Source organism: Carassius carassius, chromosome 18, assembly GCF_963082965.1.
Source record: "Carassius carassius chromosome 18, fCarCar2.1, whole genome shotgun sequence".
In the NCBI taxonomy this organism is placed as follows: Eukaryota; Metazoa; Chordata; class Actinopteri; order Cypriniformes; family Cyprinidae; genus Carassius; species Carassius carassius.
The window spans coordinates 3,839,008-3,910,219 of NC_081772.1; the positions used below are offsets into that span (position 1 = coordinate 3,839,008).

General features: G+C 37.1%; 6 protein-coding genes across 9 annotated transcripts in view; 4 read left to right on the top strand and 2 right to left on the bottom strand.

Annotated features, from left to right (window-relative positions):
- Positions 1-32, top strand: part of LOC132092145 (transmembrane emp24 domain-containing protein 10-like) — a 3,352-nt gene extending 3,320 nt beyond the window's left edge. Inside the window, exon 5 of the mRNA XM_059498242.1 lies at positions 1-32. This exon is cut by the window's left edge and continues 1,112 nt beyond it. The gene's annotated coding sequence lies outside the window, so the exon portion shown is untranslated.
- A 1,015-nt stretch (positions 33-1,047) lies between these two features.
- LOC132092147 (translation initiation factor eIF-2B subunit beta-like) lies at positions 1,048-6,867 on the top strand. The gene is made up of 8 exons (XM_059498245.1): positions 1,048-1,339; positions 2,355-2,475; positions 4,276-4,427; positions 4,509-4,672; positions 5,554-5,649; positions 5,813-5,950; positions 6,053-6,119; positions 6,681-6,867. Exons 1-8 carry the CDS (start codon positions 1,168-1,170, stop codon positions 6,836-6,838), a joined length of 1,068 nt encoding a protein of 355 aa, XP_059354228.1. The 5' UTR covers positions 1,048-1,167; the 3' UTR covers positions 6,839-6,867.
- An 80-nt stretch (positions 6,868-6,947) lies between these two features.
- On the bottom strand, positions 6,948-15,333 carry LOC132092146 (zinc finger CCCH domain-containing protein 14-like). 2 transcript variants are annotated; one of them, XM_059498244.1, is made up of 17 exons: positions 15,173-15,333; positions 14,754-14,796; positions 13,315-13,429; positions 12,979-13,019; positions 12,385-12,544; positions 11,977-12,283; positions 11,718-11,887; positions 11,511-11,608; positions 10,004-10,132; positions 9,840-9,917; positions 9,284-9,443; positions 8,778-8,977; positions 8,380-8,521; positions 7,820-7,956; positions 7,662-7,738; positions 7,263-7,369; positions 6,948-7,169 (listed from the first exon to the last, which is right to left on the bottom strand). In XM_059498244.1, the coding sequence occupies exons 1-17, from the start codon at positions 15,206-15,208 to the stop codon at positions 7,166-7,168; spliced, it is 2,004 nt and encodes a 667-aa protein (XP_059354227.1). In that variant the 5' UTR covers positions 15,209-15,333; the 3' UTR covers positions 6,948-7,165. The 2 variants fall into 2 exon arrangements, with proteins under 2 accessions (XP_059354227.1, XP_059354226.1); XM_059498243.1 differs by having other exon boundaries at positions 11,977-12,286.
- A 2,466-nt stretch (positions 15,334-17,799) lies between these two features.
- LOC132092148 (regulator of microtubule dynamics protein 3-like) lies at positions 17,800-26,466 on the top strand. Of its 2 annotated transcripts, XM_059498246.1 has the most exons (12): positions 17,800-18,198; positions 18,314-18,470; positions 19,528-19,668; positions 19,763-20,072; positions 21,025-21,127; positions 21,277-21,337; positions 21,422-21,497; positions 21,590-21,667; positions 22,782-22,880; positions 22,958-23,011; positions 25,933-26,013; positions 26,096-26,466. In XM_059498246.1, the coding sequence occupies exons 1-12, from the start codon at positions 18,045-18,047 to the stop codon at positions 26,159-26,161; spliced, it is 1,380 nt and encodes a 459-aa protein (XP_059354229.1). In that variant the 5' UTR covers positions 17,800-18,044; the 3' UTR covers positions 26,162-26,466. The 2 variants fall into 2 exon arrangements, with proteins under 2 accessions (XP_059354229.1, XP_059354230.1); XM_059498247.1 differs by lacking the exon at positions 21,590-21,667.
- Positions 26,467-26,623: 157 nt separating this feature from the next.
- Positions 26,624-38,944, bottom strand: LOC132092150 (DNA repair protein RAD51 homolog A-like). Of its 2 annotated transcripts, XR_009422192.1 has the most exons (17): positions 38,849-38,944; positions 38,633-38,707; positions 38,270-38,350; positions 38,034-38,162; positions 37,457-37,832; positions 37,148-37,319; positions 36,519-36,678; positions 36,265-36,399; positions 35,774-35,878; positions 35,643-35,685; positions 35,257-35,357; positions 34,955-35,076; positions 34,041-34,306; positions 33,825-33,912; positions 32,569-32,864; positions 31,545-31,748; positions 29,911-30,005 (listed from the first exon to the last, which is right to left on the bottom strand). XR_009422192.1 is itself a non-coding variant. In XM_059498248.1 (10 exons), the coding sequence occupies exons 2-10, from the start codon at positions 29,998-30,000 to the stop codon at positions 26,981-26,983; spliced, it is 1,023 nt and encodes a 340-aa protein (XP_059354231.1). In that variant the 5' UTR covers positions 30,001-30,005; positions 30,811-30,858; the 3' UTR covers positions 26,624-26,980. The 2 variants fall into 2 exon arrangements, 1 of the variants encoding a protein (XP_059354231.1); XM_059498248.1 differs by lacking the exons at positions 31,545-31,748; positions 32,569-32,864; positions 33,825-33,912; ... (11 more) ...; positions 38,633-38,707; positions 38,849-38,944 and adding exons at positions 26,624-27,104; positions 27,198-27,319; positions 28,218-28,347; ... (4 more) ...; positions 29,696-29,833; positions 30,811-30,858.
- A 26,113-nt stretch (positions 38,945-65,057) lies between these two features.
- Positions 65,058-69,851, top strand: LOC132092151 (uncharacterized). The gene is made up of 4 exons (XM_059498249.1): positions 65,058-65,194; positions 67,051-67,409; positions 67,817-68,010; positions 69,694-69,851. Exons 2-4 carry the CDS (start codon positions 67,073-67,075, stop codon positions 69,793-69,795), a joined length of 633 nt encoding a protein of 210 aa, XP_059354232.1. The 5' UTR covers positions 65,058-65,194; positions 67,051-67,072; the 3' UTR covers positions 69,796-69,851.
- Positions 69,852-71,212: the final 1,361 nt, after the last annotated feature.

Below are 71,212 nucleotides of genomic sequence, written 5' to 3' on the forward strand. Positions count from 1 at the left end.
CTCGTCATTAAATAAAAATTGTTATTAAAGTATTGTGAGTGTTTGTCAGTTACTAACAAATGAGGTTCATTACAGCGGCACATTTCATCTGGATGAGAGAAATGAAATGAAATGAAATTTCTTAAATGAAAATATTTACAACAAAAATAATTTTGAACAAAGACATTAAAATAGACCAACTATTAAATTAACTAAATTCTAAATAATATTGTATATAATAATTATAGTCCAGCATGCTTTATTTAGCCACATAACATTAAAATGATAACATACAGTGCAATATATTCTGCAATATATGTAAATGTATTTATATACTTATATACACACACATACACACACACACACACACATATATATATATATATATATATATATATAGGGATGCATTAAGTAGATCAGAGTTGATAGTAAATACCTTAACATTGTTAAAAATAAGTAAATGCTGTCAAATAATTTCTTTTCCTATGAACTTTCTCTTGACAAATAATCTTGAAAACAAAAATTATCAGCTTCCACAGAAACATTAAGCAGCACAACTGTTTTCAACATTGATAATGTTTTTTTAAGCATATTAGAATGATTTCTGAAGGATCATGTGACTGAAGACTAAAGTAATGATGTTGCAAATTCAGCTTTGCTTCAGAGAAATAAATTACATTTTAAAATATATTCAAATGTAAATCAGTTATTTTAAGTTGTAATAATGTTAATTCATTATTAATAGTAATTGCATTAAAATAGTATTGTTTTTACTGTATTTTTGACAGTGAGTGTAAGTAGAAGAGATAACTACTTTCTGAAATATTAAAAAATCTTACCAATGATGAACTTCAGTATTATAACAATTATAAACCAGCATGTTTTATATAGCCATATATTAAAATGCTAAATAATATACAGTGCTTGAAACATTTTAATAGGCTACTTCGTGGGTTTTTACATGCAACAATTTGTTATGTATAATCTATTCATTAGCAATCCAGAAGATACTTGAGTGAGTGAAGGATGGACGGTTGGTGGGGCTGTTACAACACAGTCCTGATCGCCGTTAAATAGCAGAAGAAGAGCAGGATTCATGACCCGGAGGAGGTTTCTGTCCGGTTCAAGTGTTCAAGCTGTAACGGGAAATTCGTTCAGAATCGGCGCTTTACTGAGACATCTGTTAAAATGCCCGGCTCGGATAAAGAGACCGAGCTGTCCGAGCGAATCGAGTCGTTTCTGTCCGAGCTGAAGCGCTGCGGCAGTGGGGCAGGATCCCCCCGGGGCTCCGCGGAAACCGCCCGAGAAACGACCGCTTTACTCCGCAGAATCACCGCGCAGGCCCGCTGGAGCAACGCCGGTGAGTGAGAGCTCGAGATCGGATCAGAACCCGAGCGCTGTCCGCTGTTCTAAATCAGAACCCCAGCGCTGTTCCAGATGCTCATGCTTGTTTCGATGGAGACACGACTTCAGTTACGTCACTCTCTCTGTCTGTTTGTTTAGTGCTTCACGTGCCTGTGTGTATGGAATTATATTGCATTGGGAAGTGACAAATACAATTTGCAATTCCTTTTGAATAATGTCCGGGGTTTACAGCAGAGCTTCTCAGTCTTTCACATTTTATATTCCAAACATGATCATCCTTATGTGAGGGACCCCATGCTAACATTTAAAGTAAATAGTTCCAGCTTATACGGAGAAAAATAAATGTTATTAATATGGTCAAAATGTGATTCTATCGTTATGCTATTAATTTACATTTTTTTTCTACTTCCTGTAGTACTGTACTGTTATATTTAGTTTATTTGTTCATTTTGACTAAAATTTTATTTTGAATATTTACTGTAATATATCTTTTGTAACCATTCCATCATTTTAATAGTGTTAATCAAATATTTATTTCAAATTTTAAAAAAAATAATTTTAATTTAGATTTAAATGTAATATTTTAATTTTTTTATTAATGCCACTTTAATGTTCTAAATTTTATTTATATTAATCTAATTTTTTATTTTAATCTAAATGTTATTTTAAAACCATATTGTATTATTTTAATATAAACTTTTTAATTATTATTTTATTTCATTACTTAATGTACTCAATTTTAATCAAAATTTTCTTTGTGTGTGGTATATATATACACACTATATATATATATATATATATATATATATATATATATATATATATATATGTACACACACACACATACAAATAAATATAATATTTGAAACTTATTTTATTTTTCTAAACACTTTTTTCACTGACCCCCAGCACTTCCTGGCGACCCCATAGGGATACCCCAGTTTGACACCCTCTGGTTTACAGGATTTGATGGACTGGAGTGTGTGTGTTCTTATTTATTTTTTCTTCAGGTGATCTGATGGAAATCATACGGAAGGAGGGCAGGCGGATGACAGCAGGACAGCCGTCTGAGACCACCGTCGGTAACATGGTGCGCAGGGTGCTGAAGATCATTCGAGAAGAATATGCAAGGTGAGGCACTCAAGCTTGATCCAAATTGGCCCTTATAATTTCATTCCCTCTTCTCTTCCACTAATACATTAAACTTAAATGAGTAAATAAAAACTATTATACAAGTTGAAATTTGGTATGCATTAGTTTTGGCACACAGACTAACATGTTCTTTAAATATCACTCAGACAAAAGAAGAAACAAGCCGGCCAATCAGATTGCACCATTAAGAATAACGAAAGTGGCAGCCAATCAGATTCCACCATTATCACAGTGTGGTTGACAGATGAGGTCTATGAAATAATTTTGTCCACGAGAGAGAGCAACTTGATAAGATAAATCAATTTGAATGCCTGAATATTTCCTGATTTTCTTTTCAAAGTCATTATTATTTTTTTTTTTTAAAGAGTTTGTATTGCATCACATCTGCTGTGCGTTAACTAGGCTCACAAAACAATGTTTATGTTGGTTTACTATCCAGACTATCGCTTAAACCACTTACTACATCCATTTTTTTTTTTTTTTAGAAATAGTATTTCCAAGTTATAATTTCCATCATTATCTGATATGAGTAGCAATGGGTATTTTTTAACGTCTGAATAGCCAAACTTCTGTAATGATGACATTAAATCAAAACAACGGCGGCATATAAGCTACTTAATTGCTTATAAGATGTATGTTTTGGATATCCATCTTTCTTTCATTATTGGTCGAGTTTTGATGTCAGTGATATTTGCACTGATAAAGCGATCACTTGTAATCACTTCGCTCCATCAGATTCATGCGCGCAGAATATCGGAGCCGAAGCACAACTTGCGTAATGACTGAAACGATGTTCCTCCGCAAAATAACGTGCAGTTTCATGCTTCAACCCCTAGAGGGACAACTACACAATGTGGTTTTAAAACTGGCGAATATCAGCATACTGGTTTTGGATCATGATAGCAAGTAAATAATGACAGATTTTTCATTTTTAGATTTACTACCTGAATAATCTGGATATCATGTGTCTCCAGGGCCGGCTTTGCCGACAGGCGACACAGGCGACCGCCTGGGGCACCATCTGCTGGACGGGGCGCAAAATTGCAGAAAAAAAAAAAAAGTTAAATGTATCTATCGTATTATGAAAGCTGCGCACACGCTGTACACTTTTACTGTGCACTGCTTGTATTTGTCCATTTCTTTTGCTAGATTTACAATCCTAAAAAACTACTGAGTCACTCTGACAGGCTGCTTTCAAACTCAGCTGCTCAGCAACCGGGAGTGGCGCGAAAACATCTGACAGCTGGTTTTAGCCATAGACTGTATAAAAATATGGACGTAGTGTCCGTGACGTCACCCGTAGACTACTGAAGAGAGTTTTTGAAGCCTAAAGTGTGTAGAGTGGGCCGTCGCCATCTTGGCAGCGCGTCAACGCGCGACTCTCCCGGACAATCAAAAATGGGCAAAAAGGCGGGAGCTAGTTGCTGTAGCCACGCCCACCTAGCGTGTCGGCAGTGTCAGCAGCTATTTTTATACAGTCTATGGTCAGCAGCGGCAATCTCCCTGTCACTCAAGTGGCCACGCCCTTAATTATGCAGAACTTTAAGTCTTAATATAATTTAAACGGATGAGTTATAAAAAAATTCACCCCCCTCACAGTTGTCATGAAGGGCAAAATTAGCTATTTAAACCAAAATCATTTTGTGAACCAGGCTGTAAACATGTTTTTTCCTGCTGTAAAGTTGGGCATTTTAACATGGGGAGTCTATGGGACTGAGAGTACTCTCTCGTCCTTGGGCACCAAATAACCTAGAGGCGGCCCTGTGTGTCTCTCCTCAGGTCCAGAGGCAGCACTGAAGAAGCAGATCAACAGGAGTCTCTGCACAAGCTGCTGACATCTGGAGGATCCAGCGAGGACAACTTCAGACAGCACTTCCCTCATCTCAAAGCCAACATCATTGAAGCCATAAACGAACTGCTGACAGAACTGGGTGAGAATCCATCATCTGAATCATCAGAAGATTTTGCTTTTTAAATATTCTTTTTACGTTAAATATGCTTGTTATTTTTAGAGGGCACCACAGACAACATCTCTATGCAGGCACTGGAACACATCCACTCCAACGAGGTGATCATGACCATCGGCCGCTCCAGAACAGTGGAAGCTTTCCTGAAAGATGCAGCGCGGAAACGCAAATTTCATGTCATTGTTGCAGAGTGTGCGCCCTTTTGTCAAGTGAGCAAATATTTGCATCCATTGCATTTTACTAAAGCGGCTCTCAAACACTTCTCATCACTTGCAAAATAGTAGAAACCATAGCCAAGAATTAACAACAATGTCATGTTTAACCATATGATAACAAAGGCATGTTTACCCATTATATAATATTAAGCCTTAAATAATAATGCATTAATAATTACTTTATATAACGTTTTAACATGATTATAATTATTAATTATAAATACATAAGTTAATGATCAATTAATATGCATATGATTTATTAATTCAACAGTTTATTTAATAGATATTTGAAATGATACTTCAAAAAAATCATTATCATGAATACATAATTCGTTTTTACTATTTAATTTAATAAGTACTATATTGTTTGTATAATTATACTAAAGTTAAATGAAGCATTTTATTATTAATGCTTATTAATAAACACATTAGATTTTACGATTTATTTTTTATAAATATTTAAAAGATTAAATTATCTGAATAAAATAAAATATTACCTAAATAATTAAATATAATAATTAATTTAATATTATTAGGACTTTTTATATTAATGTTTTAAGTTTAACACCACATTGGTCTGTTTTTTAAGCAAGTGTATTTAGTGCTGTTGTAAAAGTTAAATGAAGCATTTTAATTTGATTAATGCTTATTAATATACTTTTACGGTTTAATTTTTATAAATATTTTAAATATTTAATTATATTATCTAAATTAATTTTATATTATTATTACTATTTTTATAAAGTTTTAATGTTTTAAGTTGAACTTCATTTTTTTTTTTTCAGCAAGTGTATTTAGTGCTATTGTAAACTGAGGTCCTTCGAGATAACTTGACTAAATTAAAACTCTTCTTTTTTTTTTTTTTTGTCCATCAGGGGCATGAAATGGCCACAAGTCTTTCCAAAGAGGACATCGAGACAACAGTCATCCCAGATGCAGCCATTTTCGCTGTAATGTCAAGAGTCAATAAGGTGAAACAAAGGATTGATGTGCAACTCCCCAATAGAATAATCCAGATAGATGAACTATCCAAAAATCACACAACTAGAAATATTTTGATTTCAAACATCATTTTTGTCAAACAAAGACTCAAGTTTCAAATGCCTGACTGAATCACTTGCATGTGTTGTTCAGGTGATCATTGGCACACAGACGGTTCTGGCTAACGGGGGTCTGCGGGCCGTTAACGGCACACACACACTGGCTCTGGCTGCCAAACATCATTCCACTCCCCTCATTGTCTGCGCTCCCATGTTCAAGCTCTCGCCGCAGGTATCTGACACCCCCATTACACGATTTAGTAAAATTGACATCAGTAGATAAGATCTTGTAAATACTGCTTTTGAGGTTTAACTTGCATCTTTGTTGTTGTAGTTTCCTAACGAGGAGGACATGTTTCATAAATTCGTTTCACCACATGAAGTGCTTCCCTTTACTGAAGGTAATGTCACTCAGCAACATTTTACCCCTATGAAGTAACTTTACACTTAAACAATTTAAGGGTACAGTTAGAAAACCCTTAATTGAAATTGTCAACAAAAAGTTGAGTGAAAAATAAAATAAAAAACCTTTAATGAAATGGTTGACCTGAAAATGAAAATTTCCTCACCCTGAGGTCATCCAAGATGTAGACGAGTTTGTTTCTTCATCAAAACAGATTTGGAGAAATTTAGCATTACATTACCTGCTCACCAATGGATCCTCTGCAGTAAATGGGTGCCGTCAGAATGAAAGTCCAAACCACTGATAAAAACAAAGTAATCCAAACCACTCCAGTCCATCAAATGTCATCTTGTAAAAAATGCTTGTTAAGTGGAAAGCACTGTTACAGATCATCTTAAAGATCAATGTTTCTTAGAAAACCTCCTCTTATAAAATTCTAATTGTGACAGCACCCATTCACTGCAGCGGATCCAAATCTGTTCTAAGGAAGAAACAAACTATGTTGTTCGTCTGTGTTGTTCTATGGACATTTGTCATGAAATTAGTTTTCTGCTTCCAGGTGAGATCTTGTCAAAGGTCAACGCTCACTGTCCGGTATTTGACTACGTTCCTCCAGAACTCATCACTCTGTTCATCTCAAACATCGGTGGAAACGCTCCGTCATACATCTACCGTTTGATGAGTGAACTTTACCACCCTGAAGATCATGAACTCTAGACTAGAAAATAAAGAATCTCTGACTCGCATGTTTGTCTCGCACTTTGGCTTTCAAAACTGAATTGAGTGAATATTTAAGATACTTATCCATATTTTCAGAGTAAAGACATTTGTGTGTGTGTGTATTGTCTACATTTAATACACCAAATATATTCTGCAAACAGCTTACAGAAACTTGCAATTTATAAAACTCAGAATTTGTTTTAAAAAGTAATCAAAAAAACTTAAGTAGAACAGAAATGATCCGAATGACGTCAGAAGAGACAAAGCTCCAGATGAACCACAGAAACGCTGCAGCTCAGTTGTGACCATTCACTTGAGTGTTTCTCAACTGCGGGCAAAGACAGACAATCACTGATTACAGAAGTTTGATTCACAGGTACATTCCAAGGCTTGGCTGCAGTCGTCTGTGAGTTTGTGATACCTGTTCTGTGTTTTGGTCCATTTCAGAGCACTTCTGGGCGGCACTGCCACAGCTGGATGGTAGAAAGTACAGCCCGCTCGCTTACACTGCGCCGCAAATCTACACGGCTGCAGAAAACAAAAACGAGGGACATGCATATGAACAAAAGTGTATTTAAGAACTGTTAAAAAAGTTCATGCATAAAAATATAGAAATTAGGTTCATAAAACCCAAAAATTGGAATAACATGCACAATACGGATAGTAGCATGAGGATTTTATGTTGACATACATCAGGTTTTTGATTTATTTGGGTTTTTATCTTACATGTTAAAGAAGTTGAAGTTTTTAAACTTAATAAACAATAAAAAACAAACACAAATAAATCCCTCAAAGTGAAACAGGCTGATGTAATTCTCACTTTAGGGTGGTAGAACGGACAGTCTGGCTTTTTACATTCTGGGAAGAAATGGCAAACGCTGCTGGCTGGAGCTGGTTCTGTAGGGTCAAAGGTCACAGGTCAAAAGTCAGCAGCCATTTATAAGACATTCCAATGTATTTAATCTTCGTCTTACACACCAGCTCTTGTAGGGTTGCTGTTGAGTCTGCGGCTGACGTGTGTGAATGGACAATCCACTTTGGTGCACTTGGAATCAAACTTACAGTTTGGATGAATGAACAGACACTTGTTGCCAAATTTACAGTTGGGAAATATTCTGCAACAGAACCAAAAACAACATATTTACATAATATGCATCACTATGTACAACTATGGATAGATATGTCTCTAATTATTAATTTATTATTAATTACTCATTTCCAGCACCACCGATAATATCAAGAGGAAAGAAAAACAAAGGTTATAAGTTAACGAAAAAGAAAATCAAAGAGTAAAATAATAATAAAACAGAGTACTCTGTTGTTAACTTGTTATAAATAAGTCATTGTAAATCACAAAAAGGGGAGAAACAAATAATCCCAAAATGAAAAAAAGAGATTAAAAGAAAAAGTAAAAAAAAAGGAAAATTGAATAATAAAAGTGTAAAGACTAGTTGGTTGAGTAGTCCTCCATGCTGTGTGTTAGGTGGGGTTTATAGTGGGAGTTTGTTCAGTCATGAGGGGTTAACATATGTTCTCACTTGCACTGTGTGTTGGGGTGATGGTACACACACTCGTCTCCACTCTTGCACGCAGGCCAAAACCTGCAGCGTTCTGGAAGTTTCTGTCGTTTAGTCTGAACTGGCTCTACATCCATGTCCTCCACCTCGTTTAACTCTCTATCTGCAGGAGAAAGACAGAGAATGAGGGCGAGCAGAGAACAAATATTGAGAGGAATGTTGACTACAGCTAGAACAAATGATAAGTCACATGACTACAATTACAAGACTGGACCGGGTTTAGTGCAAAATAAACTGGCATAACATCCATTAGAGCAGATTAATATTACATTTTATAGAAAATAACTGTATTGTTAAATTTATATATATATCGTGGTACAAGTTACAAGACTTCTAAAACATGAGTACACTCGTCTTACTGCCAGTGTTTAGAAAGTCAGTGCCGAGTCTGAGGTGGACGGCAGCTTTGGGTCCATTATTTTCGGGAAGGTCAGGGGTCGTATTAAACTCGTCCTCAGGTTCCATCTCCTGATCTGTGCGGTTTGCTAACGGACTGGGAACTCCATCTAATGTCACAATGAACTTTGGACTTGCTGCTTCCACGACCTCCGCTCTCTCTCTGCAGAGGAACAGAGTGAGACGCTGAAGACTGGAGTAATGATGCTGAAAACTCAGCTTTGCATCACAGGAATAAATTACATTTTAAAATATATTCAAACAGAACATGGTTATTTTAAATGGGAATAATATTTCACAATTTTACTGGTGTTATTGTATTTTTGATCAAATTAATGCAGCCTTGGTGAGCATAAGATTTCTTTAAAACATAAAAAAAATCTTACAAACCCCAAACTTTTGCATGGTAATGTGTATGCATAAAAATATGGAACTTGACATTGATTTGATTGAAACCTGTCTGTCATACCTGGCCTGCACCATTCGGGGTGCGATGGGTGTGTCTTCAGTTTGATTGACAGCGCTAAGCCTGCTCCTGACTGGTGGAGTCTGTTCAAGCTCCGGTTTCCTCATGACGAATGAACGTGTGTCCAAAGCGTTGAGTCTCGCCGCCTCTAAAACCTGCAGCTCTGAATTAAAAAAAACAATAATAATAATCCGATTAAGTACACTGCTGTTTTGATAAGCGTAATACGTTATTTTTCTAAGATTCTTTGATGAATTGATAGTTCAACAGAAAATTTAACATTATAAATGTCCTCGTTTAATAAAAGTATTCAATTATTTATTAAAAAAAAACTTTTGTACTGACCCCAATCCTTTTAATGATAGTGTATATTCTAATATATTCTAAACGGTCAGTTGCTTTACATGCTGATGGTCTCTTCTTGTCTATATTTGTGTGTTTAGTCAAAGGTCTGGCTACATGAGACTACTGAGCTTCACAGAATGTGACTGAACGACTTCCATAGTACAACTAAGATGGACTTTACGGTCAGAGGTCAAAGTTAGATCATATCACTCACGGTATTCACTGAGCTGCTCTCGAGTGTCCTCTTCTGGAAGCTCCAACTGCAGACGAGATGCTAAAGCTATGGATTGTGCTGCAAAACACAAAAGAAATCAATTTGTTGTTTGATTTCATGCCCCTTCTGTGAACACAAAATTTCTTTAAGCAACAGAAACTCACTATTGCGCAGCGTGTCCTGGGGCGTGAGAGCGTGCAGGTGCTCCTGGACCAATCGGATCGCAGCATTATTCATCTCGTCACTCACTGAACGTGTCCGTGGAGCTACAGGAACCATCTGCCGCTGGGGAACTGGACAAGAGGATACAGAACCAGGGTTATTATCATTAACAAAAATGGCAACTATTAAAAGTATTTCTGTTGAAATAAAGCTGATATAAAAGAAAACAGACGAAAATTAAACTGAAATAAGTTTAGGCTGAAGCAGTAAAATTACTAGCAGTAAATATATACAAATTAAAATGAAATTACACAAACAGTATTAAACTAATAATTACAAAAGCACAAAATTAATAATGAAAAAAAAAGCAAATTCGAAATATTAAGAAAAACACAATAGTATATAAACAATGCTAAAATAGCATTTTCACAGACAGATTAACGCTCACATGTCTATGGGTCACATTACAATTCAATATTTAATAACTACAGTGTCCCACACATGATATGCAGACAACAATATATGTACTGTAGCCACCAATTTGTACCCTTGTTTTAGATGAATCATGGATATGAATTAAGAATTAATTTCATACACTTTGGATGCAGCTTCTGTTGTTATGAAAAGTACTTTATAAATTAATAATCGAAATAAACTAAACTCGATTTTATTTTAGTATGACTGAGATACTATTAGTTTTTATTTAAATTTTGAATGTTTTTTAAGTTTAAAGTAGTGCTGTCAAACGATTAATCGCATCCTAAATAAATTTGTTTACATAATGTGTGTGTGTGATGTGTATATTTATTTTGTATATATATATATATATATATATATAAAAATACACACACACACGCATTATATATTTAAGAAAAATAGAGTTTATACTTTTACATTATTTATATAATATCAATTACATGAATATAAATGGAAATATTTTCAAGATACATGCTGTCTGTGTATTTTATTTATATACATAAATATACACAGTACACACACATATTATGTAAACAAAAACTTATTTTGGATGTGATTAATCATATGACAGCACTTGTTTAAAGTTTTAGTTTTGTTGTGTGTTTGTGTTTTTTATTAGTTTGTTTTATTTTATATATTTTTATATAGTTTTAATTATTTAAGTACATCAAGTTAAAAGATTAAAATAAACTATTAAATCAAAATGAACCAATCAAATTACTAAATTAAAATGAGAAATGTTGCCTTTGCAAGTACTAGTTTGTGTTTATTTTATTTCAAGTAACAATTTTTTAATAGTTTAAATTTCAGTTTTGGTTTTAGTTAACTCTAATAACCTGCGTTGTACTAATTCATTCTCTTAATTAAATCAAAAACGAATTATTACTCCATGGCCACAACTTACTAAAAAGAGGAAGCAAATTCTTCATTCATGGAAACAAATTCTTCCATGTCATGCGCGGGGCTCCGTAAATAACTACACGGTGTTAAACTAATTCTTATTAAGTATAATATTAAATGTACATGGTGAACCCGTGTATGTAGTGGTCCTGTTGATGGATTCCTGAGCTTCCGAGATCGCTTTGAGGATCAGATTTTTGTTGGCTTGTTTGGCTGGTGGGAGGAAAGGCCTGCGAAACACACACAAAACACCAAACTATTTCTGAGAGGAGTAAACAATCAATTATTAATAACCAGACTCTAAAAATATCTTTTCCACTATTTCACAGAGGAACGTACTTGCGCTCAGGTTTCAATGGCAGAGACACTTTGCTGGCAATACCGTAGTCCTCCTCATCTTCATCCTCCTCCTCCTCCTCCTCCTCATCACTCTCCTGTCCGCGTTCATGACATCTATGAACCCGAACCACTGAACTGGCTACGGGAGCCTTGCGTTTCCGGGACAATTCCTGCCAGAAGGGTTCATTCAATGAGGTGATGAGCTACAGCGCCAGCACAGGACTGAACTAATGCTTTCACTGCATCGAAATTCACTCACCCTGCTGCTCTCCGCTGAGCTCCTGTAGCCCCGGCCATGGCTGGAACCTGACCTTTCCTGACCTCTTGTGACGTCTGAGGACCTGTAAGCGTGCGCAGTCTGTCTTGAAGACTCCAGCGCTGGCCGAGCCCTGGCCGCAGTTGAACGGCTGTATAAAGCCTGAGAGGTCAAGCTCTGCTCCAGGGGGTCGTAGGCAATGAGATCATCATCCAGATCGGGCTTGATGTCAATCACAGCTTCTGCCGATGCCTCCATCAGCGGTATGACAGCAGATGTGAGTCTGGAGGGTCTTTCAGAAGAGCCTCTCCTTCTAGATAAAATAAAAACTGGTGAGCTTGTAGTAATTAGTATTCGCGATTAAGTCAAATTTTTGAGTGATTCGTGGATCCACTCATGGGAATAAAATACCTGGTGCTATTCTCATGGGCGGAGCTTGAGACACGCCCCTCCAGCTTATCAGAACGTGAGCTGGAAACGGCAAGAGCACGAGGCTCCGCCCCCCTCCTGTTGTTTTCTGCTGGGATGCTGGACTCCGAGTTTAGAACGGATGGACTGATCGATGTGGGCTCTGCAAAACAAATACAAACATTATTAAACTAACTTAACAACACTTTCAGTCAGCCTTGGCAACTAACCAAAATAAGTTTAGACACAAAGTTTACTGGTAAACTACAAAAACTAAAACGGATATAAAAACAAATTAAACATACAAACTAATAAAAACGACTAATGCACACAATAAAATGACTAAAAATTATAGAAATAACTGCCAATTCAAAATGATAATATTATATAAATATAATCTGAAAATAACACTCATACAGATGGTTTAACTTACATTTTTCAGTCAATAGGTCACAATATAATTCAAAGTTTAAATACTAGACCAAGTTATGTTATTATTAATTGTATTAATTGAAAAACAATTAAGTAAAACAATGTGCTATAGAATGCAAAGTCACATCACATGACTGTTAACATGATCTCCAATATGAAACATACCAGTTGCTACCGATCGTAGCTTTTCCAGAACACCATGTAACCTACAACACACACACAAACAGCATTAACGTCATTATTTATTACTTTCTCAGCAAAGTTTTCAACATTGATGATAATAATAAGAAACATTCCTTAAGCAGCATATCAGCTTATTAGAATAATTTCTGAAGGATCATGTGACACTGAAGACTGGAGTAAAGATGCTGAAAATTGAACTAATAAGTAATAGGCATAAATTAGGCTACATTCAAATTTGAATAATATTTCACAATATTACTGTTGGTGAGCAGAAGAGACTTAAAACATCACAATGTAAATAGGGAGATTTTCACCTACCAAACGGTGAACTTGATGGTATTGTTGCCTAGAAACAAGGACAGGTCGTCTGCCATCTGCTTCGGGTTCTTCTTATTGGCCACCATGACCATGATGTAATCCGGAAGCTCCTCATCTGGCAGAGGCACATGGTAACATATTCAATCTGATCCGAACAAGCTCAGTGAACCATCACATTAATGCAGAAATCGTAGCATAAGCTCCGGTGAGAAGTGATAAACATGGAGTGCAGAGAGAGCAAAATAAAACACTGGTCATGGATTAGAAGTAGAAAATGAGGATTTGTAAAGATAAACGCCAGGATTTCAATATAAACCAAGATGAGACTGGTTTTTCTTTGCTGTAAACAAAACCTGGTTCTCGCTAGACTAGCATTTTCTCACTGGAGCTTAGCCACTTGCATTATCCACTGAAACGCCACTCTCTGACGAACGTGCGTATGGCAGTTAGTGGAAGCTAGAGATTACGGTTTATTAAGTTTTAAATATGGATATTCTTCTTACACAAATGAATCAATTTGGTACAGGAGGAGCACTTTATGATGAATGGATGCACGTTATTGGATTTCTATTGGACTATTGAATCTCAACAGCCATTCACTGCCATTATAAAGCTTGGAAGAGCCGGGACATGATAAAAGGACTCCGAATGTATTTGTCTAAAAGAAGAAAGTCATATACACCTAGGATGGCTTGAAGGGGAGTAATTCATGGGCTAATTCTCATTTTTGAAAATCCATGAGTTGATCAACTACCATCTGGTGAAGCAAAAAGCTATGTGTTTTGTAAGAAACAAATCTATCAAACTTCAAACAGTTGCTTCTGGTTATAACAAGTCTTCTGTCCTTATTAATATTGGTTTCTCCAGCTTTCCAATTCATAAAACAGCTTTTCACAAGATGTTAAATAAAGTGTGTGAATTACTGGTGATATATTTATCAGCTGTTTGGACTCTAATTCTGACGGCACCCATTCACTGCAGAAGATCCATTGCGGAGTCTTAATATTTAAGACTACAGTTAACTTATGCACATTATTTTGCATTCTATATTTAATTCTACAATATACATCTTTTTTAATATTTTATTCTTATATTTTTATTGTTTACTTTTATTTCATTCGTTCATAGCTATATTTATGTATATTTTCATCTTTGTTGTTTCACAGTGTCTTATTGGATACAGCTGTGCTGCAAACACTTTGCAATACAAATATAAAGTTTCTATGAAGTCAGTCAAGATGCAAGAGTGAAACTATAATTGTTCATCAGCTATAAGAGTCACTGTGATCCCATTCTTTAAAACTTTCGCTGAATTATTGTTTTGCAGATCACAAGACTTTCCTTTTTTCTCCAGTAAGTGCACTACAAAAACTGATGAAAACACAATGCAGTTGATTTAAAAAAAAAAAAAATTATCCATATCTGTTTTGAGCTCTTACCCACATAAGCGCCGAGCTCCTGCAACTTTACTTTGATAGCAGTCTGAAAAAAACAAATGACATTAAATGAGAAAAAGACTAAACAAAAATGTATCTGCACTGATACATTAGTATTTAACATACAAACACTAACAACCACCTTTAACCTTTACAAAACAGTCTCGATGATGGGCCCAGATATAACACGGTAAATTATTTACATGCTAATCCCAACGTCCTTTAAACAACACTACGGTAGTTAGTGAAGATCGCTGATTTACAAATACACAACATAAAAAAACTATTTACTGCATTAAAAACACCTTAAACACATTTAATGAGACAAACGCAAAAAAAACAACGAGCAACAACAAACGCGTAGTAAGCATTCATTAGCGAGCATGCTAAACCGTGTCAAATACGCACTGTAAACATCTCACCCTTATTTTCTTGCTAATCTCAGTTCCGATCTCCATATTTGTTGCTTTGTTGTTTCCCCTCTGATACTAGATACTATTTAAATTAACAGGACACTGAGAAAAGAAGCAGGACAGTTTGCTGTTGCTAGGCCTCTCGTGCAGCGTCTCTATTCATACTGCGCATGCGCAGCCAATAGCGCTTAAGATAATTTTAATTAAAACAAATATATAAGAACAATACATTTTATTATGTTTTTAACATTATATTAAATTGTTTTTATTGATCGATGATGATGATAATAATAATGTATTATGTTATATTTATTTAGTATTTTCACTATATTATTTCACTATGTTCTTGATTTTTCTTATAGAAAATGTATGAAACGTAGATTTTTTTAAACAACATGGATACAAAGACTACAAGAACGTAGCACGTGTGTTTTAAACTAGGTTTATACAGATTGCATATACAGTGACCCTTAATATGAGTTATTTCTGTAGCCTGCGTAACTTTTATTTATTAATTTTATTATATTTATTTCCCCTTTATTTTCTGTTTTATTAATATAATATGTCGTTTTGTTTAATTTTATGTCATTTAATTAAAAAAAATTCACTTATTGACCTGAGATGGGTATAAACGGAGGTCGGAGCCAGCTCCAAATGGGTGGGACTTAAGCTCCAAGTGGGCTGTACAAACCTCCAGAGCCTTTTGATTGGTTTATTTAATGTCATGGGGTTAATGCACGCTGCGAACCTCCCCTCCCCCCCCCCCCACAAAAAAAAAGACGTCAACTTCCCAAGGCTTTTCAGCGTCAAGAAATAGTAGTTTGAAGGGGTAAGTTTAGACTTGTACAACGTATTACAAGTTGTGAAAAAGAGCAGTATCTTGGCGGTTGATGTTTTAGTCTTGACGTAGTTAAATCATGATTACAAGCTCATTGCATTCAAGTTTGAAAATGGGAGGACATTCATGTGCAATTTTTACCTTCAAAACTCATATTTACGATTATTCCGAGAGCACGTGAAGACAGCATTAGCAGCACAGATAAATTACATCTTTATTGTGTCTGTTACCCTTTTGTGCTAAATTATTTATGCAATACATATATAGGATTTACGCTGCAGATTACGGACACTGAAGACCATAAGCAGGAATTGTGACTAACGTTACGTAAAATATGTAGGCCTATGTATTATAACTGCACTGATATTTAAGCGATCAATAACTATTAATGGATTTAGTACGGTGTTCCATAAGAATGAGTCTTAGTTAAAACTCCTAACTGATAATGCTTGACTTTAACAAAGCTGGTCATTGTTTCAAAATCTGCTGTTATATTTTTAAAATGTTATCTATTTTTACGTGTAACGTAAATCCAAATAATGTAATGTCAATGTCAATGTCAATGTCAATGCAATTGAAACATTTTTCAATTTAATAATCATAACAGTGGATATATGTGGATAACTGCAGTGTCCACTATCATGCATTACATATCAACAGTATAAGGTGTAGAATTAATTTTGTAGTGTAGGAAACACAAACAAACAAAAACATTATGTGTAAACTTTGTGTTACAGAAAGTTCAAGTCTGGGTGGCCAAAAGTTACATTTCAGTGACCTGGTTACCGCCTCTCTCTGCAAACACAAAGGATCACTTTCCTGTAAACTTTTTTTTTGTTCTTTCTATGCATCAAGATGTGTAATTTATTTTTTCTGAAGATTTTTGACTAATGTGTTTGTGTGTGGGTCTTTGTGTGGAAAAATTATGTTCATACTTTAAAGGTGGACATTTGCAACAGCGCTTGTCCCTAAAATTGCTCCAGGGGTATGGTCAGAGACTGTCCTAAATGACAAATGATGGAATGTCCCTAACGTCTCACATAAATGTGTCACATTAAAGAAAAACATTAACATACAGTAAACATTTTATTGCTCTAAATTACTCATTAATTTTCTTGATACTGATATAATTATAAAATTAATATAATTTAATATACTTGAATGTTTGCAGTTGTCACAAAATTATATAACAACCTCTTGTTAATAAAATTTAAACTACAATGAAAGACAATAAATCTGTTTTTCATTAGTATCCCTACTTTATGGCATCCTCATTCGCGCGCACCCCGGCAATGACGCAATGTGAAATTTCCGCGTAAACCCCGCCCATTTGTAAAGTCCCGCCCACTAGCGGCAAAAGTTCCTCCCACTTGGAGGTATCCGTGAAGTTCAGCCCACTTGCGGCAAAAGCTCCTCCCACTTGGAGGTCTCCGGGCTGCAGCGAAATAACAACCTCTTGTTAATAAAATTTAAACTACAATGAAAAACAATAAATCTGTTTTTCATTAGTATCGCTACTTTATGGCATCCTCATTCGCGCGCACCCCGGCAATGACGCAATGTGAAATTTCCGCGTAAACCCCGCCCATTTGTAAAGTCCCGCCCACTAGTGGCAAAAGTTCCTCCCACTTGGAGGTATCCGTGAAGTTCAGCCCACTTGCGGCAAAAGCTCCTCCCACTTGGAGGTCTCCGGGCTGCAGCGATACCTACTTGATTGACCTCAGCGCCACTCCTCCAGTCCGCCAGGGTGCGCTATAATGCATACGCTCTCTCTCTCTCTCTCTCTCTCTCTCTCTCTCTCTCTCTCTCTCTCACAAACACACTCATGACATCAGCTGTCAAAATGCGTGAGTTTGTTGCGATTCAGATATATAATCTTTAATTCAATAATAATAATGAGTGTGATGATGAGCCGGAGCTGTGTTTATATCTCTAAATCATGAGAATAAAGAGGAACAAAGTGACTGCGAGTAAAATCCGCCCGAGAGAAACGCAGATGTACTGATAGCGGAGGATTCGGGGTGATTTTACGGGATTGAAACGATGAGCTGGCTCGGCAGGAACGCAGTGATCGGTCTCGGTGTCAGTGTGACGATAAGCACTGGTCTGATCGCATTATTGATCATTAAAGAAGCTCTCAAGAGGAGAAACCGACGCATGCTGCACAACACGAGCTCCGCGTTACAGAGCGAAACGGGTATGTACACAAAACACATCACAGAAGTTGACGTTACATCATCTGTTTCACTTCAGATATGGTCTGACACACTAGACGTGTGTGTGTGACTTTGATGTGTGTGTGTGTTCACCAGACTCCGCGGCGGTGAGCGGGTTGTCTTCTGAGCAGCAGGTGGAGCTGAGGAAGACGCTGGACGAGGTGATGAAGAGTGTGTCCAGTCTGAGGAGTGAGATCGCAGATTTGCGGGAGGGTCTGAGGGACATCAGCACCACCATCGCTGAAGATGTCAAGTGGGTGAACACTCTTTCCTCTCGGATGCTCGGGTTTAGTTTAGTCTGCATTATAAACTCGTGGGAACGTCATTATACACAACCAATCTAAAGTTTTTGAACAGTAAGATTTTTAATTCTCTTCCGCTCACTAAGGCTGCATTTCTTTAATATTGAGAAATATCATTACTATTTTAAATAACTGCTTTCTATTTGAATACATTTAATAAAGTAATGTATTCCTATGATTTCCAAGCTGAATTTACAGCATCATTACTGTGTCACGTGATCCTTCAGAAATCATTCTAATATGCTGATTTGCTGCTCAAAAAAAAACATGTATTTTTATTATGTAGTGGCCACGTGATACATAAACAAACCTGTGTGTCCATTGCAACAAGGCCTTTATTTCATGCATATTGTTACCTAAACAACAATTACATCTTTAAAATTATACTTACTAATATAGCCTATCCAAACTGAAATTAAATGGTATAGCTTAATATAAATGTAAAAATACCCAAAAAGTCAAATAATTTATTTCCACTTACTGGCATATAGGCTTACAGAAATAGAGTCATATAGAGTTAAAGCATCATTTGGCATGATAGTCGAGCATTTCTAGTATTTACAAAACTTATATGGTACTTTATTAAATACAGAAATGAATTGGTTAAAGAGATGCATAAAATTAGAGAGAAAATAAATATCTAATATATACAAACATCTTTAAATTGTGCAGAATATACTGTAATATAATATAGGCATAATATAATACAAAAAATAAAATAAAGCCATGTCTGGATGTTGTTCTAAATTTTAAATAAAATGTTAATTTACTAATAATCCCCATTTTTTAAATGTCGGTTTATATATATATATAAAAAAACAGATATATGTTTGAATTATTTTGTGGTTATGAGAAAAGGATGTCGTTCCCTCAACATAGAATCTCAAGGCCATGACTCCAGATGAATATGATCACGAGAAAATGAAGTGAACTGAACAATGCTTTTGTCATCTCTGTCCCCTCATCTAATCTGAGTCTCTCTTCTGTCTCATCTCTGTTTTTTTCCAGGAAGACTGTGGAGGAGAGTCAGAGATCGCGGCGGCGACGGCAGCTCATGCCGAGGGAACGCTCTGAATCCATGAGCTCCAGCTCCATTTATTTCACCGCCAGCGCCGGGGTCGCCAGTCTGTGTGACGACAGCGAGGTCGGGTATGTCAGCGTCATTGTCTCCAGACGTTTGTGTATCAGGATGCCATGTAGCTCTAGAGTTTGTTTTCGTTTCAGCAGTTGAGTTCTTCCACAGATACTCCACGGCCTATTCCAACGCCGAGTCCGACTACACAGACAGAGAAACGGATAAAGATGGTGAGGACGAAGGGAGAGACTCGAATGAGGAGGAAGAGGAGAGCTGCGTCACGGAGCTCACGCTGAGACAGGACAATTCACAGGCCGAGGAAGAGGACGATGAAGATGCCGGTCTGATGGTGGACTCTTTAACGGACATTCCCAGCCCCAAACTCGCCCTTCTGCTCGCCCAGTGTGATCTGCTGCATGCAGGGGACTCTGGGAAAAAAGCAGAGGGGTTCCAGCTGCTGATAGAGAACAGACCACTGGTGAGATACCTACTAATGATAACTAAAGAGATATATGAAAAAAAATGATTTGAAAACATGATTTTTTTTTTACGGTAATGCATTTGGAAATGCATTACCGTAACAATTTTTTCAAACTTTTCATGGGAATATATATATATATATATATATATATATATATATATATTTGGGGTCAGTAAAAGTTATTTGACAAAATATTCAGCAAATTCAGCAATTAAACTGATCATAAATGACAGTAAAGGCAATTCAATTACTTTTTTTAAACAAATATTTCAATTTCAAACAAATGCTGTTCTTTGAAAAGAACCATGAGAAAGCTTATCACAGTTTCCACAAAAATATGAAGCATCACTGTTTTCAACATTGATAACAATAATAAATGTTTCTTGAGCAGTAAATCAGCATATTAGAATGATTTCTGATGATCATATGACACTGAAGAGTGCAGGAATGATGCTGAAAATTTCAGCTTTACATCACAGGAATAAATTGGATTTTAAAATATATTCAAACAGAAAATGGTTATTTTAAATTGCAATAAAATTTCACAATATTACTGTTTTTACTGTAGTTTTCATCAAATAAATGCAGCCTTGGTGAGCAGAAGACACTTCATCCAAAAACATAAAAAAGTCTTATCAACTCCAAACTTTTGAATCATTGTGTATGTTTTATAGTTCATAAATATGAAGCATTTAGTATTTAATATTTTGGTTCTATTAAGTATTCAATTTATACATGTACAGTTAAAAACATCAAAATTCAAAACATTTCAAATGCATATAAATGAATGACAGTTTCTAAGCAAATTATGTATTTTAAAAGAGCACAATTACACTTTTCAAACAACATTTTTCACAAATATAAGATATGAGAAATGAAATGAAAATTAAATAAAGCAAAATCATATCAACTGTAATAAAAATGTATCTCTTTGTGTATGTGTGATCAGTATGCTGATAACGTGGAGTTTATGTGGCGACTGGCTCGTGCCTACAGTGACGTGTGTGAGACGGCAGACAACAGAGAAGAGAAGAGAAACTACGCAGAACAAGGTGAGGAAATATTACACGGATTGGACTAGACTTGCTGACATCATGCTCTGTGAGAAAAACACTGCAAATGCATCAGAAGCATGTCACACTCTGTCTTTATAACACAATGTACTTTACCTGCACTGACCTTTGACCTTTTGACACTAAAGGTTATCACGAGGCAGAGGTAGCGCTGACGAGGAATGGACTGAGCGCTGATTGTCACAAGTGGTATGAAAACAACACAGACCTACTGTACTTTTATTCTGAGATGAGTTTAGATGTCTGTAGTTCATAATATGTCTGCTCTCTCAGGTTTGCCATCCTCGCACACTTGTCTTTACAGAACGAGGGCATTGATGGAAAACTGAGAAGCGCTCGCGTACTGAAGGTGAGCCTGTAATGCTTTATGTCAGTGTTGCATGAATGTCTTCTTTCTTGAGTCGTGTTCAGTGACTGTGTTTGTTCTGGATGTTCTGACAGGAGCATTTGGATCGTGCTTTGGCTCAATGTGACGATGATCCCATCTGTTTCTATCTGCTCGGCCGCTGGTGCTTAGAGGTCAGATCTGACTGCTAAAACCAAGCCAACAGTCGCTGGAATAATTCATAATGCTTGCTAATCCTCCTTTGACAAAGTCAATAGGATTTGGGATTTTTGCAGAAAATAAGCTCTGTGACTAACAACACGGTTTTGTTCATCAAGATAATCTTCACAACTAAACACCACTTTAATGAATTTTGAAGCACAAATAGTCTTAACAGTTTCTTTTTTAACCCTCTGGTGCTCTTTTACTTTTTTTTTTTTCTTTATCAAAATGGTAAAACATCTGATTTTGGCACTTGCTACATGGACAAAGAAAATAAATAATGAACATTGTTCTAAAAGGTGAAATATCCCTGAAAAAACATTGGAAATGAATGGGAAATGAATTTCATCTATTGGAAAGTGAATTTTTTTGAGATGTCAACCTCAAATTTGGAACATGACTTGTTTAGAGTTATGGCTTTGTTTAGTTGCAGTTTTACAGTAAAACATGTTTTGGAAAATATATATTTCAAATATTTCTTTCTTTCATAACAATAAGTTTAAACTTAACTTCTTTTTCGTTCACTTTTTGAAAATTTTTCACCTCATCAATAATCAACCCAATGTCGTCTTTAAAAAGAGATCAAACTTAAGTCAAAATTTACTGCAGTTTAACTTGGAAATTACATTTTCAGGTCTATGCTAAAAAAGTGGTACATGTAAAAAAATGGATTATAACTACAGCAAAAATATAATTAAGTACTATAAAATTCCCCAAAACTGCAAAATATTAAATAAAAAAACATTTGAAGTAAAAAAATTCTGTCATTGTTGATCAGCACGTGAGAAGCACCAGAGGGTTAAAACAGCTTTACAGAAAATCAGAATGCTAATGTTTATATCTTAATATTAAGTTTATAGAATAAAGCTAGGCAATAATACAGTTTAGATATTGTGACAATATAATCACAGAGCTGAGATTTGCTATGATGATATTTGCAGATGAGTTTAACCTGTTCAGTGTGATGATGTTTCATAAATTCATAAATTACCTCTGTAGTCACATTTAGAATCCAAAGTAAAAAATGTTGCCACTGTCAGCCGACCTGTAATATCTGTGAGATGCACATGTTTGTGTGTGTTGTAGGTGATCTCTCTGGGTCGGTTGGAGAGGAAAACTGACGCTACGATTTCTGAAACTCCTCCCGCATCCTCGCTGAACGAAGCTCTGGAGAACTTCCTGAAGGTAATGACGAGACTCATGTTCAGCTTTATCAGCTTTCATCAGACTCGTGCTGATGTGTCTGATCGTCTGATCTCTAGGCGGAGGAGTTAAACCCAGGCTTCTCCAAAACAGTTCGCCTTTACATCGCCAAGGTAAGCGTATTGTCTATAATGGGTTAATTCTTCAAGATGTGCCATTCTTTTAGTGCAAGAAACTACAGGTGAGGTGAATAGATATCACCATACTTGAGCTTTTCAGTACATTAAGAAAATTCTTTTACAATAAAAGTTTTTCACAAAGGTGTTAACCTGCACCAGAACGCCCTCGTCCTCAAAGCCTCTCCCACACGCACATGCCAGTGATTATGAATAGATTAAATGAAACAGGACAAATTTAATCTTGACAAACTATGTATCATTATAAAGATCTAAGCCTCAAACATCGACGACAGATCGCTGTTTTTCAATGGAAAGCTTATAAAGACTGTATTTACTACATTTGTGTAAGCAGTTCACATAAAAAAATAAACATTGAAAACGCTGTACATACCAGATCCGTGGTAATAACGAGTCATAAACACATCCACAGCTGTAAATCCCAGTTTATTTAGAAAGGTAAGGGTCCACTGAACGACATCTCATGAAGCACGTTTAGTCCAACGAAGCAATAATGTTGTAATATGGATCATAATTCCTTTGTTTACATTTCATTTCTTCAGTGACAGAACTGTTTGCGTCTGTTATGGAATAACTCACCGTCGAAAACTGCGTCTTGGTAGTAAAAACACGGCACGGTTTTGCAGCGTACAGTGTCACAAACAGAATGAGGCGATCCACCGGAAAAAACAATGAATGAAAAATAGGCGGAAAATAGTTTATTTGAATTTGGCGCTCTCTCCTCAGAGCTGGTGACGCGCTCTGACGCACCTGTCAGCTGATGGAGGCGGAACTTACAGCGATCGCAAATTCCTGTCTTTCTTTTTATTTTAGAGAGTTTTTATATATGTGAGAGTGTGTTTTATGTTGAATGTGAATGTATTTGCATGATTACCATCTGTTTGAGTGCAAATCAGCCCAAATCAGATCGCTATTACTGAATGGTCACGGCTATCAAAGTGAACGCGTCTATATGAATAGAGAGAGTGGATTATTTCCTCGCCGGCAGCCATATCACCCTGGAGCCCAAGACCGGTTTCCCACTGAAGCTAAGCAGGGTTGAGCCTGGTCAGTACCTGGATGGGAGACCTTCTGAGAAAACTAGGTTGCTGCTGGAAGAGGTGCTAGTGAGGCCAGCAGGGGGTGCTCACCCTGTGGTCTGTGTGGGTCCTAGTGCCCCAGTGTAGTGATGGGGACACTATACTGTCAACAAGCACTGTCCTTCGGATGAGACGTTAAACCGAGGTCCTGACTCTCTGTGGTCAGTAAAAATCCCAGGATGTCTTTCGAAAAGAGTAGAGGTGTGACCTCGGCATCCTGGCTAAATTTGCCCATTGGCCTCCGACCATCATGGCCTCCTAACGATGCCCATATCTACTGATTGGCTTCATCACTCTTTCTCCTCTCCACCAGTAAGCTGGTGTGTGGTGGGCGTTCTGGCGCACTATGGCTGCCGTCGCATCATCCAGGTGGATGCTGCACACTAGTGGTGGATGAGGAGATACCCCGTCTATGTAAAGCGCTTTGAGTGCCTAGAAAAGCGCTATATAAATGTAATGAATTAATTATTATTTACTTTGGCACATTTGTGTTATTACCATCTGTATAAGTGGCCATTAGCAACTCAGCACTTATTTGCATCGTAATTCATTGTAAAATATGCATCTCTAGCAATCTCAGGATGTTCTATATTGGCAAACAATGTTAAATCTTTTTTTTATTTTTCTTATTATTCTTATTTTTCTTACTCAAATTATTCTTATTGTATTTTTCTAGTGCTCAAATAAATCATTTATATGATGTCTAAGTTTATGTCTAGTGTTTTATAATTGAAAAAAACTATGCAGTGGTATGTTTACTGACTAAATAGTTTGTAGAAGCCTTCAATACTATTGGGAAATATATTTTCTTATATTTGGGGGGGTGGGGGCTGTAGACATAGTCTCAGAAAAATATTTGCAGGAGTCTCATTTTTCATGATATTTTATTCAGATTTGAAATAGACACTCATGAGACATGTGGCTTTCAACCCATTACTTTTCTAGATTGCTCCAGGACTTATTTCATGTATTTTTATATCAAATAAAAAAATATTTAAGAGTGGTAAAAAAAATTACAAGGCACTTCAGTGTCTATAACTTTTAATATTTTTGAGCATTATCAAATCTGGTTGATAAAAAGTGAAGCCCAAAGGGTCTTCTTTCTAAAGACACCACAATTATGTTTGTAACACACTGAAGTAGGAAACTATTACAATTATAAGTTAGTTAGAGCACTTTCAGCTGTGAGTCCCATAATGGGGGGTGCTGACTAACAGGTTAAATATGTAAATGATGCATTATCTAATTCAATTTGCACTCATTTGCATACATTTCTAGAAACAGAAATCTAAACAGTCAGGTTCAAAATTGTTTGATTTTGTTATTATTTTACAGAGTGGATTTTAGAGATGTTTTTTTTTATCACTCCATAAATCAGAAAATGCTTTTTTGTTTTTAGGAATTGAATATTAAAAATAGGCAAATTATATATAAACAAACATTGATGGGGGGAAAAAAAGTGAAAAAGAAGTGGAGATTTCGGACTCATTTTGAAGCAACTGTATGCACGGTTTTTGCCTTGAAATATCAGTTTCAGGATCATTCTGATTGCACAGTTACTTCTAATAAGGCGAATGCTTTGTTTCCCAAATGACTGTTCTGGAAGAATAGAAGTTTGGTGAGCGGATTGCTTTATGGCAGCTGGAATATTTATTTATTTATTTTTTTAACAGCGAATTCCACTCACTTTACAATGTCGCAAAAATACACAAAACAATGGGGTTTCCTGCAGTATCTTGCCTTAAAGGAACAGTTCACCTAAAAATATCAATTCCACTCCTTTAAAAACTTATTTGAAAACAATGCATTTGTTTGCAGTGTCATAAGGAGCTCGGAAACGAGTCAGAGGCCAGAAATTGGGTCCATTTAGCTCTGAGCACACCAGCAGGAGCAAATGAGGTGAATTTGTGCTCTTCTCAGTTTCACTAGTATTGCAGATTTGAAGTTTTGTGTCTCAGATGAAAATTATTTTTTCTTTCAGGATTCTGAAAGCGCTGCTTTACCGGAGGAGCTGAAGGCTTTGATTGAGAGCAAAACTGATCTATAAGTAGCATGAATAATTAGGACGAGGTCTAATGTGAACATTTAATCTTTTTACATTTTACCTGATATGTGCACGTTTATTTATTCAGTGTTGTTTGCAATGGATGTGCATTATTAAAATTTACATTATCGTTTCAATAACCTGAAAAAAAATTCAGAATATTATACATTAAATTAACTTCACATATCCCCTTCACAAAACACTGCACTTCATTCCTAAAAAAAGATGGTTTTCGGTAACTGAGAGTCCTAACAATCATCATTTTTATATTTAAACATGCTGTGAAATTAATCGATTACAAAATGCTTGATGTTAGATTTTTTGATATTAAGCTAATTAATGAATTAATGATTTTTTTCTTATATTAAGCTTATTAATGAAAATAAACTAAATTGCCTCAGTATTTTGCTGCCCTTTAATTGTTTCTAACTGACGGTATTTTATACACACACACAAAATGCACTCTTCTTGCTTTAACAGATAAAACGCTTTAATTCTGAGTAGCTTATGTACAAGAAAAAGGTTTAGTCCAGACAAAACAAACAAATATAACAAAAGATGTAAATAACAAATAGTAAAGAGGAGGCGGACATCACCGTAAAGAGCAAATAATTACACCGGCTCAAATCACCCAGATCCATGAATATCCATCAATCTGTCTATATGGAAATAAACCATGAGTTTCACTCTGAAGGGTTCATTCTCCTTCCAAAATCTTTTTGAATATTTTCAGACTAAACAGTGCGTGTCCACATTTCAATCACTTTACAGGAGTCTTTTTTCTGTCTGATGGTCTCACACACTTTCTTTGGACGTCTCATTTCAGTCTTTAGCATCACCCACTCCATCAGCATTAATGGCAAACATCGCCTCTGCCTCGGGCAAACATGGAGAATCATAGATCTTACATATCCGCGTCTCTCCTCGACCTTTCCGCAGGTATAATCTACAAGAGACAGAGAGTCGATTTGAGATATTAATCTATAGAGTATGAGAGCATCAGCGACCTCCACAATCGTCATCCACTGCTGAGTGTTACCGAGTAGTTGAGGCGTGTGCTAGAATATTTCCTCCAATCGGCTTCTTGGGATCCGCTGAAAACATGGCTGCTCCGTCCACCTGAGCTACCACCTGATTAGAGATGACCACAGCCACACCAAACTACAAACCAGATTTAAAATCATGAGACATATTTCTATGATCTCACATTATACATATTACATTATATATACATATAAGACACATTTATATAGTTTCATATATTTAGTTTCAAAAAAGTTTTACAGTAATTAGTAATAATTTAATTAATACATCTTTTTGTAAATGTTAGTTCAGCTAGTTGTTAATGCAACATCTCATTTTATTTACTTTAACCTGATGTACTAAAATAACTAAACCAAAAAATGATATGGACATATTGGAACAACAACTAATAAAAATGATAGAAACATAACAGAACTATTAAAAAGTTGAAATAAAAGTGAAAAATATAAAAATAAATGCTTAATCCACAATATTAATAAATAATAACATCTACTGTAGTATCTCAGTGACACTAAAAACACTGACCAAGAATCCTTCATATGTGGAAATCATCTATTTATTTTTTCAAGATTTAACATTTAAATACTTAATAAAGAAACTAACAAATAATAAATAATAAATCAGGAACCTAATTCTGAAATGCTGGGAAACTGCAATATGTGAAAAAAAATTATATAAATTGGGGGGAAAAAAATAACAAAAGATATTTAAAAAAGTGTATTATGTTTAAAAGCAAAGCTGTAAGAAAGTCAAATAGACATCTAAACCTTTATTTTTCCACACGACCAATAAACTCTATATTTTAAGACGAGCTTCCTAAAAAAACACAACAGGATGTTTACTTCGTACATTTTTCTAAACTTGGTTTTTAAAATTTTCTTGTGGACTATAATGCAGCTTCATAATAATATTTAATAATTTATTCAATATGTTCAATATGATTCTGCAAGGAGTTTGTAAATTTATGAACCAGTCAGATCATAAAACAGCATGTGTGTGATCTCTCGTACTCTACCTCATCAGCGAGACGGAGCAGCATACGTAAAAACCTCCCCAGATGCCCCTGACGGGCGGACAGCTCTCCTCGCCCAGAGTAATCCGTCCTGTACAGTGCAGTAGCGCTGTCTACTATCAGCAGAGCGTATCTGAACAGAGATCGAGGACAATTCAACACTTGGAGCTAATGGAGACAGCTGTCTGGAGTCTGGGAGGACGTGTGTGTGTTACCTGGACTCAGTCATCATCGCGGAGGCCTGATACAGCAGCTGTGTTTGATGGTCTGTGTTGAAGGCTCTGGCGTACGCCACGTTATCCAGCACATCACTGCCCACCAGCCCGTACCTGACACAGCAAACATAACCACATAGTGTGAAACCATCCAGAACGGACAACAAGTGTCTCTAAAGCGACTCTGACCTCTCAGCTACAGCCAGCAGTCTCTCTGGACGGAAGGTTCCTTCTGTGTCGATGTACATGGCTTTTCCTTCTCCACCGCCCTGATCTATGGGCAGCTGAAATGCAGAGTTCATATTTTAACCCTGTAAAGCCTGATATAAAATAACAGTCAGATATATATATTGTACATATATAGTGTTTACTATATACACACACTACAGTGTTTAATGTAGCGTAAGACAGAATCTAGAAAAAAAATAGCATATGGAATTTTTGTTGAGTATCATATTTGATACACCAGACTTTTATGGCTCCTATGGTATGATGTCCAGAATATAAAGCATGACTAAATAAAAAAATAAAATAAAACACCCCTGGAGTGGAGTGGACCCGGCTTACATTTCACTGCTGGTCATATGCTCTCCATATATATAAGTATGTGACACACAAAAATCTTCAATCTTGAATTCCTCCAGTCTTCAGTGTCACATGATCCTTCAGAAATCATTCTAATATGCTGATTTGTTATTATCATTATTATCAATGTTAAAAATAGTTGTTCTGCGTAATACATTTGTTGAAACTGTGGTATATTGGAAATATAAATCTTTTGTAACATTATAAATATATTTACTTTCAGTGATGAGCAGTTTAATGCGTCCTTGCTGAATAACAGTATTCTTTCAAACTTCTTAAAAAAAGAAAGAGAGAGGAAAAAAATGTTTTACCTGGCATGTGACGGCCAGTGTGTGACACAGCTGTGTCTTTCCTGTGCGAAACTCGCCGAACATCTCAGTGATGGACCCCGTCTCGATTCCTCCTGCACAACACAGATACACAAAGATTCAATCAGGTGATTACAGCACACAGTACATTATTATTAGAGAGACAGTTCAGTGTCGCACCCTGCAGGAGTTTATCAAGCTCTTTGGACCCTGTGGAGATCTGGATGATCTCAGCTCTGCGCTGGTGGAACTCCGTCGCTGTGGTGAAGCCCATAGGAACCATCTTAGCAGCCTCTGTCTGTTCGGTTAAAACAAAGAATTAGAGGTTTGTTCATATCGCTAAATACAGAAGTGGCATTTCTGAACGTCTCACCAGGATCTTGTCGGCTTTGGCTTCACTGATTCCTTTGATGTGGAGCAGCTCTTTCTTGGGCGCGTACGCTACGGCCTCCACGGTGTGGAAACCACCATCTTCCAGCTTCTTAATGTCACTGCTGCTGATGCCACTTTGCTGCAGAGATCTACAACATCAGCACCATGAAAAAACATTGAAAGAGCATTTGTTTATATCCACAACAGCAACCGTACCTCCAGACGTGAAACCGGTTGCGGCCCAAAATGTTCTTCCTCCTCTACATCTGCCTCCACCTCCACAAGAGACGCATTCCTCATAGCCATATTTGCTGTTTCATAACACACGACACATTGTCAGTTTAACAATTTGAGTTAAAGTTGGTTGAAAACTTTGGGTGTTTCACTCTGTCTATAAACCAAACACTAAATACATACATTTTCTTCTGAATTAATACATTTAGCAAAACCCCCCCCACAAAATTAGGGTTCACAACACATACTTATACATTATATACATACATATATTATATATTATATATTATATATATATATATATATATATATATATATATATATATATATATATATATAGACATCCAGTTTGAATAATAATGTTTTAATGACTTTTCCAGAGGTCTGGAACCATTAGAGTAGCATTTACAAAAAAATTAAAGAAAAATGTATCTAAAGAAAACACGATATAATACATGTCTGGACATGTTATCTAGGTATAATTTAAAACACTAATTTGTAATAACATGGTAAAAAGACATACAGTGATGATAACACCACAGTATTTTTATATACAGCATTGTTTTACACAGGAAAACAAGTTACCATGGTATTACAATCGAACACAGTGTTTTCTAAAAATAAGAAGGACAAATCGTAAATTAACTAAACAAAATCAACAGCTATTGACAAGTTCATTGCTAATAAAACTTATTAATCAGTCTTATGTCTTAGAAACCCCGCTGAACAAACACATAAACACACATCTAATCGACACTCAGTGTAGTGTACAGACATGATCACACACTAAAACCCATATACATGTGCCAAAATATTCACGTAGACGTGTAATTAGTTCATGAATTAAACCTTTAATATCGTGATTATTGTTTTGTCACTCACCCGCTAAGCTCCAGTTCCAGTTCAATCTAAATTTTCCCGCGTGCCGTCGTAAGGCCACGTCACGACGTCATGACGACATCGCGTCATCGCTCTTTCGAAAACTCATAATACGAATTTATTTTATTGTTGGATTTAATAAAAAAAATATGCATGAAAGCCGATTTGTGAGGCCATTTACAACAGTAAAAATACGTCTGTGTCTAAAAAGTCGATTTGTGAGGAAATTTAAAATAATACCCGCTATTCAAAATGTTTTTATATTTTGCATAACATGGTCTTCATATATTATCAGTGTAAAAGAAAGAATATATTTGGCTACATATAGTCTCTGTAGTTTCACAGTGTTATTTTATTACGAGTTTATGTGACATCTTCAGTAAAATGCATACAGGGAAGGAAACACAATAGAAAGCCTATAGAAACTACTTATATAAAATAAATACAAGAATTTACTGACAGACGAACTGGTTAAAAATGATAACATACACATCAACGTTTTGCTGCTTTTAACAAACATATTAATTTTTTATTTTATTATATATTATTATTTTTGATTTACTCCCTTTACTTTGAATTTCTTTAAAATGCGATTAAGCTGTCAATTCAACTTCCTGTTGCGCAATTAAAATCAGTTCAAACTCATGAATTGAAAAGAGCACACATTATTAAAATTCTGAAGAGTTCAAAAAGAGCTGCATATGTGACAGGGAAGAATTTGCATTGAATTGACTAACTTTTATAATACAAATGAAGGTAAAATATCAATAGACAGGTCATTTCAAATGTATACAGTCAGATTATTTTTTTGGTGTCTTCTGTTGCTAGGTCTTCGTATGGATTTTCTGTAACAGTTTCTTCAGTCGTGTCACTCTCCTCTGAAGGCGCTGAGTCTCCAAAGAGGGTGCTTGCTTTCAAGTAATATATGAACAAGAAAAATCCTAGAAAAACATACACAAAATGCATGTTATTTTATCCATGTTTTATAGGCCTATTATATTAAAAAAATAATTTAGTTTTTAAAGAAGCCTCTTATGTGCACACTAAAAACTAATATTGTGAAGTATTATTATAATTTAAAATGACTGTTTTCTATTTGAATAAATCTTAAAATGCAATTTATTCCTGTGATGCAAAGATTACTCCAGTCTTCAGTGTCACACGAGCCTTCAGAAATCATTCTAATATGCTGATTTGTTGCTCAAGAAACTTTTATTCACATTATAAATGTTGAAAGCATTTGTTGTTGCTTAATATTTTTGTGAAAAGAAATAAATCCGTGTATATAAGAATGCATATTAGAACGATATGCCCATCGCAGGAATAAATTACATATTTAAACCTTTTAAAATAGAAAACAGCTATTTAAAAATTTTAACAATATTTTACAATATTACTGTTTTTATTGTATTTTTGACCAAATAAATGCAGTCTTGGTGAGCAGAAGAGACTAACTTTTAAAAACATCATATAAAAATCATATTTTTTCCCAAACTTTTGACCAGTAATTCCAATAGACATTTTACCACAAACAGGAATTTTGTTTCATGTTTTAAGTGTATTATAATATATAATATAATACAATATATAGCTCTAGATTGAATAACATATCACAATTACATCTTAAAAAATCTTCAGGACTTTAAGGCTTAATCCATGTCTGTCAGCTTTGAGGTCATATTTGCCAGAGTATCCCTAAAAGTTGATAAAATTATAATTTTAAATGTATGCATTTAAATTCAGCTGCAGTAATGCTCTCACCTTGGAAGGAGTTCAGGATGGTGAATATGTAATACGAGGGCAGACGCATAGCTCCGTAGCTGAAGAAGGCGAAACTCCAGGTGAGTCCCAGCATGCAGCAGAGGCCCAGGATGGTGGTGATGTCAGAGGTGTCGGTTCCTGAGCGCTTCACCTTTCCAACCTTGTTCAGCTTGCTGAGCTTCAGCATGGAGAGCCATCGCAGCACCACAATGAAGGTGCTGAAGGTGAAGATGAAGATGAGGCAGTAATAACCGATGTTCACATAGTAGTGGATATTAGAGTCTAAAATCCAGCACCTGCACGGGAAAAAAGTGCAGATGGTTAAAGTTGACAAAATTACATAGACAAATATTTGTTCTCACACCCATTTACTATTTTTTTCTTCATAGGAACAAATTTAAAGAAATTTAGCATTACATCACTTGTTCACTAATGGATCCTCTGCAGTGAATGGGTGCCGTCAGAATGAGAGTCTAAACAGCTGATAAAAACATCACAATAATTCACAAGTAATCCACACAGCTCTAGTTCATCAATTGATATATTGTGAAGTGAAAATCTGCATGTTTGAAAGAATCCATTATTAAGAGATTTTTCACTTTAAACCATTGCTTCTGGCTAAAATACTGTATGACTCTTCTATCCATAATATTGCTTTCTCCAGTGAAAAATTAATTTAGTCTGAATCAGGAGAGATATATGCACAGATCAAGCACAATTTACTAGTACAAATAGTCAGAAACAATTTTAAACAAATATATTAGTGGATTTTGAAGTGAGATGACAACCGGGCTTTTTATTGGGGAAAGCATTATTATATTTTGTCCAGAACTGATGGTTGAAAGTTAAAACACCTTAATGATGGATTTGTTTCTTACAAACATTCAGCTTTTCACTTCACAAGATGTTAATTGATCATCTGGAATGGTGTTGATTAGTAATTGTGGATTGTTTTCATCAGTTGTTTGGAATTTCCATTCTGACGGCACCCATTCATATATATATATATATATATATATATATATATATATATATATATATATGTATATATATATAGTACAATTTTTTTTCAAAATAATATTTTACTAATTTGTTTTGGCTTTAGTAAATTGAATAGTTGAACATTTTATTATAATAATGAACATTTTATTATCTAAAGAAGCTTTTTCCATTAAAACAGGTTTTCATGCATAACATTATATGGCTGCTATTATATTTTAGGAAGTTCATCTCATCATATTTTGGAGTCCACTTACATAGTTACGTTGCTCGTCTCTGTTTTTATGGTCTGCTCACCATATTTTCCCAAGACGTAAATGATACTGACAACAAGAGCAGGAGGACCTGAAATAAATGGTTGACAATGCAATTATAGTATAAGAAAGAGCCTTCAAACTCAATGGGATTTTTGCCATTTGATCATCATTGATAATCTGAGCACTTAAAGTACTTGAACAGGTTTTTGTACTCACCCCAACCAACCACAGAGATCTTGATCATGTAATGTTTGATGGTGACTGAGTGTTTGGCCATCTGCAGGCAGAGGTGAAAAGCCTCCACTGCGAACCAGTTGAAACTGGCCAGCAAGCAGTAGTGCATGAATCCAGCCATGATCTTGCAGGCGTTGACGTCCTTCATACGTGCTATGTACTCATTCGACAGGAAGGCCACATTGAGCAGGAACAGCGCCACGAAGAGATTAATCAGCACACGGATAGAATCAGTGGCCTTCACTCTCCTAAATTTAAAATGCAATTCAAATGTTCAATCCATCACCTTGAAATCAAAGAGCAAGACATTGTGAATTAAAAAAATGAAGGATTAGCTTTGATAATAAAGTTACTTTAAACTTGAAACCATAATTTTAAGACAGGTTTTAATTTTACAGTCATGTTTCATCCAAATTAGACCCATCATTAAAGGAATATTCTGGGTTTGGTACAAGTCAAGTTTAATAAACAAGACCTGTGGCATAATGTTAATTGATTGATTTCAACTTGGTTTTTTTGTAAGAAAAAAAATATTTGTAATAATTTTTAATGTCTCTTTTACTCACCAAGCATTAATTTATCTGATAATAATAAAACCCAAATAATATTGTGAAATATTATTACTACAATTTAAAATATCAGTTTTCTATTTGAATATATTGTAAAATGTAATTTATTCCTGTGATGCAAAGCTAAATTTTCAGCATCATTACTCCAGTCTTCAGTGTCACATGATCCTTCAGAAATCATTCTGATATGATGATTTGCTGCTCAAGAAACATTTCTTATTATTATCAATGTTAAACAGTTGTGCTGATTGATATTTAGTGTAAACCGTGGTTTATTTTATCACTTCTTTGAAAAACATTTTCAGAATCATAATTGGTGTGTCTCACCTCATGAGGAAGTGCATGAAGAGCCCGATGGACAGGAAAAACAAGGAGAGGCCGCAGCCGATGTAAGTGATGTAGGTGAGAGCAGTGAGGTCGCTTTCAGAAATGGTTATGTCTGGAGAGATCTGTATTAAAACCGTGTTTAGTTACACAGGACATTAGCAACATTAAGGATTCAATAACCACAAAACATCTGTTGTGAAATGATTTCACTGATAAACATAAATCTGAAGGTGCAAGTACTGAACATATACTCGCACTCCAGCTCAATTTAACAGATTCCAGAAGGAAACAGGAAAACCTACCATAAGCACAGCGAAGAAAGTCAAATGATTGCATCGACATGTTACATTGTTTCCTCCTTCAAAGGTAATGCACCCTTCCGTTGTCCAGTTTGGCTTATTTCCTAAAAAAAAAAGGAGGGACTGGTTAGTTTTGATTAGATTTAGAGTGAATTAATGAAACTGACATTATGCTTTGGTCAGCAGCATGGGCTGAAAGATTCAAACTTTTAACCAATTCTCTTAAATTTGCTTAAGTATAATGCCAACATTGAAATTTAGCTCTCTGTGATATGAAAACTAAAAGTGTATTATTTTAACATTTGTGACATTTTTTAAAGAATATTTCAATGTCTGTGCTATAAAAAACATGCACAGATAAAAAACAAAAACATGAGAGCACCACAGACCGCTTCCATCCCATGAGTGACAAACAGGAGTTTCCTTAGTCTCCTGCAGAGAAATACATCAGAATTTCACAAAATAAGATTCAGATGCATTTTACACTACTAGAAACACTTTTTCCCAAACATTTGAATACCTGATATTTGAATGTAAAGCTGATGGGGTCACTCAGATTTGACATTTTTGTCCCCATTTCGATTGCATAAACCTCATCATTCAAAACCGTACTATTCTCTGCATCCTTAAAACAAACATGATAGAGGATTGTTCAGGTTTGTTTTGTTTAATTACTGAGCAATATAATCAGACTTCTATATAGAAACATCATGTGATTTACATCACATATAAAATAAACTAAGATGCAAATAAGACAAATGTCAGTAAAATGACTCAGTTTCAGAAAAAGGCAAAAAAAAAAATAAAAAAAAGATTCCCTCTATATTTAAATGTTTAGGATATTCAGGATTATTATCATATTTTATTATTATTTTAAGCCACTTTTTATTAATAAAGATATGCATTTTTTTGTTAAAATCACTCAGTTAAAAGTAGAAAAAAATCAGCTTGTATTGTTATGAACACATAATTTAAAGCATGACGGAGCCTGTTTTTGATGTTTCTTTATACCTTTGACATGTTAGGAAAGCGGAAAACACCTATAAAAGCGCTTCCTGTACTTTGGTTGAGTGCTTGGTTAGCTGCTTCTGCTGGAATACCAAAAGCGTTGGGATAATTCTTCAGTACAGCAACATCATCTAAAACCTTTAAACATATGGAGATTTCCATTCTGAGGTACATTTCATGTTTTTAAGAGACAAAAGTTTTTGTCATGCAAAGTTAAAGAAAAATGTGTGTATGTTTGAAATCACCCATCTACTTACTCTGATGCCAGTTGTTGAAGAGTAGATGAAGTAGGACGTTGTGATTTTGGACTCACTTTGAATTTTCTTTAAAACCCCTTTAACATTACCCATGGATATAGAGGCAACGGTCAAATTCCCCATAAAAGACAGCAGACTGGAGAGATTTTTCATAGCCCCACTGAACAAAATAAAAAAATATTTGTGTTGTTGTTGTGATACTATCTCTACAACATTGAAACAGCAGGCACAACATATGGGTTAGATGAGAAAAATCCCCTGTGACAAAATCTGTTATCACCTATATATATATATATATATATATATATTAAATTAAATTAAATTTATGCATTTAGCAGACGCTTTTATCCAAAGCGACTTACAGTGCATTCAGGCTATCAATTTTTTACTTATCATGTGTTCCCGGGGAATCGAACCCCCACAACCTTGCGCTTGATATATGTTCTTTTCTCATGTGCATCAGTCAGATACATTATCAAGTTCATTAAATTATGGAAGCTTCCTGAATATGGATTGCAATGTTTGCATGCTAAGGTTTGCAAATTATAAGATACACTGATGCCTATTTAACAAATATTACCACTAAAAACCTTACTAGACTTCAATCACATGTTTAAAGGAGTACTTACGCAGCTGTCCCAGCATCTGTCTCCGTTTTATTAGCATCAAATTGTTTTGATAATTCATCGGGTAAAGGGACTGCTTCCACAACTTGAAAAGGACTTCCACACTTATAACAAGTTGCAGTTTTATTAAAGATCCCAATTTTGTTTATTTTATCATCATCACCTGAATTATCATCTGTGAAAAAACACAACAATTATAACTATGTAAATAGGGAATAAGTAAGAGCGATGTGCAGCATTGGGGTTAATCACATGCACATTTGTCCTGGAAGTGAATAAAGCAAAAATAGACATATTATACTACGTTCTTACCGCTACAGCTGGAATCATATTCTGCATTCTCACATAACTTTGTCACATTCAGGCAGGTCATTTGACATTCTTACACACACACACACACACACACACACACAAAGAACAATATTACAAGCTATGCAAATAATACAACTGTAATATTCCATATATACTATGCAAATACTTTATAAGGTTAGTGTTAAAATGTCTGTCAAATCTGTCACTGACTATGTTACAACATATTGGTTTACCAGTCCATTTACAGGAATTACAGCACTAGCTCTTTTATTAGTCTAATATATCTTTAATATTAATAAAAACACTTAAACATTTTTAGAATTGTACTCACTTGTGTATGTAAAATATTCAGTGGTTTTGTTGGTCCAGTTACATCCTTTGATAAAAAGAACAAAAACATACTATTAGATATCTGATCTGCATAAAGCAGAACTCTTGTAATATAGCAAATATAGTGAATAAATTGACACTGGACATTTAAATTTAAAGAAACCCATGGATCATATTGTTGTCATACACTTCTAAAATCACAGGCTATCAAATGCATAAAAGGAACATGACAGATCTCTTCATTCACCTTCATTAATCCAAGTGTTCAAAGTATTATTTGTGCAATTCCCTTCAATTAAACAGACAAATGTGGGTATAACAGCTCTGTTTATGCTGAGATTGTATGGTGAGTATCTTGATAAAATCACACTATCGTCTGCAAAACAACAGGTTAGAAAACAAGGTTACTCTGGGTTAAAAAAAAGGTTTGCTCATGCAAAACAAAGCCCAAGACAGGAAGAGTCCAGATATGTTCAAACCCACCACTGCTGTTAAACAAGCTTTCTGTATAAGTTGTATTTTCTTCATACGAAAAGACACTCATGTTGATTGGTTTTGTTGTTACTGAAAGACAAAAAATAGACATCTTATACACAATAAAGGAAACCTGTTTCAATGAAAGTTTATTTCGTACAGTTCTGAACTTTCTTCTCAGAATTGTGAGTTTCAGAATTAAAAAAAAAAATGTTTTTTTAACTTGCATTTGTGAAATATAAACTCACAATGGTGAGTAAAAAACAAAACAAAAACATAAGAATTGTGACACACTTGCAATTCACTTTTTTATATTTTATCCTCTTGTAGAAATAACATTTTATAATTAACAGCACAGCAGAAGATCCTCACCTGATGATCCACTAGAATTGCACAGAATAGTAGAATGGCTCTCTGTTGTGTCCCATTTACCATTAATGCATTTACCTATTTAAAAGACAAATGATAAAGAATGTGGACACCAAAAGGTAACTTTTATGTTACGCAGTAACAACATATACACACTATACATTCAGTGTCATAATAATTTAATTCTCAATCCTTTTGAATGTGTGCAATTTGAATCACCTGCTTTAATGTATCCCATGAAACCATCGTCACCCAGTATAAACATATCCATCTCCTTATCATTTCCAGCCTGATTTTGGCGTTTTGGCGTAATGAGATTTTTGCCACGGCCATTTTCATGATGTCTTTCTGCAGTTGAGCTTATGAGGGCAGGTAGAATGAGCAGAAGGCCACAAATGTTCCACTTCATCCCAGACAGGATCTCAAGGTTCCTCAATAACATCTGAAAAACTGAAATGAAATACACTTTATTTCACTTTTAAACTCAAATGCAAATGTGAGCAACTTTCATTTGGAAACATTTTGGAAAATCCCTAAAAGGAATAAAATGTTTTTGAATGATGCATATTTTCCTGTCATTTTTAAGTATAGATTATGGCATATAGATAACTGCCCACAACTGTAAGACAAAATCATGTGGGGCTTCAGGTGTCATTCCAATTATTTTGGCTGTACAAAATCAGTATGTTATGCTGATTGATATTACAGACGTTTGTAATTAAACACACTGGTTTACAGCGCAAATAGTTTTACCATTGACTGCACTTTGTTATTCAAGTCATTTACCTGTATTGACTAATGTCTCACACATTCACAGAAAATAGCTGACTTCCGTGTTGCAAAATAAGGTTGATATTTTATGTCTTTTTTTTCTATACTTTGTTGAAACAAGTTTACCTAAGCTGGTTTGGCATGAATAAAGATGAAAAAAAATAAGGAAGATATGTGTAAGCTGCGAGGAAATTAATGTACAAAGAATAACTGATTCAAACTTCATTATAGTACTTTACAATAAAGTATGTATACAGGCATGTTTTTGGAAAAAATTAAATGACTTTTTTTTTTTAGACTGTGAATGATCCAAGAGATTAAAAAAGTTAAATATTCTATAGCTCTGTTGGACTAAATATCAGCACTCCAGGAAAACCGCTCTGCCAATCAGACTAAAAGACCAGTAATTAATGTTTTTATCCTATAAAAAAGCACCAGAATCCAAACTTATCTTCTGATACAGTGTTATGTAATATTGAGTCAAAGCCCATAAAATAAACAAATGAATTCCCAGTTCCAATGCAGTAAGGTACAACCCGAATTCCGGAAAAGTTGGGACGTTTTTTTAATTTTAATAAAATGAAAACTAAAAGACTTTCAAATCACATGAGCCAATATTTTATTCACAATAGAACATAGATAACATAGCAAATGTTTAAACTGAGAAAGTTTACAATTTTATGCACAAAATGAGCTCATTTCAATTTTGAGTTCTGCTACAGGTCTCAAAATAGTTGGGACGGGGCATGTTTACCATGGTGTAGCATCTCCTTTTCTTTTCAAAACAGTTTGAAGACGTCTGGGCATTGAGGCTATGAGTTGCTGGAGTTTTGCTGTTGGAATTTGGTCCCATTCTTGCCTTATATAGATTTCCAGCTGCTGAAGAGTTCGTGGTCATCTTTGACGTATTTTTCGTTTAATGATGCGCCAAATGTTCTCTATAGGTGAAAGATCTGGACTGCAGGCAGGCCAGGTTAGCACCCGGACTCTTCTACGACGAAGCCATGCTGTTGTTATAGCTGCAGTATGTGGTTTTGCATTGTCCTGCTGAAATAAACAAGGCCTTCCCTGAAATAGACGTTGTTTGGAGGGAAGCATATGTTGCTCTAAAACCTTTATATACCTTTCAGCATTCACAGAGCCTTCCAAAACATGCAAGCTGCCCATACCGTGTGCACTTATGCACCCCCATACCATCAGAGATGCTGGCTTTTATACTGAACGCTGATAACATGCTGGAAGGTCTCCCTCCTCTTTAGCCCGGAGGACACGGCGTCCGTGATTTCCAACAAGAATGTCAAATTTGGACTCGTCTGACCATAAAACACTATTCCACTTTGAAATAGTCCATTTTAAATGAGCCTTGGCCCACAGGACATGACGGCGCTTCTGGACCATGTTCACATATGGCTTCCTTTTTGCATGATAGAGCTTTAGTTGGCATCTGCTGCTGGCACGGCGGATTGTGTTTACCGACAGTGGTTTCTGAAAGTATTCCTGGGCCCATTTAGTAATGTCATTGACACAATCATGCCGATGAGTGATGCAGTGTCGTCTGAGAGCCCGAAGACCACTGGCATCCAATAAAGGTCTCCGGCCTTGTCCCTTACGCACAGAGATTTCTCCAGTTTCTCTGAATCTTTTGATGATGTTATGCACTGTAGATGATGAGATTTGCAAAGCCTTTGCAATTTGACGTTGAGGAACATTGTTTTTAAAGTTTTCCACAATTTTTTTACGCAGTCTTTCACAGATTGGAGAGCCTCTGCCCATCTTTACTTCTGAGAGACTCTGCTTCTCTAAGACAAAGCTTTTACAGCTAATCATGTTACAGACCTGATATCAATTAACTTAATTAATCACTAGATGTTCTCCCAGCTGAATCTTTTCAAAACTGCTTGCTTTTTTAGCCATTTGTGGCCCCCGTGCCAACTTTTTTGAGACCTGTAGCAGGCATTAAATTTTAAATGAGCTAATTAAGTGGATAAAAGTGTAAAATTTCTCAGTTTAAACATTTGCTACGTTATCTATGTTCTATTGTGAATAAAATATTGGCTCATGTGATTTGAAATTCCTTTAGTTTTCATTTTATTAAAATTTAAAAAACGTCCCAACTTTTCCGGAATTCGGGTTGTACATTTATAGTTCTGCGCAGAAGTCTGCTCATATGTAAACGTGTTATGTGAAATGGCTTATTCAAGACAGTACTAAATAATAATACAGCAATAATCCAATAATCCAAACTGAATAAAGGACATTAGAAAAAGCAAAATCAATCTAAAGACTAAACCAGAGTACAACAAAAGTGTAAAAATATTTTACTGAATCACAATTATTTTTCATTTATACTCTTTTTATACTGCCATCTATGGTTCCAGGAAGAACTTTTAACATCTATGCATTGACCTTTCCACAAAAGGTTCGTTGTGGTAGTAAAAGATTCTTTAGAATTTCAAAATGTTTATTTATTTATGTATTTATTTATTTTACGAACTGCTGACTGAAAGGTTCTTTTGGGAACCCAACATGGATTAAAAATATAAAATGACTGAAATGAAATTCTTACCTGCTGAAGAGTCATTGAGTCTTTCCAAATACATGTGTCATTCATCAAATATAGATGGTACATATTTTTGCATGTAGCAATTTTGCATTGCATTTTTGCATGTTTTCCCTCCCCCTGTGGTTTTCTGTTCTTGTTAATCACATCTCTGGATGCAAATCAACCGGAAGAACACATGGGATGACAAACATAATTTAGTGTGTAATGATTAATTCGCATTATTTTATTCAGAATGTTATAGTCACAAAACAACAAAGTGCGCAGCTTCTTCTTCTTCTTGCTTGACGGCAGATCGCAGACTTATAAGTGTATTACCGCCTCCTATCTCTCAAGTGGACCATTGACACTCCTAACAGAGATTGTTGATAGCATGTCCATTTGAGATATAGGTGGCAGTAATGCATTTATAAGTCTGCGATCCGCCGTAAATCAAGAAGAAGAAGATGCCTCACGTTCAGGCATAGACAGTAAAAGAAATTGACACAGCGACCCTATTGGATTCAGCGGAGACAAGTGAAGTCAATTAGAAGCACACACTTCCTGGGGTCGAGCGTACTGCGCAGACTCAAACTGAGCTTGATGACGTAGATGTCACTTGAGCAACATCTCTGACAATTGTAAGTCTTCTAATAGCTGTGTAAGAGAAATCTGAATCACCCACCAAATCTTGCAGACGTTGCTTTTATGGACTCTCTATGGGCTTCTCCCTTGACTTTATGCCTCCACGTCCCCCCGATAGCCTCATAGACAGTAAAAGATTGCCTGCGAGCTTCTCCTCCTGTCCATACGGTAATTTCTCTACTGCGCGACAGAGAGTCGCTGGTTATGACGCAATCGTTAGCCTATTTTTACAAAAACTGCTTCTACGGGGCCATAACGTAAGATACAAGGTAATGAAGTCTTTTATACATTTTCGTGTTTCTTTAGAAATAATGAATGGACAAACGCCTCAGATATAAAGTTATTTGCCGTCAAAGTGACACCAAAATGAATGGGAGTCAATGGAATGCTAGTCCATTCCATTGGGTCCGCTAATCAATGGCGGTGCCCAGGGAAGCTTCAAAAAATATGAAACCCTGCCCCCCTCTGAAGCATAGACTGCATAAAAACATGGACGTAGTGTCGTGATGTCACCCATAGAAGCCTGAAGAGCCTTTCTGAAGCTCAAAGTGTGCAGAGCAGGCCATCGCCATCTTGGCAGCGCATCACCGCGCGACTCTCCCGGACAATCGAAAATGAGCAAACAGGCGGGAGCTGGTGGCCAGTCAATTAATTGCAGTTTTAGTTACTTGGCTTTACGAGAGAGCAGGAGGTTGCCGCTCGGACTGAAGTAGAAGACAGGAATGTGCTTAGGACAGTTTAGACAATGCATGAATCAGAGGTAAAAAAAAAAACAATATAAAAACTGTTCAGTTTTTTGCACATACCAATTGTTTTGTGTCTTTATTCTGGAGTATTCTGTAGAATTCTGTAGTATTTATTATAAATAACTTATCCGTGTGTAGTGAGTTCAGTTCAATAAAGAGGAAGGAGACTGGGGTCGGCGTACGGGGCTCGTGGGATATTTTATTTAAACTCTAATAACACAAAAATAAACAGCACTTCACAGTCTCTTTCAACGTTTCACTTTGGCAGTCTTCGTTTCTCGCGCTCGGCTGTTCTCCAGCTCGTCACTCCCACGAGTCCCCGTCTCTCTCGTCCTCTGCTGGTCCTCCGCCATCCGGCCTGCAGCCCCCCCCCCCATTCCTGGAGAGGAAGTCGGCGACAGCCATCTGCGCCCCCGGCCTGTGAATCACCTTGAACTTAAATGGCTGTAAAGCTAGATACCAACGGGTGATTCGCGCGTTGGTATCCTTCATGCGGTGGAGCCACTGGAGGGGTGCGTGGTCCGAGCAGAGGGTGAACTCGCGGCCCAGGAGGTAATAGCGAAGGGTGAGCACCGCCCACCTGATGGCCAAACACTCCTTCTCTATGGTGCTGTACTTAGTCTCTCTCTTTGAGAGCTTCCGACTAATGTACAGCACCGGGCGGTCCTCCCCCTCCACCTCCTGGGACAGGACCGCGCCCAGCCCCCTGTCCGACGCTTCAGTCTGCAAAAAAAAAGGGAGAGAAAAATTAGGAGAGTGCAGGAGCGGCCTGCCACACAGGGCAGCCTCAACTCGGTTAAAGGCCTGTTGGCACTGCTCCGTCCTTCTTTTTAGTGAGGTCAGTCAACAGGCTGGTGAGGTCCGAATAACGAGGAATAAACCTCCTGTAATATCCCGCCAGCCCCAAGAACTGCCTCACCTCCTTTTTGATCTTGGGCCTGGGGCAGGTCGCAATTGCTGCCGTATTATCAATTTGGGGACGCACCTGCCCGTGGCCCAAGTGGAAGCCCAGATACTTTACCTCCACCCGCCCAACTGCACACTTCTTCGGGTTGGCCGTTAGTCCCGCCCGTCTCAGCGCCCTGAGGACTGCCCTCACATGCTCCATATGCCACTGCCAGTCCCCACTATAGATGATAATATCATTCAGGTAGGTCGCGGCATATGCAGCATGGGGCCGCAGCACTCGATCCATGAGGCGCTGAAACGTAGCTGGGGTCCCGAACAAACCGAAAGGAAGCGTAACAAATTGGTGTAATCCAAACGGCGTGTTGAAGGCTGTTTTTTCTTTGGACATGGGAGATAAGGGGATCTGCCAATATCCCTTTGTCAAGTCCAATGTCGAGTAAAAGCGAGCCGTACCTAACCGATCGAGCAACTCGTCAATCCGCGGCATTGGATAAGCATCAAACTTGGAAACTGCATTCACCCTGCGATAGTCTACACAAAACCGCACCGAGCCGTCCGTTTTAGGCACCAAAACTATCGGGCTCGCCCAATCACTGTGTGACTCCTCGATTACTCCCATCCCCAGCATGGCCTCTAATTCAGTCTGAACTACTTTCTTCTTGTGTTCAGGCAATCTATATGGCCGGCTGCGAATGTGGTGCTGAATCAGGTCCGTACGACCAGGTAGGGGCGAAAACACGTCCGCAAATTCTACCTGCAAACGCGCAATGTCAGTGAGCTGCGAGGGCGAGAGGTGATCCCCTCCTAGGGTCAAAGTCAAAGTCAAAGTATCTTTATTTGTCTCCCCAAGGAGAAATTCGTTTTGGATATAGGGAAATTGCTACAAAAATGTTTTTCAACAAAGACAAAAACAGATACAGGTTTAAAACGGTTAAAAGACAAAAAAGTCATTAAAGGCTACTCAAAGAGCTGTGCAAATTGCAAATCACCATTTTCCAAAATCTGCCTTGTGCAAAGGTAATATCATATCATGTCCATACATAACATTCCATCACAGATATACAGTACAAAAAATAAATAAAACATTAAGGCTACTCAAAGAGCTGTGCAAATTGCAAATCACCATTACTAAAAACTGCTTGTGGAGAAAGTCAGTGCGAGGGATTTCTCTTTAGTAATCGCTTCCGGCCCAAGATCCTCCTCCTCACTCACTGCCGTCGCTAGCAGCACTGACTCCTCCGTTCTCCATTTTTTAAGGAGCTTGAGGTGGTAGATTTGCCGTGAGTCGCCTCTATCTGTTCGTACTACCTCATAATTGAGATCTCCTATCCGCCGTGTGACCTAAAAGGGTCCTTGCCACTTGGCCAGTAATTTGGAGCTAGAGGTTGGCAGTAATACAAGCACTTTATCTCCCAGTGCAAATTCTCGCAGCTTAGTCCCCCGGTTATACAGCTGGCTTTGTCTGTCCTGGGCCTGAAGCAAATTCTCCATAGAGAGCCGCCCCAGTGTATGGAGTTTTGCTCGCAGGTCCAGGACGTATTGAATTTCACTTTTGCTATCCGAGCGTCTGTTCTCCCAAGTTTCTTTCAGGACGTCCAACACCCCCCGGGGCTGACGTCCGTAAAGAAGCTCGAAGGGGGAAAACCCCGTGGAGGCTTGGGGGACCACGCGCACAGCGAAAAAGAGGTGTTCTAGCCAATGGTCCCAATTTTTCACGTCTTCTTGTACGAACTTCTGAATCATGGTTTTTAATGTGCGATTAAACCGTTCGACCAAGCCGTCCGTTTGTGGGTGATAGATGCTGGTACGCACCGCTTTAATGCCCAACAATCCGTACAATTCGCTTAACGTGCGTGACATAAACGCGGTGCCCTGGTCCATGAGAATCTCCTTTGAGATTCCCACGCGGGAGATTAAACGAAACAGGGCGTCCGCCACACTCTTTGCCGAGATGTTGCGGAGCGCCACTGCTTCAGGATATCGTGTCGCGTAATCCACTAAGACTAACGCGAAACGATGTCCCCGTGCTGATCGTTCTAACGGCCCGATGAGGTCCATACCAATTCGTTCGAAGGGGACCTGCACTAGTGGAATAGGGCGCAATGGCGCTTTTGGGGTGGCCGGTGGGTTTACCAACTGACATTCCCGACAAGACGCGCACCATCTGCGCACGTTCTCGTGAATGCCCGGCCAAAAGAATCGGGTCGTTAGACGATTTAGCGTCGGCGTTACTCCTAAATGCCCTGCCATAGCATTACAGTGCGCCATCTGGAAAAGCATTTCCCGACGGCTCCGAGGTACTAACAATTGGGTTGTATCTTCTTTTGTCTGAGCGTCGCGGGTCACTCGATACAACCGGTCCTTGATAATGGCAAAATACGGAGGGGATAGCGGACGCTCAGGGTGGAGGACCTGCCCATCGATAGAACGGACCTGCTCGAAGGCGTGTTTGAGTGTTTCGTCCTGGGATTGTTCCAGGGGAAATTCATCGCGACTGGAAAGGTTTAGCCTCGCCACGCTGCTCGGTTCCCCTGAGACCGCCCCGCTAGGTCCTGGCACAGATTCTCCCACCTGCGCGCTCACCCCGCCCCCCGGCCGGTTCTTTCCCCCGACGGCATCCACTGTTAAACACCCCAATAATTGCTGAAACGCGGGCCAATTAGTTCCTAAGATTAGCGGATGCCGGAGGCGCGGACTAACGGCCACCTCCACATTATGCTTTTGGCCCCTAAATTTAATGGCTATGGCTTTTACGGGGTATTCCACTATATCCCCGTGCACACACCTCACCTTAACCATGCGCCCGTATCCAATGCCCCGGATTGCATCAGGCTTTGATGGATGGAGGTCTGGTTGCAACCTGAATCCACCAAAGCCTGATAGGTACCCCCCTTAATACTCACGGGTATTTGGTACAGCCTGACTTGATCGGGGGCAGCCTGCGGGACGTCCGGGATCTGGACAAGTGTCTCCACCTCCATGACCGGGCACCTATCCACAAAATGGCCCGGATCCCCGCAACGCCAGCAGGCCGGCCCAGGCCTCCCAGCCGCCCTAGTGGCAGGAAGTGGGTCAGGGGATTGGCGTGGGGAAGCAGCAGAAGGCTCCTCACACCCCTCACGTTGAGGTGCAGCCATTCCCCGTGCAGGGCCTCGCGCCCCGGCTGCAGGCTCCATCCCCATTCTCCAGCGGGGGGTGGGCCTCGGTGGCCCCGCCCAACGGGACCTAGGGAGAGGGACAGAAATTTGGGGCAGGGGGGGAGGGGGACACAGAGGAAGAGAGAGAGAGAGAGACAGAAGGAAGGGGCTCACCGACCCCGGAGCACGCCGCCAGCTGATCCTCTGCCAGTTGGATGGCCAGATCCAGCGACGCCGGGCGGTGGCACTGGACCCACTGGGCAGTCTTCTTCGGAAGACGGGAGATGAACTGTTCCAGTATCACCGTGCTGATGATGGTCTCGGCGTCGCTTCCTCCGGCCAACAGCCATTTGCGGCACGAGTCCCGGAGCTGCTGTGCCAAGACAAAGGGTCGGCCCGCTTCGGTCAGCTCCAGCTCCGCCGTCTTCTCAAAGAGATCGAGGAACGCCTCCGGGTCATCGGTTGGCCCCATCTTCGTGAGCGGCATGGGGGGGGCGGGGCCAGCACTGGGGGAGGCCGTCCTCATCCGACCCTCCCGGTCCAGCAAGAACACCTCCGGAACAGCTCGCGGTCCTCCTGCTGGGCCTGCATCATGGCCTGAAACCGGCGGTCATGGTCGGCCCGCAGATCCAGCAGGGCTTTGTGTTGTTCCTGATGCAGGCCCGCGAGCGTTGTTATGATGTCTGCGAATGGCGATGTCGATGATCCTGACGGAGTCTGCATGGCGGAATTGTTCTCCTTCCTCCCGTGTTTCGGCACCAGTGTAGTGAGTTCAGTTCAATAAAGAGGAAGGAGACCGGGGTCGGTGTACGGGGCTCGTGGGATATTTTATTTAAACTCTAATAATACAAAAATAAACAAAAGCGGCAGGTGCGCGCACTTCACAGTCTCTTTCGACGTTTCACTTTGGCAGTGTTCGTTTCTCGCGCTCGGCTGTTCTCCAGCTCGTCACTCTCACGAGTCCCCATCTCTCGTCCTCTGCTGGTCCTCCGCCGGCTTAAATGCCGGTTCCCCACGCCAATCACTGTAACGAGACCCAGGTGTTAATTGTCTTTCACCTGATCCACTTACCACCGCTCGTCTCCTCACTCGCTCTCCCATTGCAGACTTTGCTAAACCACGCCTCCCCCGCCACACCGTGCACTTCATTTTTTTTTTCATGTGCCCTCATAATCTTTAATCAAAAATGTAAACCTCCCCTCCCCCTCAAAACGACTTATCTTCTCTTCCGGTCACATGCGATGGGACGAGGACATGACTATCTTGCCTTCCTGCCTCTTCAGAAACCTAACACTGAGAAGATTGCAACAATTAACAATTAGCAATTGGCAGTATGGTGGTTAGGTGCATTTTTGGTTGTGCTTCTCCTCAATTACTTTTCCCTATTCCCAAACAACCCAGTCTGCGTGCCCACTGGCTTGAATTCGTACACTTTGAAGAAGGAGGAATAACAGCAAATTCGTGTCTGTGTGCGAGGAATTCAAATCTGCATCCATTTTGTAAGCAACGCCCATCTTCCAACGATCCAATCAATAACCAAAGGACAAAATCAAGCCCCGTCCGCCCTTTTTTCTGTTTCAGAAGCCATTCACTAGGATATACATCACAACAAGGAAAAAAAATCTCAACTTCCGTTTCATGCTGACTTTAAAGCCTCGATTCCTATTCATTTCCCATTCCCACACTTATCTAAGCAGATAAAACATTTTTCATTTTTGGGTGAACTATCCTTTTAATCCTACCCTCAAACTAAACTTAACAATGACCTAAACTAATAATAAGCAGCAAATTAGGAGTTAACTGAAGCAAAAGTCACAGTTAATAGTTAATAATGAGAATTGGTCCTTAAAATTAAGTGTGACTACATTTCTGTACTGACTTGGTACCGATATACTGGTAATTTCACAACACTACTAACAAACAAATCCTGAATAAGTCTGTTTTACTTATAAGACATAAAAATGTGTTTCTTTAATTATTAAAAAAAGTACTTTGCATTGCAAAATGATCCTTCAGGAATGGAGCGAGACTAAAAATTTAATTAAGCACAATGGTTTTTTTTTCACTATAGACACAAGTCATGTATTTCACATGTTGTAGTTTTATATGAATGATTAATTAAAATAGCAATGGTCTGAAATTGTGGTAAAGTTGATATTTTTGGTGTTTTGTGAATTTATTTTATTTTATTGATTAACAATAATGATTTTATTGTTTACAACTGATGAATACTCTATTATTCATTGGCAGGTTTGCATTTTAACGTTATTATTTAAAAAAAAACATGTTTAACTCTTTAAATGAATGTATGTAAAGTTATTATCTGTGACATTTTCTCCCATGCTAGGGTTAAAATGCAAAGTATATGACATCAAGGATGTTTTGCCATCACTGCCAATCTCACCATCAACTATCTGTCGCAAATAACAGTTATATCCTTCTTAGGAACACAAATAAGCCTCTCAGAAACATCTGTTGCCTAACAAGGCATAAGTAAAAACAAGCCCTGTGTTCTTATCAGTACCACAGTGAGGTAAATAGAAGTTCATCTGTTTAACAAATGAGAGGACATCTGCCAAACAAATGAATCATTGTGAGTTTACAGTCATGTAAGGCTTTGTGTTGAACTGAAGCACATATAGTACATATACGATTTACAGGAATATTCAGGAATAATAATTGGAATATACAAGAATAATAATTGATGATAATTATGATAATTTCCACTATATTGGAGTGGGCACTGATGATTTGCCATACACGTGGTCCTTTTTTTAAACATACATTCTTTGAGAAGTACTTTATTGATTGGGCAAACATAAGTACTTCTATTAATTCTGTTTGCGTATTGTCAGTCAGCTTATTTGCATTATTTAAAATGACTAATTTTGTTGTGATACATTTTGTTCAACTTCTTAATATTAATTTGTTAGTTTTTTCTTTGTACATAATAAATGTTTAGATAATACATGGTGAGATTTTTATTATTTTATACTATACAATTATAGTGTATATTGTACTGTATAGTGATCTGACCTTAGCATGGTTATGTTCTCAGCTCATAAAAAAAAAACATTTATAACAGTGTATGAATCCATTAAACCTACTATATCATATTTAAAACAAATTACCTAAGGCTAAATTATCAACATGGATATCCACAAACCCACAAACATGTTTTTTAGCAAGTAAAGGACCTTTTAGTATCAGTGTAAAAAAGTCCACCTTCAGGTCATGGATCACAAGTCTTTTATTTTTTTTCTGGGAAATATATTTATAAACATTAAAATATTGTTTTATATTGTTAATAATATTTCAAGATTAACACTTAATGTATTGAAGCAACTTGATTATCCATAAATACATATTTTTAGAAAAATTGTGTTCAAATGTGAGTAATAACTATAATCATCAGGCTTTTGAGAAAAATGTATTTGTTCATCTCTCAATCATCATTGTATTGCAATTCATTATGTTTTGACACCACAGAGCTTTGATCATAAAACTAAGCATTAAATAAATAAATTAAATAAATATAATCTTGCTAAGACATGAACAGAGAAGAAGTCATTTAATCAAGATGTTATTTTTGTTTTCTTTGCGTACAACAAAGTATTCTAATAGCTTCATAAAATTACTGTTGAACCACTAATGTCAAATGGACTATTTTCATGATGTCCTTACTACCTTTCCGGGTATTGAATGTGTCAGTTGCATTGCTGTCTATGCAGGTTTTGGGAGATATAGAGTGACAACTAATATATATGTGCATTTTATGTAAATAATCTGATAGATAACACAGATGACTTACTTACATTACAAACTACCAGAATTTCATCTTACTTTTTGGCTATAGAAATATCAGCAACTGCACCAAATTGCATATTTTTTGCTCAGTCTGGGCCTCTCAATAAAACAGGTATTTTTTCTTTATATAACAGGTTTATATTTTCCTTATCAAGCTTCACTTTCTACTATTTCAATGGCTACTATATAAGCCGTAAAAGCATTGTCCCGGATCGGCGAGATCTGGATCTACAGAGAGGAAGTGAGCTCCCTGACTAAATGGTGTCAGGAGAACCACCTCTCACTCAACATCGACAAGACCAAGAAGCTGGTAGATTTCAGGAGACAGAGCAGAGAACACACACCCATCACCATTGACAAGACACCTGTGGAACGGGTAAACAGCTTTTAGTTCCTCTGCGTTCACATCAGTGAGGATCTCATGTGGTCTACACACACTGATGCAGTGCTGAAGAATGCATATCAGCTTTTTCCCTCAGGCTATCAGACTAACGAAGAGTCAGAACTTATACACCCTACAGCATACTCCCTCTGTACACTCTTAGAAGAAAAGGTTCTATCAGGTGCTACGTATTTGGAACCCCTAAAAGGTTCTATATCGAACCCCTTTTAAGGGCTCAGTCAAAAGAACCCTTTAGGGTTCTTTGCAACCAAAAAGGTTTTATATGGAACCTTTTAGGGGTTCATTCATGATTATTTCTTTTGTCCTTTCTGGATTAAATATTTAATATAATTGACAAACATCAAGACCCTAAAATGTAAAAATGTAATTCACATAAAAAAGTCACCCATGAATACTGAAAAAAGCACACCCAAAGTGCATAGAACTTGTCATTTATTTATATTAACAAAAATAATTCCTATTACTGAAATAATGCTACAGTAATTTCAAATATTCAAGGCTTTAAATGTACAAATCAACCTTAAAACACCAACCATTTAAAAAATCTCATAAATAATGAAAATAGAGTTTTACCTACATCTACATATTACTAATAAATAATGCAAATATACAGATTAATCTAAATTCCCATCAGTGTTAGAGCAACATCAAGTACCTCACAATGGAAATATACAGATATAGAAATACTTCAAATCTACAAATTTACATTAATATCACTCATAAATAATTGTAATTACAGATTCAAATTAAGATCAGCATTTCAGAATAACATCAAACGCCTCATATTTACAAATTTACATTAGCACCAATTCACGAAATATCAAAGTATTATGATAATTGATTATACATTTTGAGCACTGGAACAGACAGTTTTTTTGGGGGGGGGGGGGGGCTTCTGGAGAGTTTAAACAGGTATTGCTCAACAAAATTCATCATGTGAGTGATGTGCTTGGGGTATTTCACACTGAATATGAAATAAGTAGCAAAGAGGCACTCATCCATTTCTGCCCTCACAATGTTGACACCCTCCATATTGATGCTGGCTCTTTTTGCATGGAGGGGGATTGAATAACTATAGACAGAGTTGTTTTTACTGATTCCTGCAAGTTGGAAAAATTAAAATTAATAATTTAGAAAATAAAAAAATAAATAACTTAGAATCTTGCATACTTTCTTCCAAACAGTTAGGGATGTGACTGACCATTTTTTACCACAGTGGAAAGGGGCAATTCACTGGCTGCACACGCAACTCACAAACAATCATAACCACAGAAACTTTGTGATCAATGCAATATTCATTAATAAAATAGCTTGGATAGCATACTGAAAAAGTAAAAAGCAACAATGTATCTGTTTTTGATTTAACTAAACTTGCAGCTTGATTATTGAAGAGACACTACACAAACATTATTCACACATGCAGTTTCTCACTTTCTCTCTGTTGTTAATTTAAATAAAAATGCTATTCGTTCAAGCTACATCATTGCTGTATCTGATTTAAAGCATGCAGAATGCTAGATCTAAAGGCCGGTTGCTAAAAAAAAATGCATCAGTGATTTTTGCCTCCACGTCTTTCATTTAAATTGTGCAAATGTTTTTGTGAGAAACTGAGCAGCCCTCTCTAAATTTTAACATCTTTGTATTTCTCCTGATATTACAAAACTACATCTACATATTACAAAATAAGTCCATTATAAAATTACATGAATCTATCACTAATAAATAATGCAAAACAACTGTCAATAAGACTAAAACATTCTTCATTAGAACATTATTCTACAAGAGCAAGACATTTTTATTAATTTTGTTATCACATTCACAGAGTTACATGCAATCAAGTGATCGTGGCTATCAATTCTTTAAAATGATGGCATCTCAAATATCTGCTCATCACAATGAACGTCATACAGTTTGGAACTCAAGTTCAGATCATTTTTTCTGCTGAGATTCTGAAGTATGCTTACAATGGACACTTTACTACTCCATGAGAACACAGGAGAGGATTTATGAATGGCAGTGAAGCAATGCAACTGAGGTTGTAAAAAAAAAAAAAAATTTAAATGCAAAATGTCTCAGTTCACATTACTTTAATCTCCGATCTCCATGTGCAAGTGTTTTGTTTGCATGTATGTCACTGCAGCAGCACATTAAACTTTAATTGTAATTAAACTGACTGGAACTACCTGAATCAAATTATTTTAATGCACTCCTTTTAGCCAATCAGAATCAAATATTCAGACAAACCATGGTATAAATAGATTTACTACAGTAACCATTCAACAAACCACGCAACTAATGGTTGTAAGGAAAAAAAGAACACTTTTTGTGTTTGTGTCAATTTGCTGAAGTAAACAGTAGTATTCCTGTAGATCAATTGGTAGAGCATTGTGCTATCAAGCACAAGGTTGGGGGTTCGATTCCCCGGTGAATACATGATTGGTTAAAAATTGATAGCCTGAATGCACTGTAAGTTGCGTCTGCTAAATGCATGAATTAAATTTAATTTAAACTATTCAGAACTTGAAGAGCAGTCTCTAGATTAAGATGAAGGTCCTTCCCAAACCGCATCTTCACTTTATGCAACAGCTACCAAAAAAAGAAAGAAAGAAAAAAGAAAGAAAAATTAATTAAAACAATTTAGACATTTTTTTTTAAATGCAGTGGAAATACTAAACTCAAAGGAAACAACACTAAAAACAAATACTCACAAGATGTGGAACCCCAAGAAATGGGACCATGTCCATGACCTCTCATGCTGATTTTGTCATTAAATCAACTCTTTGAAAAAGAGCGCATCTCATTAGATTTTTGATATATTAGTGTAGTCAGGTTGTCTTTTACATAGTTCAGCATTTATCACAGTAATGTGCTCCTGAAAACTTAATTGATCTTCTCCAATATTTTCCAGGTTTAATATAATCTGAAAAAGTAGTAAATAACAAAATTCCTATTGTATGTCTACAATCTCCTAGCATCACTGGTCAATAACCAAGCAATTTTAAGACATTTTAGTGAAGAAGGATAAAACAGACAAACCTCCTGGGACTGGGTGGAAACCGGATTATCAGTACACAGAAGTACTGGAAAGTTTTCAGTCTTGCATCTTTTTGTTTGCTGAAATGAGCAAGACAGTTCATATAAGGAAAAATATTTAGAATTAACATAGCACAAATAACTGAAAATCAATTATCAGTAGAATTAAAGCATTCATTCACCCAAAAAAAAAAAATTCTGTCACCATTTACTTGTTTACCTTTGTTGTTCCAAACCCACATGACTTTTATTCATGGATGTCAAGAATAATAAGAAACTTGATTTGGCCGTATGTCTCATACTGGAGATTGTATGGCTGTTCTGTTCTGTTCTGTAGGGCTGCTCTTCGTTACCATTTGAGTGTGCGGTCAAAAACTATCTTAGAGCAATATCTGCAGTTAAAAACTAAGCTTAGGATCAGAAAACACAAAATTTAACAGTTTGCAACAAGCACAACAAAACTTACCGATGTAAGGCAACTTGTCGCCGTTCAGGCTCTTTCGTGTTTAAGTGTAAATCTGCTGTAGAAGCATTGACAACTTAATTACTAATGGGTTTAAAGCTTACAAAAAGTTAATTACTTTTATTAGGGCTGCCAACTTTTGAGTTCAGCTTAGAGTGAGATTCTGGGGGCGTGGCTTTGTTATGGGGGAGGGGCTTACTGAGGGGCGTGGCTTGGTATGGAAAAAAATACAAACACAAAATCCTTACATTAGCAGAAATGTGGACGGCTGATACAAGCATTCTTTTCTTGCCTGTCCCTGACACTTTAGATAACATCCTATAACAGAAAATTCAAATTTATCCATACTGACACCGCCAAATATCAAATATATGACTTGACATTCTGTTTAGAAAACAATAATTAACATTTACTACTAGGCATTAGGGCTGTCAAAATGGCTGAAAAAACTAAATTCGAATTTTTTAATTGTATATTATCGAATTATATTCGAATTTAAAATGCATGATTTCAGTTAGGGTGAAGAGAAGCTTTTTGCTTCTATCCTGATGCCACAAGAGGGCGCATCGAGCAAAATATTACTAATGCACGTTTAATAAATGCATTAGAATACATGAGTGTTAAGTGAATAATATTTAAAAAATGTTTATAAACCAATTATAATTAAGTTGCTTAAACAACTATAAACAAAACAGCATCATGTATACATGCATAGTTTAATACAGAGCACGGAAAGCCAATCTCAGAGTCCATTTTACATTTAAAAACATGGGATGCAGTGGGATGGGAAAAACCCAACATAAATTCTCCAGATAAGTTTTTTAAAATTTCATTTTAATTTTACATGGCTTTCGAAATATCCGACTCTCTTGTGAGAGACGCGAGTGTGTGAAATGCGTTCTATGTGAACAGCTTGATTTAGGTTTTGATGTAAACAACGTCTTCTCCACATTGTTGTTCTTTTTTCCACAATATTTTGAAAGAACATCGCTGCAGCACTGCATCTAGTGGCTTTAACTGGAGAGGCTAACAAGAAAATTATAATGCAATGAAACTTACATTGTCATCGCATCTCGAGCTGCACTGATAAAGGCCAAAATATACTTGGGCCGTCCGCATTCACGCACTGTCTGCAATATGTCATTTTCATCATCAAGAGGGCTCGCGGACAGCTGCACACCCCGCCCGCGTGCAGGCAATTTAAGAGACGTACAACAGAGCACGCACGAGGTGAATGATGAGACAGAAGTGGTACTGCGTGTCGAGCTCATCCGCCTTTGGAAAGTTTGGAATGTGAAGTATACCCGGGCAGGGCCTTAAAGCAGCCTCCTTTTTCATTTGAAATTCGACGAATATTCGAAAATCTTTTTTTTCTTTTTTGACAGCCCTAACGTTACTAGGTATGTCCAGATACTGTTTTTTTATGATGAAGTTATGTAAAATAACTGCTCAGTGCTGCTGCAACCAACAACTCTACTAATGCTAACTTAATTCTATATAAACTACAGTATATAACCGCATAGGCTTATTAGTTACTAGCCTAAACTGGAAGGAGACAAGAAGCGCCCTGTAACTCACTGACCTGCCAGCGTTCACAATTCACACGTTTCAGATGGGAGGTAGAACGGCTGACTACACAGTTTATGGGAATAAATTGTGTATCTCCCTCACAATTGTCACAAAAAAACGAACTAAACTGTCTGTCTGGCCTCTCTGCGAGTTGCTTTGCGAGATTATGCGGCGCAATTTTTTCCTCACTGCTGCATTACTGCGTGAGAATATGGGGGTGTGGCGTGAGAGCGTGAGAATTGGTTCAATTGCGTGAGTCTCACGCTGAATGCGTGAGAGTTGGCAGCCTTGCTTTTATCATTTGAGTCAGTTCGGGAGTTCAAAGCGGGTTCGCGAATCATTTGAGTCAGTTTGTCTGAATGATTCACGAACCCGCTACGAACTCCCGAACTGATTCAAATGATCCGCGAAGCCGCTCCGAAATTCCCGAACTGACTCAAATGATTTGCGAACCCGCTACGAACTCCCGAACTGATTCAAATGATTCGCGAACCCACTCCGAACTTCCAAACTGACTCAAATGATTCGCGAACCCGCTTTGAACTCCCGAACTGACTCAAATGATTCGCGAACCTGTTCCGAACTCTCGAACTGATTCAAATGATCCGCAAAGCCGCTCCGAACTCCCGAACTGATTCAAATGATTCGCAATCCCGCTCCAAACTCCCGAACTGACTCAAATGATTCGCGAACCCGCTTTGAACTCCCGAACTGACTCAAATGATTCGCGAATCTGTTCCGAACTCTCGAACTGATTCAAATGATTCGCAATCCCGCTCCAAACTCCCGAACTGACTCAAATGATTCGCGAACCCGCTTTGAACTCCCGAACGACTCAAATTATTCTCGAACCCGCTCCGAACTGCCGAACTCCCGAACTTACTCAAATGATTCGCGATCCCGCTCCGAACTCCCAAACTGACTAAAATGATTTGCGATCCCCAAACTGACTCAAATGATTCGAAAACATTAAAGAAATTTATTTTAAAAAGTTACTTTTAACAGTAATGCATTACTTTTTGGTGTAAGTAGCCTAATCAACAAAGCTATTGAGTTACTTTTTGCATTAAGTAACTAACTGTAACTAGTTACTATTTCTTAGTAACTAGCACAACACTGGTGTTGTCATAACGTTCACCTTAGAGATTGAAAATGTTTCTTTTTTGAGACCCCAGGAGCCCAAATTCAGACCCAGAACAATAAAACCTACAGAAGAGGTGTATGGAAGCATATGGGTAGCAATATTCAATTTGGAATGTAATATGCAAAATGACAATGCAATATGTAAAATGGCAATGCATTTCTGTATTTACATTTACATTCTCCAATACATTTGTGCAACGTTTGGTGCAAAATTAAAATGAAAATTAAATTACATAATTTTCATTTGCCATTTCACACAATAGTTTTAATATGTACAATGAATTCTAATTTTAACGCTTTATAAGTTGCAAAATTAAAATGAAAATGTATTACAGAAATGATTAGATATGTATAAAATGTTCAAGCAAAAACTGTGGCAAAATTATCATTCAAATGCTATTTTTCTTAATTGCATTAACACTCACAGTCAAGACACTTACGATTGCATTTTCATTCAGTGTCCCGCAATGAATGTAGCAAAATTCAATGTGCACATTGAAAATGCATTCCGAGCCCATCACGTGTCCGCTCCCTCCCGCCATGTCAATCACTGCGTGAACAAGGCGGGGCTTGCAGAAGGTCAGAGACTCAAATCTCAAGAAAAGGATTCAAGTAAGAGAACATGGACAAGACAGATGGTCCGTGTACGTTTTGATCATTTCGGTTTATGGCTTCAATATTTCATCCGCACTTGTGGGCGGAGCTGAAACACTGCTTTCATCTGATTGGTCGAATTACTCCACCTTCAGCTCGGTCTTTTCATTCTTTCAGGCAGAATAAGAGTCAGTGCGAGTGAAGCACTGTAATGTCTGAAACCACCGCTCACTGTTAATTAGCATAATATTTGAATCATATGTAGCTGGGCACATATTCGTGCTGCTGAGACCTGCAAATTATTTCTAGGTTGTAGTATTGTATGAATATTGTCCCACTGACAATACAGTGCAAATCGTTCTGTCTCTTTGGATAAAAGTGAAGTGGAAATAAAAATCAATAATAGACTGAACAGTTCCATATCTGTAACATTTACCACTCTCATCTTTTAAGTCATAACGCACTAGATATGTGTGTGTGACATTAATAAATAATTGTGAAAATTAATATAGTTACATTTCTTAAATAAATTAGTAATATTTGTTTTATTACATACTAAATTGAATGATGTTTCTCTTTTTAGTCTTCTTTGTTGGGCTTAAGAAAGACAAAATATATTTACCGTATTTTCCGGACTATAAGTAGCACTTCTTTTCGTAGTTTGGCTGGTCCTGTGATTTACAGTCAGGTGCGACTTATTTATCAAAATTAATTTGACATGAACCAAGATCTACAGCCTACAGCCGCAAGAGGGCGCTCTATGCTGCTCAGTGCCTCTGTAGTCTACGCTGAAAACATAGAGCGCACTCTAACGGCTGTAGACGGTAATGTTTTCTCTTGGCTCTGAATAAATGCGACTTAGTCCAGTGCGACTTATATATGTTTATTTCCTCGTCATGACGTATTTTTTGACTGATGCAACTTATAGGTGCGACTTATAGTCCGAAAAATACTGGTAACATTAGTATTATTATTTAATATGAGAGTAATTGACACAGACTAGAACTTGTGTTTCAAATGTTTCACCAAATTCAGCTCAGATCTTCAGACTCGTCTGACTCGAGTTGCTGTATAACTGGCCAGACTTACCTTCCCAAAAAATCCTATTTAATTTTATTTCATAAATGTAACTATATTTATTTCCACTTCACTGTTATCCAAGGAGACAGAACTATTTGCACTGTTTTTATCAGTGGGACAATATTTATACAATACTATAACCTAGAAATAATTTAACGGGGTCTCTTGCAAGTCGCAGCAGCACGAATTATGTGCCCAGCTACATGTGATTCAAATATTATGCTAATTAACAGTAAGCGGTAGTTTCAGACATTACAGTGCTTCACTCACTGAATGTGTCCATACTGTGTATATAATGTGAATTGCTAACTGTAAGTATGTCTAATAGTAGACTGTATGTACTGAGTATATGTTTGTTTATATGGCACACTGTCATCTGCATACTTTTGTAAGTATGTCTATATGTACATTTCTGCACTTTCAGGAGCATGCTCTCAAGAATTTCACTCACCAAGACACATGTGCTGTGGTGAAGTGACGATAAAAGTGATCACACAAAATCTGATCTCTACAAATCTGTTTCAAGCCACATTCATATGTGGTCTGATATTCAAATGGCATTTCTGGAAATCTCAGGAGTTTCAGTCTGACCACTCAGATTGGATTTTACATGGCTTTTTTGCCTGCCAACATAAAGTAAAAATGTAGTTAGACATTGTTTGTAGAAAACATGCTTAATGTCTTTGTAAAAACAAGTTAGTGTTGTTCAGTGGCATACCACGTTATCATGCACCTGCTGCAACATAATACTGAGTCCGTCTCCCCATTACATAACTGATTTAACAGTAATGAATGTGGTGAATTATCATTGCACTGATGCATTTGACATTATTGAATAACATTATATAGGCTATATAATGTGCATTTGATATTGCTTTTGCATTTGATATAGTCAGACTGAAATCCCTGCAGGAATAAACATTTAGTCTAGTTTCATTAGGCTGCTGAAGGAGTTGGGCATCAGAGGACAGGTCCAGCGAAGGATAGTCAGGGAACTGGCCAGTCACTGAAAGAAGCAGCCACTGGTAGTGCCTGAAGTGGACGGATATAGTGCGGGTTGCCAAATGATACACACCCAGGTCTGATCAGCCTGTGGTGGGCCTGCCTCTGCTTTCACCCAGGCTAAAGTTCGTACAGGGATCTGAAGGTGTTTCACTGGCAACATCCATGAAAGATAAGTACACATCATGTACAGCATAAATATAATCAAAACAACAAGGATCTCCATCCAATGAATGCAGTGAAGGATTGTACTGCCCTCATCTATCCATCTTACCATATTATTCCTTTTCTTCTTGTTCCATTCTAGGAGTTCCCACGATTGATCGTCTAACAATCACTATTGGCAGATAATCGATTTGGGAAAAGAGCGGACTTAGCAACACTGGTGTGGAGCATGAGAAGCTCTTAACACATGGCCCAATGTTCTAAAAGTAATTTGATTATCATTTGTATAACCACAGTTTTTGTTCTAAAAGTAATTTGATTATCATTTGTATAACCACAGTTTTACTACAAATACCATGGTTAAATAATGATAAGTGTAGCAAAACCATGGTTTAACCATCCATGTCTCATTAATATTATGTATATTGAAATACATTTTGGAATAAACTTTAGGAAAGCCTTGGTGTACATGGTTGTTTTTCATAAAGAGATGAAGGTATCACCAGTAGAGGACGCCATAACATTTCTTTCTAAAACTGTGAAGTCAATTACTACCCTGAAAGACATTGCTGTTTTTTCATGTAAGGAAATAAAGTTTAAATTGAGATCTGACCTCAATAAACCAGATTTTTTAGTTTTTGAATATGAATTGAATAGCCAGTGCTGGAAAAATATGTTCAGACTGATTAAAGTCATTACAGGACACACATAAATTGTGTTTTGCATTTGTATAGGGACATCTACTGTATGACACAGCTGACAACAAAACTGCTTATCTCACACTTCACACCTCAGGAATGTGTGCTGCTTTCACTTCTATTTTTAGAGCTCAGTTGAGTTTGTGGTGATATGGTGGTGGGACATCTGTTCTTTTAATGAACTCAAACATGCATGCAGGTGGCTCATCATAGGTGGCCCCGGGGGACCCTATTGGATGCCAGGCTGCAGTTTGCTGACATCACCTGTCACCATCTTCCCTTTGGGCTTCCACTGAGGTTGGAGCAGTCTGATCCAGAACACCTGTTATTGACATCATCTCTGGGATTTCCAATTGTGATTCATACACACACACTTACATATCTATATGTTTGTATACAGAAGCTTGATTTATTAAATACTTTGGCTACTTTACCAACTGTTTGCAGCTATCAGTAAGAGTTGCTGTAAGTGGTATACTCCTAGCTGCGTTTAACACATTTTGCATTCGTTTTACTTTTAAAAGTGCAGTTTCCTTATATATTGGCAATTTGAGTAAATATAGGCACTCAACTTTATTTTGCCATTGTGACTAACAGTTAAACGAATGTAATGCAGCCTTTTGTAAAGTAATTAAATTAGCTTGAAAAATAAGGCTTTATTTATTAAACTGATTAAATTTATCAAGATCATTGAGATGGATAATTTCTTTGTTCCTTCTGATTTAAATTTGACAATTAATTTTTAAATCTTTGACTTTTACATTGTAAAAGTTGCGAGGAACATGAGTCTAACGTCACAGTATTTTTAACAGTACAAACCTCCTAATAATGAAGGAAAGTAGATGTAAAGTAATAAATAATAATAATATACTGTCTGTGGTGGATGTGTAGATGTCTTTTACAGGCATCCTACACATCTAAACAGTAAGCTTTCCTAATAATTTGGTTAGAGGTGAAAAGGCCAGAGATTGTCTTACAACAGTTTCCATTTAAATCAAAGATTTGACTAAATATCTGTAGACATAAGACTTAGACATAAACCACTGGGGCTTATGAATTAAAAGTAATCAAATTATCTTAAAAAAAAAAACTTATTAAATGATTATATTTATCTAGATAATTGAGGCTGATCATTTCCCAGTTCCTTCGGATTCAGATTTGACATTAATCTGTCTTCCCTCAAGCATGATGTCATGCAATCTTGCAGCCATGATGTCACTTCTGATTCGTCTTCTGCTGTGTTCATTGAGCTGCAGCCGCTTGTCTGGGGACTCATTCTTCTTGCTAGGTGAATCAAGCACTGCTCAACATGCATCTAAAGTTTAAACACCACAGAATGACAAGTAAACCGTTTGGAAAAAAAAGGGAACAGCAAGACCACAAATATGACATGTGAATTCTAAAATTCGAGTTCTAACATCAGTTCAACAGTTTCTTCTGTAAATATAAACAACCAAACTAACAAAAGCTTAATGTCAGTTTGTAAGAGACTGTGATCAGGAGCTGCACAGATCTTAGCAATGAATATCAGCAAATACTGTCACAGTACGTGTGTAAACAAGCATTAAGAAATCGCGTACTGTGACATTTCACCAGCAACATTTTGAGTCATTTTACTCCCAGATATGGCAAGTGTGATAAGTGTGTTAATGTAGGCCTGTTTGTCATACACAATACTTCTTGCTTAGAGCAGAACGGCAGCAACAACATCATGTTTGGCTAGCACTTGGATGACTGACAGAAGCCTAACCACACCCTGTTTTAGCAATTGTGGTTTGTTACTAAGAGTCCACGTTGTTGCTCGACCAATCAGCATGAAGAGAAGTTGACCTTCTGCTGTGGGTGTATCCCTTCAGGGCAGCCGCTAAAACATATGAATGACTGGGAGATCGTCATGAGCAGCCAATCAGGATGCAGAGCTGCTCTGACCAATCATAGTTGCTTTCTGTTCTGCCGGACAGTTACCAAGTCACTGTTACTGTCTAAGTAAGCTGCGGCCACCTGCCATTGGTCGAAAGTGCTGAAATCTCAGCACCTGATTGGCTGAATAAACCCACGCCGTTGCTAGGGAGCTGCACCAATTGTATTGAGGCCGAAGTCAGCTGTTTGGTTTCTAGGCAGGATTTACTCACAGAGATGTTTTGGCGGGAGAGCGGGGAGGAAGGAGGGGGTGCTGTAGAGTGAAGTGGAGCATGTGATGTGTTTATGTGTGTATGTGTTTAGCTCTTCCTCTTGCAGGATCTTTCTGATGCAACATGCAGTTGTGAGGGAAGCGTCTCCTGGGCCTCTTGTGATTTTATATTTTTTTAACGGGTCTTTACTATGAAACAAGAACCAATGATGTAGCTGTTGTCACGGAGGCAGCGCCAGCATTTGTTTTGCCTCGCTCTCATCTCTCGTACCTCCCCATCCAAAATTACCTTAGAAACAGAGTCACTTTGAGCCTATTTCAATCCTCTTCCTCTAGTCAGTGATTTGTCTGTACCTCGTCCTCATCTGAAACCATCCCAACATTTGAGCAAACTGAAATCCCTGCCAGCAATGTGTTGGCCTGTACTGACTAGTTAGTATGCAGGCTGTAAACAATCTATTACAAAAAACACGTCAATCAACACATTCTGTTTTAGAGTTAACTAGAGGTAACTAGTCTTTCATATCTAAATTGGCCATTGCAATCTCGCAGTTGAGAAGCATGGTAACAGTGTGCGCAGGAATGCTGAGCCCTGACAGAGAGGATGATGTCATCGCAAGCGAGTGAGAACAGGAAGATTTAGGTGACTCACTTCCCATTTACAAAAGTGCACTTGAACCGAGGCTCAAGCTGAAAACACGCATGCACACAAATGTGAAAAATGGAAATGTGTACAAATGGTTCATAACAGTCACATAAATTCCTCCGTCCAAAAATGTTAACCAAGGGAAAAAGAAAAACTTGATCAGATATCAAAGTCAGTGTATTTGTCCATTACAAAACCATAAAAACAAAACAAGGCTTCCTGTGGATATTTAAGGATATGGACTACCAAAATGAATTTAAATTTCAAAACAAATATTATTCATATTCAGAAAATGTTCATTTTTGGTGGGCTAGTGGTTAGGTGTGTGTAATTAATAGTGCACAAAAAAGTGAAAATTAAGCACACTTTACCATGTGTCTTTCTTTCTTCCATAAAATTAAAAGCTGAATATATTTATCTCTCTCAGTATCTCTCTATATATTTACACAATGCTTCCAGAAGTATCCAAACTGCCATCTTTCATCTTCCAATTTTTAGGAACATATGTTGTGACTTAATATAATTGAAAAGATCTACAAATCATTCCAAAAATCAATATGAAATCTATAATATCTATAACAATGAAAAAACTTGCAAATGTTATAGTTGGAAAACGTTCAGTCAGAAATTACATAATTACTTTTGCTAATTAAGGATGTCCATGGAAGTGTGCCTTTCACTCATTTTGATTAGTTTAAAGCACTTTTTAAAGTTTTTCAACAAATCCAACGCCAAAGCGTTTCTTTTAAATAACGTAGGCAATGATCTCAACAGTCTGAACTTCTAAAATACACCGCTTGTGCTAAAAAACAGACTTGACAGGTTCAACAAAAACCCTAGACTAGCCTTTTGAGGCAACAAAAGGACACCTCCCACTCGAGTAATTACCATATCATGCGACGTCACGGTGGGAGTGGCTTTCTGCGCGCTCGTGTCCAATGCGAACAACTTGAGCGGAGGGCGCAGAATGAAAGCGGACCGAGTTCGTGATAGTAAATACAAGCAGAGTGAAGACAGAGTAAAAGAGCTCTGACACAAAAAGCGGAATAAAAACAGCACTGACACACACATTCAAGCACTGGCGGTGAGTGTCTCTCGTTTCTGTGTATTATTTGCTGCAGTTTCATCGTGTATTTTATTTAGGCTACTACAGTTTTAGAACTGAAATGATTCTGTTTCAGTGATTTGGTCTACGAAAGAGAGTGACAAAAATGTTCAATTACAGAATAAAGAGCATAAGACTGAAATACCCCCAACATGATATTCTGATTGCACATCTGAAATTAATAAACTGGAATATCAAAAACTGTCAATCACATTAAGGCTTTTATGTCTTCCTGATTTTTTATGCATTAGTTTTTACTGGTATTACTTGGTCACATATGCTTTATTTTGTTTTGAATTCCCTGCTGAAAAAAGCCTAAAATGATTTGCTAAATAATAAGAGTGGTTTATGATGGTCTACAATAGTCTTTCAGCCTGGTCAAGCTGGTTTTCTGTTTGCCCCATGAAAAAAACCCTCTAAAACCAGCCAACAGACCTGGGTACCCAAGCTAGGAGACCATCTCAGACCAGCAAACCATCTTGGGCTGGTTTTTCATCAGAGATTAAGAGTGTAATTCTCATTAATAATCATCTGTCCATATGATAATCTCTCTATTAATAGAATTATACTTTTTAAATGAGTATTTGTTCTGATGACTACAGCAGTCATGCTAACAAATTCAGCAAAACAAATGTCTCAAAACTCATCATGCAACCTCTCAGTTTGACTAATTTTATTGCAGCTGCCATGTATTATATTAATCTATTCTCTTTGAAAGCATCTGTACTAATCTGCATTGTAACTCTCAGGTGATCAGATTATTCATGAACATTTCATAAACGGATTTGTTTGTTATGATAGTGCAGATATGACTGGTATTGTTTTCTGGGAAACCGCGGTAGACCGAACCCTTGAGTGCAGGCCTGAAACTTCCCCTCATTTGTATGAGGCTCCTTTGAAATGTTTGTGCACAGACTAAGTCATCTCACTGCTGCACTTTGATGCGACAAGTTGCACTTTATGAGCTGATAAACTGTCAGATCTTAATTATTCATTGATAAACCAAATAGAACCAAAACCCATCTAACCCAAAACCCTCAGCAATGGTTATTTGTTTTTGTGAATGTGGGTGAGATCTCTATGAGATTCAGAGCTTGAATTAGGTCAAGTGTTCCTAAACTACACTGATGTGAACTGGAGAGTTGCTGAGAACATGCTATACTTGTGCATAATTTGGGATAGAAAAAAATAAATAAGTTTATCAACTTTTCAAAAAGCGTTAAGCTTAAGTTGTTTTTGTCCAAAATTGTGCATGCAATCAAATGATCTGGCATTTGGCAATAGCTACCCAATAAATAAAGAAATAATAAGTTCAAATCTTTGATTTTGTTATAGCACATTAAGAATTTCTCCATTGTGCTTGTGCTTAATGTCATGAAGCAAAACAACGGCATCACAAGGCTTCATGTCATATTATGTAATACAGAACGAATGAACAGCATGTGAAGTGACATTCAGCCAAGTATGGTGACCCATACTCAGAATTTGTGCTCTGCATTTAACCCATCCGAAATGCACACACACAGAGCAGTGAACACACACACACACACTGTGAGCACACACCCGGAGCAGTGGGCAGCCATTTATGCTGCGGCGCCCGGGGAGCAGTTGGGGGTTCGATGCCTTGCTCAAGGGCACCTAAGTCGTGGTATTGAGGGTGGAGAGAGCAGTGTACATGCACTCCCCCCACCCACAATTCCTGCCGGCCCGGGACTCGAACTCACAACCTTTCGATTGGGAGTCCGACTCTCTAACCATTAGGCCACGACTTCCCATGTGAATGTGAATTCTCATACAGTTGCACAGACAGAGTGACAGTCCGTGGTTTATTTCAGGGTGGTTTTGCTGACTCCGCTGATGGATGATGAGGAGGACGAACAGCTTCCTCACTGCTGTGAAACACCGCTAAGAAACAATAGCTCAGAGAACAGAGACGGGAGAGGTGGAGAGGTGGGACAAACAGCTAACAGACACGGACGCTTTAAAGACAGATCAACACAGACTACCAGCTCTGTGCTTAATTCAGCGAGAGACGGAGATATGGCACCATTCCAGGGTTTAGAGAGAGATGCATCATCTGCCTGCAGAGCTGTGGATGCCAGGACTGCATTTGGGGCTAACTGTGGAGCCAGGGGCCTTGCATCACTCACTATTGCCCCTGGGGCCCCAGAAGGGCCTAGAGCACTTTTTCATGGTAGGGAAACACAATATGCATCATATAGTCATATATGCACACCTGGAATATATTATTCTTCTTTTTTTTACATTTCTGAATATATTATATGTATTTGATAAAATATTATATAAAAAATAAATATAAAATATGAATGATAAATTTTTAATATATATATATATATATATATATATATATATATATATATATATATAATATTACTGCAATATAATATTACTAGTTTTTTTTTAATCTATCTATCGATCTATCTATAAATAATGAAATATATGAACAATTTTCTTTTTCGGAGGTATATTTGCCCTGAACATAAAAAAAGTGTATGTAAAATATGTTTCATATTAAAATAATATTTAATAGTAATGATTATTATACAATATAAAAATATAAATTTTGTTTTTATCCTGAAGGAAATGCTGGATTTCGTGCACACTTCCCTGCACTGTTTGAACCCGTCTTGGATGGCACACAAAACGCAGAAGAGGACGAAGGGAGACCAGAAGAAAAGGAAGACGAACGGGACATTGGAATTAGTGTGGAGATTCAGATTGGACGTAAACTGCGTGAAATGGGGGATCAGTTTCAGCAGGATCATCTTCAGCTGGTAAGAGTGATTTCGGATGAGAAAAGTTAGTTTCTTTTCCTCATGGCCGATTTGAATCAAGCAGGTTAAACAGCACCACAAGTCCATGGCTTTCTTTGCAGTGGTTTCTGTCACGATGTGCAATGACATCATTGTCTGTTATTTCTATGCTGCATATGCAAATGCTCAGTGGGAGAGATGACATCATTATTGGTTTAGCCATCCTGTTTACTTAAGTTCTCTTAGATGTTATCAGGTCTACACCAATAACTTTACAGTAAATGATGGAAAGTTGAATCACTAGTTGATGTTTATATAACAACTTTATGTATAAAACATAGTCCTATAACTGTTTTTTTTTTACTTTTAGAACTATTTATAAAACTACAGTCTGCATGACTATTGAAAACATTATTATTTGGGTTTAATTAAGGTTTGTGGTCAAGTCACATTAGTTTAAAGTGTTTCTGAGTGGCGGGGGTCAATAACAATGATATGGCAGAGTATACTAATTTTGAAAAGTGCCATTTTTCATGTAAATTTGGTTATTGTAGAATTTATATTAAGTTATGTATTTTGTTTGTTTTTAAATGAAAAACAGCAGTTGAAAACAACATGGTCTGCTTAAATAAAATGATAGTTTTAGTTTTGATAGAGGTAAACATTTTCCATATGTGAGTTATTCAAATTTATTCATGACGTTTAATGCTTACTTGTATGAGAGATACATTTAGATTGATCAAGGTCTTCAGTAAATGCCAGTTGAATTTACCCAGGCCGGCTAGTTTGTGTGTGAACTCAAAAAGAGGATGTGAAGTGTGTTTATACTGCAAGCTAAATTTAGACTCTGACTCAAGGTCCACGTCAGCAGGCATGTGACCACAATCTCAAAAGTAGGCTAATGTAACACCTTTAGTAACACTCTGTATGTTGCTGAGCCGCAACAACCGAGATGTTTTAATGAACTTGCAGATTGTAGATTTTATAAACCGTGAAATGTGTGGAAATCAGCCGCCATGAGCTCAGATACGATCAAAAACTGAAACTTCATGTTCTCACAGATCAAACGGACTGAATAATTTTAATTAAAAAAGGTGAAAGATGACAGTCCAACTAGGAATAAATCGGTCAGGAACATTTAAATTGGTTAATCATAATTGCAGTTTGTTAACTCTTTTAAATCCAGCATACCTTCAGTAAGAGCGGCAGCTTATGCAATACACTGCAATACCAAAGAACTACAACACACTGATTGCTGATTGGCCGCTTTAACTGTCCATCAGGGAGATTTAGAGGAAAGGGGAGGAGTTTGAAGTGAAGCTTAGGACCAGAGCGCCATCTAATGGCAGATACATGCCATTTTTTACTCTGTTTACTTTCTTAATAGATTCTCCTAGTCTTACTGAGCATGATTTATTAAAAATAACTTTACATTTCCACACGGGGAAACTGTATTTTCTTTTTATTAAGTCATGATTGGCATTTTAGAATAACAACGTAAGTAATGAAACCTTCTAAAAACACTTTCCTCTTAAAAGCATCACATTATGGAACTAAAATGGGTTGTGAATGCCTATTGAATGATGTGGACTTAATAAACTTAATTAAATTATTATATTAATGCCTCTGTTGGCTAATAAAATATCTTCTTTAACCTGCGTTAACATTTTTCATCTGATTATTTTTGGTTTATTTTTTGTGCAGTTCACTCAAAGGGGCCAGATGGGTTTGTTCGAGCTAGTGACGACGTTCTACAACTTCCTTTTTCCTCGTGAAACACCCCAAAATGCAAGAGCCCAGAGATGAGAGGCCATGGCACACGCGTTCGGGATCCAAATGAGATTTACACAGCACTGTAAGATTTGCGCAGATCTGGATTTACACGGCTCAAAAAGGTTGCCGCCGGTCGGAGACTTCCCTCCTTTTTCTGAAGAAGCCATTCTCAAAATGGAGGGTTGGAGGAAATTTTTTGCAGGTTGCATATCACTATGAAGATATTAATATTCTGCCTTATGTTTCCCCAACACGTTCACATTTGAGTGGATCTTAGCGCCTTAATAAAACCCTCAGAAGAAAGAACTGCTTTAATTGGCAACAAGCTGTGAGAGTACTCGAGGTCAACAGCATTTGAGTATTTGTGCTGACTTTATTTAATACACCTACTGAACTCTGATGCATCCCAGAATGGCTTATGCTTGATTCACTGAGTTGAAGGACAGAACGGACGTGACGCAACACACCAGAGGCCATTATATATTGCTTCTTAAAGGACCAACACAGTACTGAAAAAATATTGGTCAAGTGCATAAAAACAACTCGAACATCGGGTTTCAATACCTGTATAACAACGAGCCATTTCTGAGAACAAGGAGACAAATATGAATTTTGTGATTTTAAAAGTGTCATGTTTTCTCATTAAGGGAGAATGCACCATAATATTATTCAATTTACAACAATTTTACCCTTCTGAAGTATTAGTTTGCCTTAATGAATTCTGTTCTGCTGTCATATATCAATGGGATTACATCATGACATGATTTCTCTTAAGTATTAATTGAGATATCAGTGTTTTATGCGTCTTTTTAGTAACTGGTGACATTAAAAAAATCAAAAATGTGCTCAAAGAGCAATACACCAAATCATATTTTACAGTAGAACTCAAGCGATAAATGCAATCAATAATATCTATCCACAAGTTATCATATAAGAACCTATTAAAGTTCTAAGTGTTGTATTGGTATGTAGATGTCAATCAAGTTATTATAAAGAGGTTTATATTACTGTAAATGTCTTGAGAGGGAAAGTGTCCTCTGGATAGTCTAAATATGCTTTAATTTAAGGGGCAGTTACCCCAAAAATTAATATTATATAACTTTTACTCACCATCATTACATCAGGAACATTCTTGTATTATTTTCTTTCATCCATGCTAAAAAGGTTCTGGTTTTCTTCACGGTAGCGCCATGTATAATTTTGGCGGGAATTGAAGCATTTCCCGCGTTTGAGGGATAGAACGTAGTCACGAAACAAAGACAACAACACATTGATGTAGGACTTTTTAAATAGCGAAATACATTTCATCTTAAAAAAAAAACTGTCCATCCATCTCAGACTCGTTTTCATTCGCGCTATATTTCTAAATGGCTCTTTCCAGGTTTTAAACGATGACAGAATTATTATTAGCATTATTATTTTGTGTGAACTGTCCCTTTAGCAATGAGGA

Excerpts from the sequence above, each read along its gene's own strand:
- LOC132092150 (XM_059498248.1), bottom strand. The coding sequence starts at position 30,000 with ATGGCTATGAGGAATGCGTCTCTTGTGGAGGTGGAGGCAGATGTAGAG. Across the intron at positions 29,418-29,502 it reads GCTTGATAAACTCCTGCAGG|GAGGAATCGAGACGGGGTCC; the intron begins GTGCGACACTGA and ends TGTGTTGTGCAG. Across the intron at positions 28,544-28,618 it reads CTGCTGGCTGTAGCTGAGAG|GTACGGGCTGGTGGGCAGTG; the intron begins GTCAGAGTCGCT and ends TTGCTGTGTCAG.
- LOC132092151 (XM_059498249.1), top strand. The coding sequence starts at position 67,073 with ATGGATGATGAGGAGGACGAACAGCTTCCTCACTGCTGTGAAACACCG. Across the intron at positions 67,410-67,816 it reads GCCTAGAGCACTTTTTCATG|GAAATGCTGGATTTCGTGCA; the intron begins GTAGGGAAACAC and ends TTTATCCTGAAG. Across the intron at positions 68,011-69,693 it reads AGCAGGATCATCTTCAGCTG|TTCACTCAAAGGGGCCAGAT; the intron begins GTAAGAGTGATT and ends TTTTTTGTGCAG.
- LOC132092148 (XM_059498246.1), top strand. The coding sequence starts at position 18,045 with ATGAGCTGGCTCGGCAGGAACGCAGTGATCGGTCTCGGTGTCAGTGTG. Across the intron at positions 18,471-19,527 it reads ACCATCGCTGAAGATGTCAA|GAAGACTGTGGAGGAGAGTC; the intron begins GTGGGTGAACAC and ends GTTTTTTTCCAG. Across the intron at positions 20,073-21,024 it reads TGATAGAGAACAGACCACTG|TATGCTGATAACGTGGAGTT; the intron begins GTGAGATACCTA and ends ATGTGTGATCAG.
- LOC132092147 (XM_059498245.1), top strand. The coding sequence starts at position 1,168 with ATGCCCGGCTCGGATAAAGAGACCGAGCTGTCCGAGCGAATCGAGTCG. Across the intron at positions 5,650-5,812 it reads TAATGTCAAGAGTCAATAAG|GTGATCATTGGCACACAGAC; the intron begins GTGAAACAAAGG and ends TGTGTTGTTCAG. Across the intron at positions 5,951-6,052 it reads TGTTCAAGCTCTCGCCGCAG|TTTCCTAACGAGGAGGACAT; the intron begins GTATCTGACACC and ends TTGTTGTTGTAG.
- LOC132092146 (XM_059498243.1), bottom strand. The coding sequence starts at position 15,208 with ATGGAGATCGGAACTGAGATTAGCAAGAAAATAAGG. Across the intron at positions 8,522-8,777 it reads TGACTTTCTAAACACTGGCA|ATAGAGAGTTAAACGAGGTG; the intron begins GTAAGACGAGTG and ends TTTCTCCTGCAG. Across the intron at positions 7,739-7,819 it reads CAGCAACCCTACAAGAGCTG|AACCAGCTCCAGCCAGCAGC; the intron begins GTGTGTAAGACG and ends TTGACCCTACAG.